General features: G+C 40.2%; 4 protein-coding genes across 5 annotated transcripts; 3 read left to right on the forward strand and 1 right to left on the reverse strand.

Annotated features, from left to right (window-relative positions):
* Nucleotides 1–209: 209 nt before the first annotated feature.
* Nucleotides 210–7038, forward strand: LOC137890627 (transmembrane protein 237A-like). The gene is made up of 10 exons (XM_068734792.1): nucleotides 210–279; nucleotides 360–488; nucleotides 1820–1925; nucleotides 2141–2295; nucleotides 5383–5503; nucleotides 5658–5849; nucleotides 6288–6361; nucleotides 6443–6530; nucleotides 6656–6777; nucleotides 6953–7038. The coding sequence occupies exons 1-10, from the start codon at nucleotides 210–212 to the stop codon at nucleotides 7018–7020; spliced, it is 1125 nt and encodes a 374-aa protein (XP_068590893.1). The 3' UTR covers nucleotides 7021–7038.
* Nucleotides 7039–7943: 905 nt separating this feature from the next.
* On the forward strand, nucleotides 7944–30647 carry LOC137866146 (abl interactor 2-like). 2 transcript variants are annotated; one of them, XM_068701850.1, is made up of 12 exons: nucleotides 7945–8222; nucleotides 13984–14151; nucleotides 17565–17741; nucleotides 18393–18410; nucleotides 18632–18735; nucleotides 21033–21185; nucleotides 23252–23376; nucleotides 23564–23905; nucleotides 25141–25305; nucleotides 25498–25578; nucleotides 25668–25850; nucleotides 26056–30647. In XM_068701850.1, the coding sequence occupies exons 1-12, from the start codon at nucleotides 8106–8108 to the stop codon at nucleotides 26229–26231; spliced, it is 1809 nt and encodes a 602-aa protein (XP_068557951.1). In that variant the 5' UTR covers nucleotides 7945–8105; the 3' UTR covers nucleotides 26232–30647. The 2 variants fall into 2 exon arrangements, with proteins under 2 accessions (XP_068557959.1, XP_068557951.1); XM_068701858.1 differs by lacking the exon at nucleotides 18393–18410 and having other exon boundaries at nucleotides 7944–8222.
* Nucleotides 30648–31465: 818 nt separating this feature from the next.
* Nucleotides 31466–36206, forward strand: cnot11 (CCR4-NOT transcription complex, subunit 11). The gene is given in 8 exon segments (XM_068701883.1): nucleotides 31466–32363; nucleotides 33125–33289; nucleotides 33467–33619; nucleotides 34149–34159; nucleotides 34161–34352; nucleotides 34616–34818; nucleotides 35148–35244; nucleotides 35651–36206. Coding segments are annotated over 8 exon segments (1338 nt in total). The 5' UTR covers nucleotides 31466–32044; the 3' UTR covers nucleotides 35849–36206.
* Nucleotides 36207–36543: 337 nt separating this feature from the next.
* lcp1 (lymphocyte cytosolic protein 1 (L-plastin)) lies at nucleotides 36544–50164 on the reverse strand. The gene is made up of 16 exons (XM_068701868.1): nucleotides 50034–50164; nucleotides 44582–44663; nucleotides 43804–43952; nucleotides 43546–43669; nucleotides 43140–43272; nucleotides 42581–42662; nucleotides 42318–42483; nucleotides 41850–41992; nucleotides 41220–41315; nucleotides 40402–40597; nucleotides 39516–39594; nucleotides 39260–39374; nucleotides 38601–38734; nucleotides 38196–38316; nucleotides 37264–37388; nucleotides 36544–37121 (listed from the first exon to the last, which is right to left on the reverse strand). The coding sequence occupies exons 2-16, from the start codon at nucleotides 44646–44648 to the stop codon at nucleotides 36989–36991; spliced, it is 1863 nt and encodes a 620-aa protein (XP_068557969.1). The 5' UTR covers nucleotides 44649–44663; nucleotides 50034–50164; the 3' UTR covers nucleotides 36544–36988.
* Between the last annotated feature and the right edge of the window lie 1458 nt (nucleotides 50165–51622).

Raw genomic sequence — 51622 nt, forward strand, 5'->3', positions numbered from 1 at the left:
CTCGTTCCACCAGCTGTCTTCAAAGCTCCGGCTCAATCCAATTATCTCAAACAGGCGTCACCATCCAGCCACCTCAAGATCCCTGTTAAACGTTAATTAACTGACCTAAATAGACAACAAAAAAAGGGATGTTACATGCTGAAAGATACAGGTAATTGATTTTATTCATTAGGGACATTCTGAACTGTTGATCCTATCACAGAGAAACCATGCCAACCGTCAAGAGCAAGAAGAAGAAGCCGAAGAAGGAAGTCATCGAAGGAGAGGAGCAGGGAGAAGGTGAGCGGTGACGCCTGCAGCTCCACATCACACTCTTTTCTCTTCTATGTTCTATTTTACCATAATTTGTTCCTCTACAGTTGGTATGGAGGTGGAGATGGAGGAAGTGACCAATAGGAGCCACTCTGTCAGCAGAGACCCTTTGACTCCAGAGCCGCAGGATCCAGCACCACAGAAGAAGAAGAAAAAGAAGAGGGCGCCTACTATAGGTAGAAACAATGCAGCAACTGTTATTCATGCCACCTGTTTTAAGAACCTACGATTAAAAATGTGTTTGTGTAAGTAAACACAGTAGAGGCAGGGGTTAAGTTTTAATACCACACCAGTACCTCCATCTTTGTTGTCCGTTCCATCAAACAATGTTGGCCTTCTTGGCTGCTTGGAAGCCCGCAAGGGTGCTAAGTTGGAAAAAAGATATGCAACAAGACTGATTGATTTATGTGTAAACGGAGCGAGACACATTTGTTTTTTGTCACAAATTGACCCGCCTCCTTCGCTTCTCACAGAGTTCAGTGTGATTGAACTCTGACGAGGCTCTTCGTTGTAAGGACAGTTTGCGAGAAGGGGTGTGACTGACGGCTCACTGTTTGTTTATGTTCTTGTTTTATAACTGCATGGTGAAATAATGCAATAATGCAGCGACAGAGTGATGCTGATTGACAGAGGTTACTGACTGTAAAATGTGTTTACAATCCTATGGAAATTCCTGTCTCCCCTCTGCTTTTGGCTGCACCACAGGAGAACATTTTGGAAGGAAGAATTTTGATTTAAGAGGCTACACCCATGCTTGCAACTATGTGACGCTGTACTTAGAGGTACACTTTATGCATCAGCATGTTTGTTAATAGCAAAATAGGGATTTCTGGGTCAAAACCCCAGCAAGACTTGCATTATAAGCTATAGTTGTTCTTTAGTGTTTCTGACTTTTGATCCTAACATGCTCATATTTAGCAGCGAATGTTTCTTATGTTCACCAGCTAAGTTTGTCTTGTTGGCATGCAAGCATTTGTTAATTAGCTGTAAAAAGTACAGCTGAATCTGATGGGAATGCCATTTGTTTTTTCAGGTATTTTTATCATAAACCAAAGTATTTTAGTTGTTAGTATTGAAGTGTTTTGAGTCAAATGTTTACCTAATAATGGCGTTAAATGAAAAGGATCAACAAGGTTATTACATCATAGAGAAACATGAATGTCTGACCACATTTAATTCATCCAGTTGTTGTTGAGATACTTCACTATTTCAGTTATAATTGGTGCATTTTGACAGTAAAATTTACTTTAAACACATAATGGAGACAAAAAGAATGAATGAGAAGGAAAGAAATTCATCAAATCCCTAAATCCACGGTGTTTCACAGACTAAAGTGTTTTTCCATTCTTCCTTATGAACATGTCGTAGTAAAAAATAGATTTTATTCAGAAAGGTATTACATGTAGTTCTGACGTTCAGCAAGATACATAGTTTAGTCAAAGTGGAAAAGGTTTTCTTTGTATTGAAAATAAACCTCATGTTTCATGTGACGTTTTGTTTTGTTCAGATCTGGAAGCAGAGAATGCCGACATGCCAAACGGTAACATGGCCGAGCCCGACATGGACGGAGAGGAAATGACTGTTGCCGTAAGCAGGAAGACAAAAAGGAAGAAGTGAGTTTAATGAGTTAATGAGAATGTTGAAGGGATGATGGGTGTAGATGAAAAGTCAAAGGATCACCAAAGTTATTACAAGTCATTCTGAGAAGAAGTTCTGAACCACATTTCATCACAGTCAACCCAATGATTGTTGAGGTATTTGAGTCTCTAAACATGAAAGTTGCTTTGGATAAAAAAAAAAAAACGCTCTTTCTTAAATCACGTGGCAGGAAGGCGAAGGTGCCGGAGCACTACAGCAGTGATTTGGGAGCCGAGGACGACGATATCATCACAGACGCCCAGTCCCCGATCCCCCAGCATTCCCTGTTCTCCGCCCCACACGGACACAGCCAGCCGGTCGGCAAAGTCTTTGTGGAGAGAAACAGTGAGTGTGAAAGACAAGGCTGACAGTGACAACATCTTGCCAAAAACAAAATGAAACTCACCATGTATTTTTCTGCATTTAACAGTGTGTGTACTGGTAGTTCCATTTGCTGTTAGCTAGCACACAACACTACTACTAACTACTACCCACCCAAAACACAACACTACTCTGCGCCCAGAGACACAGGCCCCAACTGTGTGGTTTGGGGTCACGATGCTCTCAGCTGTGTTACGACTATCGGTGTGTGAGGAGTCAGCAGGCAGTCAATGGCGGTATATAACAGGAAATAAAAAGTGTTTGAGAGCGTGTGACTCACCACAACCACCAGAGGTCCTTGAGCATGCAGCCATGACTTGCAACCCAAAATATTGCGCAGTTTCTGCAGCAGAATGCGAGATTGGCCGTGGACGGACACACACAGCCACAGACGCACACACACACACACACACACACACACACACACACACACACAATAAAATAATAAACTATTTTATAAAAGAGAAAATTTGAATTTACATAAACTGGAGTGAATAAACAAACATTCATTAGTCATTGATTGTTCAATTATAAGTATTTGGCACAGAGAGATTTGCATAAACTCTAGAACAATAACAAAATACTAACAACAAATCAATACCTCCTACACAGAAACGAGTCTAGCTTTCCGTCTCCTTGGTAAGGGTAAGGGTATTTAAGGGCCGATTGAAGAGACATTTCTTCAGAGCTATCAGCAGACCGGACTCAGACTCTCGGAGTCGGGGCTCCGGGGAACAGGATGCTGGCCCGGCGGCGGGAACTGGAGTCCGCTGAGACTCGGAGGCGGCTGGAACTGGAGGTTCCATCTTGATTCCCGAACCAGCTTTAATCCGAGTACCGTCTTCTGCCTCGAGTACCTGTCAATCTGCCTGCCTCTGGTGTCGATTCACGGGACATCTCACCGTCAAGCAAAATCAAATCAAAAATCAAATCAATGTTCTATGTTTCGAGCTCTCTAATTAAATATGTATTGTATTAATACAATTGTATGACATCATGGTACTATAAAGAAGAAGTACTGGAATCTGTTCAACCCTCCTGTTATGTTTGTTTCTCATGTACAGCTATGATGTTCACGGGTCAATTTGACCCGGTCCATGTTTAATCATCCAAAAGTGGTCAGAAACCAAAACATTCTAATAAATATAGTTTGTACCCCATCACCAACACCAATACTAACAATTCAATCAGTGTTTAGTGGAATGGTGTTATTCACCCCTCCTAGATCATAGTTCAATAACTCACTTGTTTTCATGAAAAATACATGTTCAAACTATTTTTTAGGTACTTTGAAAAAACCTATAAATTCCATTAGTCTACTATAACATGTATTTTTTCCAATTTCTTTTGTACATTTTGAAACTTCTTTCATGGGGTGATGTAGATACATAGAGATGAGACACCTCTGCTGTTCAGGGTCATATTGACCCGCTCACTTAAAATCAAGCCAAATGAGTCATAAGGATTTGTATTGAAAGTAAACTTGATTTATGTTTATTTATAGTGTTAAGAAATTTACATTTACAAAAATTAACAAGAGATGAGCACAATGAACGAGGTGTGTGTGTGTGTGTGTGTGTGTGTGTGTGTGTGTGTGTGTGTGTGTGTGTGTGTGTGTGTGTGTGTGTGTGTGTGTGCGTTTGTCTGTGTATCTGTGTCAGCACACAAGTGATGTGTCGTCACGGTGTGCTTTGTTCAAATACATTTTGGCACTGTCTTTATAATATTTTCGGGTCGACCTACATATGTGAATAAACATTCTTCATGATGGAGTTTAATTAATCCAGATCCAGATCCTCTCTCACTGACGATCAGCTGTCAGCTGTCCTTCACATCTCACCTCACACATTCAACCTGATTTCAGTTCATCGTTCACTGAACTGACAAACAGAAAATGAGATCATTGGACTACATAGTAATAAAAGTACTAATCTATCAGAAACATGATCCCTGTCAGTGTTTTACTATTACATATGGATATTACAAATATTATATATATATATATATATAATATTATATTTGTTTGGATCATTATTCCTGCTGCGGATGTTTTACGTGGAGCTTATTTTAACTCTTTTAACTCTGTTGTTCAGTTTGGGTAGTTAGGAAAGGTTTGAACAATTATAATGTGCAAAGTAACTAGTAACTAAAGCTGCCTGACAAATGTAGTGGAGTAAAAAGTACAAAGTTGAATAAAAGAGAAATATTCAAGTAAAGTACCTTGAATTTGTACATAAGTACAGTACTTAAGCAAATATACTTCGTTACATTCCACCACTGATCATAATATTTACTCTTACCACTCGCAGCTTATCAAAACCAGACAATTTACTTGTTATAAAGAGGTGGAAGAATATAGAGCAGGACTGAGTTCAGTCTATTGGACTCTCCACAGCAGTCCCTGTTTCTCATGTGGCCCCTTGGGAAAAATAATTGCCCAAACCTGCTGTAGAGACTGCTTTCAGGAACCTATAGGTCAAGGGTGAACCCCCCCACACCCCTCCTACACACACACACACACACACACGATTGTTGTGCGATTGTTTGTTGCTTTTAGGTAGTATACTTGTAATTGTTTGATGTTTGTTGATGTATATTATTGATTTATGATCAGTACCTTTGTAATTGTTTAATTTATTCATCATTATCATTGATCAGGTTGTATTCAGTGAGTTACAGGGGCGTCGTTAGGCCTATTTTAGGGGGCTATGCGCACAAACATGCCACTCCCCTTGGGGCTAAGCCCCCCCTTTCTTTGAATCTTAGAAACGCCCCTGAGTACCATACTCTTCTGGCCTTTTGTAGTATTTTGTCCCACTTCATGTAGTTTGGATTTTGTAATGGCTTCAGGCAAATATCTATTTTAAAAGAGCAAACCCACAAGCTTGTTCTAGAGTTCATGAAATAACACTAAAATATGACTTTTAACCAGCAAGGATTTGAATTATTTTACTTGGACCCAAATAAAAAAAAAAGCATGTGTGTTTGTGTGTTTGTGTGTGTGTGTGTGTGTGTGTGTGTGTGTGTGTGTGTGTGTGTGTGTGTGTGCAGGGCGTTTCCAAGCAGAGCGAGTTGATCAGCTCCGACACTCAGAGATGATGGATGACTACATCGACCCCAGACAGATCTGGACCACCAGAGACGTTGCTATGAGAGTCCACAGTGGCTTCAGGTCTGCAAACACTCACAAACGCATACATATATACTATTAGATAACTCCTCTTTTACATATTGTCCTGTGGCGCGTGTGTGTGTATATGTGTATGTGTGTGTGTGTGTGTGTGTGTGTGTGTGTGTGTGTGTGTGTGTGTGTTCTCTCTCGGCAGGGTGATTGGTCTGTTCTCTCACGGTTTCCTGGCCGGCTACGCGGTGTGGAACATCATTGTTGTGTATGTGCTGGCGGGTGAGCAGATGACCATGCTGCCCAACCTGCTGCAGCAGTATCACCTACTGGCCTACCCAGCTCAGTCTCTGCTGTACCTGCTGCTGGCCATCAGCACCGTGTCGGCATTCGACAGGTCTGTGGATCTCTGAGTGTGTGTGTGTGTCTGTGTGTGTGTTATTTTACCAGATTATTTTTTTGTTCATAATACAACAGTAAAAGAAAAAGTGTTCCTGATTTTAACTCCTATATATATTGTTGGGTAGTTTTATCTAAATGCATCATATTCTATAAAATCATCATATGTTTGTAGCATCACTGTCCTATGAGGAAAAACGCCCTTTTTCAGCTTTGGAATGAAACATTTAAATAGTTTATTTACACATAAAGGAACACTTTATATTTTAAAATCAACACACCTGGATATGATGAAAGACTTGACAAATGTGGTGCAGAAAAATTACAATATTTGCCTCTGAGCTGAAGTATAAAGTTGCATTCAAATGAAAATACTAAAGTACAATTATGTTGAATTTGTGGCGACTAACAGTTTCATGTTTGGACTCACCTGCAGGGTGAACCTGGCCAAAGCCTCCATGGCACTGAGAGGCTTCCTCACTCTGGACCCTGCTGCTCTGGCTTCTTTCTGTAAGTGAGACAAGATGAAGAAGATGACGTGGATGAAGATGATGATGATGTGTTACAAAAAACTTTGCTCTTTGTGTTCAGTATATTTCATAGCCCTGATCCTGTCCCTCAGTCAGCAAATGACCAGCGATCGCATCAACCTCTATCCTACAGCCAACGAGACTCTGTGGTGAGAACTTATATTGTGTTCCACTGTATTGTACTGTGCTGTATTGCTTTGTACTGCACCATATTGTATATTCTATTGTATTGTAACGTAATGTTCTGCATTGTATTTACTCTCACCTCCTCCAGGCCTCCAGGTTCAGAGCAGCAGATCCTGCGGCCGTGGATCGTAGTGAACCTGGTGGTGGCGATGTTGGTGGGCCTGGCCTGGGCTGTCGTCTCCACCCGGCCCGACATCGACTACACAGAAGGTAGGGAGATTCTGCTGCACATTAGTGTCAGGTTAAGTCTTTGGTGAAGTGTGTGTGTGTGTGTGTGTGTGTGTGTGTGTGTGTGTGTGTGTGTGTGTGTGTGTGTGTGTGTGTGTGTGTGTGTGTTTTCTATAGTAATGTGATGATGTGATGTTTTTTTTTTTTTTCTTTGCAGAGTTTTTGATGACAATGGAAGTGGAGGGATTCCCTAGAGGAGACGAGAATCTGGACATCCCTGTCTGAAAGTGTGCAAACCTCTCCCCGACTCTCTGTCTGTCCCACTCGAAATCAGTTATCTCGTTCATTTAATGTATGTTTTTTGTACAAAATGTTATCTAGCACTTTGTTTTGCTGAGTGTTATTTTGTAAAATAAAGAAATACAGTATATGTACAGTATCACCTGTTCGTTGGTCAGTGGTTGTTTTTGTTTTTACAGTGTTTGACCACAGGATGGCGCTGCTGCTTTAAGAGTCAAGTGAGGAGAATTATTTGAATATTTAATTTTATCACATGTCCGCAGCAGCCAGTCAACATTATGAGGCTAAGAAGTCCAATAAAGTAGAATGAAGCTATAATTAAACCCCCACAGTTTGCAAAATCTTTAATGAAGAGTGGTGGCTTGTTCTTTTTGTAGTCTTCATCCTAAACCCAGAAAAGTTTGCAATAAGGCAATGGGAGAAATACCTCAACCTAATTTTGAAGTTCTTACTTAAATGTATTATTTCCATTTTATGCTACTTTATAGTTATTATTGTACTTTTTACAGCACTACATTTACACATAGTTTGACATCAACTTTGGTAAACTCTCCTCCAGTGAGAGTGTCGAAGTACCATTGAGTAAGACGGTGAACCCCTAACCGCTCCTGATGGGTGGGTTGGCAGCTTGCATGGCAGCCTCTGCCTAAATGCAGTCCATTTAGCCTACCATTTACTTATGAAAAAGATTTAAATACTACTTCCACCACTGGAAATTGTCAAGCTTGTCAATGGAGTAGTCCTATCTGATTTACAACCTGCAGTTTTGTTTTGACGAATTTCACTTGAACGCTCCATTAAACTGATGGGAGTTGAAGATGCGTAATAATTAGATACTTGGAGACATAATTTGCTGTTTCCATAAATAATTTAACAAGAATACTGCCAAAATTGATGAAATGTGCTGATTGGCATGCTCCTCTTCCATTGACATCTCAGAGAAAATTCCCAATTTCCCTTTTTTCCTCGTTTGTCGTATTAGAGTTATGATATTGCCCACATTCCATGAAGGCAGCGGGATACATCCAGTCAGCGCGCGCCGCAGCCGTTAGTAGTAAAACCATGCAAAGATGGCGGAGCTACAAATGCTGCTGGAGGAGGAAATTCCTGCGGGACGGAGATCTTTACTGGACAGTTTTACCAATCTGGAAAGAGTAGCGGAGTACTGCGAAAGCAACTATGTCCAGGTACATGTTAGTATTTAAAACAGCAGATGTATACGTCAAGTTAACAATGACATAATCGGGTGTAATGTTAGCAAGGAGTGGGCGGTATGGAGAGAGTGGAGTGATGGAATGACAGCACCAAGCTCCGTTATGTGACCGTTAGGTTTTAGATAAAACATAAAAGTCACGCCGGATTCAATTAAATCATATCATTAAATCATACGGCTGAACAGCTTGAACATCGAAGTCAATTCGGCTTCAAAATATTCCAACAAACACCTCTGCTTTTGTGGAAATTCAACTTTTACTGGTTTTGAAACGTGACTGTTTTGAATACGTAATTAGGTTATTCAGTTTTCCAAAGTAGATAATTTACGTGATTTTAGTTTTAGTTGGTTTACTGCATGCATGCCGAATGAAAGAGCGATTTGTGTTTTATGTTAAACATCTCTTGACTCATCTTCTACAAGGTGTGTGATGAATGCAGATAAGCAGGGACTCATCAGATGGAGGTGTTTCAGAGGGAGTCTGGTGAGGGAAAGGATGGCCCAGCTACAACTTAACCATATCAACCAATGCAGTATGGTGTTGTTGTGATTATTACAACCATATAAACCAATGCAGTATGGTGTTGTTGTGATTATTACTTAAAATCATGATTTCATTGTAGTGAGAAAATTATCTTCTTTTACCAGTTTGGGTGATTTTGCTGAACATAATCTTGTGATCATTGATTGATTTTACTAAATTATTATATTATATTTTTTTATTTTATTTGTATCATATTAACTGTCTCACTGAGCTTTCTGTTATTGCCTTTTGCTTTTGTTGCTTTGTCTGTCAAAGCACTTTGTAAACTCTGCTATATAAATAAAATTATTATTATTATCAATGTTGTTCTATTATATTATCATAAAGTTGTTATAGATTGAGGAGGAGTTTTTAGTGCTAATGGGGATCCAAATAAATACTCAAATAAACAAACATGTAAAGTCAAATATGTTGATGTTTATCACCTGGATGTTGACCAGAAGTCACAAGTTCCACAGTAACACAGTTTCAGCTCTGCTTATCTGTAAATATATTTATTAAGTTATATATATATATATATATATATATATATATATATCTGTGCACTGGGCTGACATCCATCTCTGTAGTCTGTTAGTGGAGGCTGAATGTGTGTGCGTGGGCAGTAAAGACTGTTATGGACAACTGTTCCTCCTCAGTTGGCTTTAAATTAACACCTGTTCATCGCCACATTTCATCTTCATCACATTTCTGCTGCAGTCAATCAACGAGACAAGCTGCATTAACAGTCTGAAAAATAATATGTTATAATTGGGGAATGATTTCTCCCTATTTTTCTTTCTTTCCTTTTTTCTTTCCTAATTTCACCCTTTCTGTTTTTCCTTATCTTTACCTTATTTTGTCTTGTTCCCGTCTCCCCAATAGTCAAATTGTCCTCATTAAAGTTTCTTCCTTCCTTGCCCTCTTTAACTGTTCCTTCCTTATGTCCTTTCACTGAAATACCTCCAAACACTCCTTTTCTCTCCTTGAGTGATAACCTTCTCCTCTCAGCATCACACCACCATCTTTGTGAATGAAAAAGACTATTTTCTAGTTCATTAGCCGGTTCATACTACATGCCCAAATGGGGCCTAACAGGGTCTAACAGGGCTAACTGGATGGCCTACATTCCCGCTGCCAGCAGATGATGTGAGCTATTACATAATCTGACGGTTGAGCTTTTGATCTTGTTTTATGGACTAAATATTTGGATTCAGTGTTAACCCACGTTAAGCCCTGTGTGGCCCCCTGTGGAGCTATCAGACACTGTCAGGATTTGATATTTAGATTTTGTTAATGCTGGGCAGCTCATCGTTATACTATTAATGATGTCGCTCATATCAATAATAAAAACTCAGTACTAAGGCATCGACTGTTTACATCGGGGAAATCAAGTTGTTGAAATATGCACAAAAAGTTTATTTACATTTTTTACATGCTATTGAGCTGAGGGAACTGAAGCAGGGAAACAAGATACAACTCTGCATCCATCAGCCTAATCATCATTTTTCAAAAAAACGTAAATTTGGATTTAACCCCCCCCCCCTTCCTTTCTGGGTCCTCCACAGCTGGTACTAGTTAGCTGTCAGCAGAAGCAGTCATAATGTAACTTGACCTCCTACTGCTCATTGAAAACACATGGTACCACTGCAGGAGGCTGGAGATAGACACTGGCCGTGTGTGTGTGTGTGTGTGTGTGTGTGTGTGTGTGTGTGTGTGTGTGTGTTTTAGCTTGGAAACCATGGCGATTGGTTTTCCAGTTGAAGGAGTATCAGCCTCCACCTTCAGTGTCGGTGCCAGGAACAGCTCCTGCGGGGGCGTTTTGGAAAGACGGGTTTGTGCTCAGAAGCTTGGCAGTTTTTAAACCTGAGCAGATCACATGGTGGCTTCACATTTCATCTCAGCTAGAGGAAAAGTATATTTTTTAATGTTCTTACTTTGTTTTATGTTTGCTCTTCAGGGTTTGTTTTGGGGAGGGTAGTTTTTCCTTATCTTAAATACTTACATACTATATAAATAAAAATTGAGTTGACAGCCTGTCTGAAGGAGTTTAATCATCTTATATGTCGTTTAGAGAGTCATGATTTCCTTGGGTGCATTAAAGGGGTAGCTTCAGATGACTACTGGTTTGAGTGAATGAATAAACCAAAAACTAACATAACTTCACTCAGGTCAATGAGACATTCGTCATTTATGGCAAATTGAGGGCGTCTTGCTCAAATCTTGTGTTGAAACTGGTCTCTGTGTTTCTTTTTCTCGTGTCAGACACATGTAAGATTCACAGCTCAGCAGTCTCTATTTAAGCATTTCATTTAAATGAGAGAGTTAGCTGTTATATCACGTAGTAATTATGTGATACAATGTAGATTGCTTCATCTGTATTAGAAGTTTAAACACCTTCTGTAGCACATAAGGGACCTGTCCTTGTAAGGTAAAAGCAGTGGCCCTGTGTGTGTGTGTGTGTGTGTGTGTGTGTGTGTGTGTGTGTGTGTGTGTGTGTGTGTGTGTGTGTGTGTGTGTGTGTGTATTAGATGAGTGCTTCAGCATTGGTTGGACCTGGTTCAAAGCTAAAGAGAATAGCTCTTATTCAGAGTAATGAGGTGTATCTTACTATAACACACACACACACACACACACAGATTCTCCTCTGTCACACACTGCCATGCATGGTCTGTAAGTAGAGGCTGTGTGACAGACATGGCTGTAATTTACAGATGTAAATTACACACACACACACACACACACACACACACACACAGAGGTCTGGTTGTACCTCAGCCACCAATATTTTCCAGCCAGTTTTACATTCAAACACATATTTGAATAGGTATTTTTACATTATTGTGTTTTGACAAAGATGCATAAAAGGAAAATCTAAAACAACGTTTATCTAAACATCCCTGTTTGTTTGAGCACTGAGGTTTATTTTTACCTTTTTTGAAAATACATATCTGAGCTCAAGGTTCACTTACTATTCCTAAAGCTCTCAGCCGTGTCCCGCCGCTGTGGGAATATCTAAGAAAGTGAACCGAGAATTTCCATCTACAACATACTGGAGACAATGAATGCAACTTAAATGTGTCCTTTTTTGGTATTCACAATTTTCACCAAATATTAGTCTAAACAGCTAAAATGTGTATTTACAAATTTAATTTGACTCTAATGTAAAATTATGATTTAGCTAAACTGAAATGCTACAGAAAGCAATTTTGTTTATAGGAGAGGAACCTGTCTTTCCATCATTAATTTATTTTGTGAAAATATGGTAATTGCTTAACATATGACCGTATAATTTGACTCCACACCTTCAGGCAGTTTTACGCTCTTTACATGTTGATGCTGAGCAAAACTCAGAGAAGTGGCTCATCACTAAATTGAAGCTGGACCACATTAAAAGCCAGCCCACCTTAAGAGCCTCTACAGAAGGTGCGGCTAACTTAGGGGCTAACCCCATTAGCTTTAATCAGGAGTTGTAGCATTCATTAACAACAAATAGCCTAAACTAAATGCAGGAACGTGACTGTTAGAGTGGATCTTCATTAAAAAAAAGGAGGTCAGAGGAATCAGAGCGTGCATATGATTCTATGTAAATCTGATCCTAGTCATGTACATGAACCTCATACATTTAGCTGGAATTGAGAAAAAACAAGCTGAAATTTGTTTGTGTGTGTGTGTGTGTGTGTGTGTGTGTGTGTGGGTGGGTGGGTGGGTGTGTGATGCTCTGCACTGTCCTCAGGCCAGAGAGGCAGCCCTCCAACTAGGTCACCGCTAATAGGACATCAGATGGCTGATGGGAAAGAGAGAGAGAAAATAAGAGCTGTAATGAGGAGGATGTGATAAAGAGAGGGAGTAGTGTGGAAGGGAAAGTAAAGTACAGTATGTGTGTGTGTGTGTGTGTGTGTGTGTGTGTGTGTGTGTGTGTGTGTGTGTGTGTGTGTGTGTGTGTGTGTGTGTGTGTGTGGAGGCCCCGTCTACATAAGGAGTCCCACTATATCTGACCTGGACCTCTTTCAAAATATATCTACACATTAGAGGTGAAAGATTCAGATCTTTTCCTTAAGTTTTTCGTTTGTGTTGCGGTTTTGATCTTTGTTTCTGAACCGTTACACCACAGACTGTGTTTGGATCTTTGTTTACATTTTCAAGAGAGTGTTTGAGCTCTAGCCTAATTTAGTCATCTCTCCCTCGTCCTCCGTGTCCAACGACATGGGTGAAGGAGTTGTGGGTGGATGCCAACAGTCCTCTACATCAGCACTTTGTATATATATACTTACTCTATACTACTACTACTAGTTTTACCTTAGCTGATGCAAGGGTACAACGACAGAGGATGTCTCATGTTGTACAGATTGTAAAGCTATGTGATATTGGGCTGTACACATACAATTGCATTGAATACTTTAAGTTCGAGGTCTGACTGTGAGTAAGTGTAAAAGTGTGTGTGTGTGTGTGTGTGTGTGTGTGTGTGTGTGTGTGTGTGTGTGGATTAGAGACAGACACACACATTGGTGTCAGTGTGTTTCTTGTCAACCTTGGGCATGAATGAGTTAGACCTGACCTACATCTTGCTTCAGCACACACACACACACACACACACACACACACACACACACACATATCAGTGTGTCTTTTTATACTGTCCCTGCTGTATTATGTCCTCGTACAGTATACATGTTGCAGACACACAAATGAACAACTCACACATTTGGTTACACACATATTGATGCTCATTTTCAGATCTGTTCTGATTGTGTGTCCTTTAGCCAAACATGGATATCATATCTTGACTAAGACATTAAAGTGGATTAATTAGGGTTAGTAAGTTAATATGCATTTGTCTCTTTTGTTGAGTAAATTCTTCTCTGTGAGTAAATTCATGTTCTAATTCGATGCACTAATACTATATATATATATATATATATATATATAATGCAATTATGCCAGTGTGCAAAACAATTAAGGCATCACCCGCCATGTTGAGCTGTTCCCAGGGGATTATGGGTAACCCCCGATATGCACTGTTGATACATAAAGACAACAATAAGCTTAAGAAAAATACAAGTAGCATGTTGGGTCTTGGTTCTGCTCATGTGTGTACTTCATCCCTTGTGTTGATTGTCTGCCACTACTGTCATTTTTTCCGCGACTATGAGAATAAAATGGTGGCGCCGGTGTGACTCCCATCCTAAATCTGTCTCTCCTCTCCCTGCAGTCGGCAGACAAGGAGCGAGCGCTGGAGGAGACGAAGAGCTACACCACCCAGTCCCTGGCCAGCGTCGCCTACCTCATCAACACGCTGGCCAACAATGTGCTGCAGATGCTGGACATCCAGGCCTCGCAGCTCCGCCGCATGGAAAGCTCCATCAACCACATTTCACAGGTCTGGTGGGAACACAAGAGGACCCTCAGTTTGGTTCATTTTGATTTATTTTTATTCCCAAATTCTCATTTGGGCATATTGCACAGAGACTTCTCAATCATAATCATCAGTCTAAAAATCTGTTTTCCTTCTTAATGGTAATTTGAAAATCAGGATTTCCCCCCCACCAGCAACACTTCATAGATTAGACAAATAAGACATTTTAATTTCACCTTGATCACAGGTGTCTACAGGCACACTGATGCTGAAGAATTTTGTGTCATTGATAAATAACTTTTTTTTTTTAAACCTTAAATCTGTCTGTCAGCATGCACCACTCACTAGCACAGTTCATAGTGAGAGTACTCATGGATGAAAGCACACACAATGCAGTATGTAATTATGTATGCATGCAGTCTCACTTATGTTCTCCGCTCCGTGGACGCTGCTCTCTTCACTGCGTCATGCCAAATGTAGCATCTCAGGAGGATATTGCACTTACAAAATCCCACAGCATTCAACAGTGATAAACTGCGGAGGAAAATGAACAGCGAAAATCAGCTAGAGTGCAGAAATATGTATTTATTTATAGTGTCCCACTCTGCATTCTGCACACATGAGGGTTTGATGTATGTATGTATGTATTTTAGTGGGGCTATGAACTAAGTTATTTCTTGGTCAGCATTAGTGTTAATGAACTATAGCTGAATACATTTGCTGGAGACAGCTGTCGTTAATAGCCAGTGAAATCAACGGTCACTGGTTTAAAGTTTTCAGGAGCAGCTAATTATGTAAGTTCAAATTGCAGTTTGTAAATTGTCAAATAGATGTGAAGTCAAAAACACTTTTGCTTTGACACAGACCGTTTTAAAACTCCGATACTATTAAAATCATGTCGACAGACGGACGAATAAAAGCAGGTTTCTCAATGTTCTATGTGAACGAATATAAAGGAAACGAGGATAAGACTCCAAACCAGGACACCAGCATGTTAACACACAGCTAATAGAGTACATTTACAGTTTATTTCAGTATGTTGAAGGAGACGGTCTAAGAAGACAAAGAAAAACAAGACTCTTCTTCATGTTTGTCAGCTGGTCGGACGAATAAAACCATCTGTAGGTGTGAAGCATCACCAGTGGTCTGATTACACAACACTCTGCACCCACACTTCTCACCACACTGTGTGTTGACGCTCTCTCAAATCTGTTGTCATCGGCATACTTCAATAACACCGCGTTCATATTCCTAGAAAAAACTCACACATCATCCATACAAAGTCAGCTGACACGTTGCTCAGTGCACTCTGTGATGAGATTCATTATTTAACACCGACTGTAGGAAAAGAAGAATTTTCATTCATTAAACATTGAAATACACAACCGTCCCTATATAGAGTAGTACTTAAAGGAATAAAACTTTAGTTTTCAGTGGTACAGAGGATCCATTCTCCTCCTCAGACCTCTGAATAATCAGTATAATGAGAATAAGCTCTGCATGCAGAAATAATGAGATGCTTCTCTCTGTTATGTTAAGCCAGGACTGTGATTACACGTCATAATTACTGCTTTCAGTTCAGTGAGACACAGTCACATCTGTTATGTAGGCGAGCGCTTCGTGCCGTGAGGCTCCCTCTCATAAGACTAAGAGTGAGATGAGCTTATATAATCCATTTTGCATTTCATGCTGTAGAAATCAGCCAACAATGTGTAAGATGAAGGGGATACAGAAATACGTGTGTGTGTGTGTAGGATGTGTCTTTAAATGTTTAATTTAAACGTAGTGGCCACCTTGCCCCCGATGGATGTTGGAATTCCTGTGTGTAATGATTTTTAAGTGTAATAATCTACTAATATAGATGTATTTACAGCTGGAATTCCCTGCTTTGAATGTAAAAACCATAGTGATGGTGACAGTATCAGAACTGTCACCATTCTCATCTCACTTGACTTTTCAGGAATGCATCTTAAATAGACGTGTGAATCTTTCGATATCTCACAAATCCATTCCATTTTGATTGTTGGGGTCAAGATTCAATTCAAAAATTGATTTCAGATTTGAAATTCAGTACAAATGATGGATCGTTTTAGGACCCAGTCCAGTCTGCTGTGTGCTAACAAAGGAATGAAAACAGTGTGTATCAGATTAGATACACACTGTATTAAGGTTTTATATTTGAAGATAAAGACGGAAAGCTATATCTATATCTAGGTTCTTTTGTTGAAAAAAAAAACCTTTTTAAAAATTGTTCGATACAAAACCTTAGAAGAGAAGAATCTTTCACTACATGTATAATGCACCACTGAAAATACAACTAACACTTGTTCTGACTCGAGATACAGCTTTTCATACATATTAAAATGCATAACACCAAAACTTTCTGTGGTGTGAGAGCACAGAACCAGTGTGAAATGTGAAGATTTTCTCTCTCTCTCTCTCTCTCTCTCTCTCTCTCTCTCTCTCTTTCTTTCTCTCTCTCTCTCTCTCTCTCTCTCTCTCTCTCTCTCTCTCTCTCTCTCTCTCTCTCTCTCTCTCTCTCTGTCTCTCTCTTTCTCTCTCTCTCTCTCTCTCCTCTCTCTCTCTCTCTCTCTCTCTCTCTCTTATCACAGTGAATACATTTAGACTGTTTGACAGACAAAGAAAGACATCACTACAGGGAATGTTTGTGCTCCTGAAACTAATTTAGAGTTTCAATTTAGACAATATGAAACCGTAAGAAGCAATATATTCACCATAATGGAGTTGATGGTTAGATGCAGCCCATTTTTTAATCAAAGATGGCCTTAAACTTTACTTCAATGGCACAACAAGCTTGTATCAAAAGGGAATCAGAGCTGTGTCTCTCAGAAGACATTCAGAAACCATTCGTACCAAAATGTCATCATGTATGTGGCCGCAAGTTCTCGGCTGCAACGTGTACTGTTGAGAAATGTTTGAGCGCCTTAAAGACGTCATTTTCCAATAGAGAGGTCGCACTAAAAAGCGTACCGTTGTTTCATTTGATCAAAGTTATGTTTGTAGAAATGATGGTCAGACATTCATGTTCCCATCAGGATGAATTGTAATAACTTTGGTGGTCCTCTGACTTTTTTCTAGCGCCGTCATCATTTGGACATTTTAATTTGTCCATTACTTTGATTTATGACCAAATACCTGCAAAAATAATGACATTTACAATCAGCCTGAGCTTTACATTGTGTTTACTGCTAATTAGCTAATGTTAGCATAATATAACTAACCTGATAAACATACCTGCTACACATTAGCATGTTAGCAGTCAGTCAGTATTTAGACTACAGCCTCACAGAGCTGCTAGCTTGGCTGTAGATTCCTGTTGTTACCGTAAACAGGATTGTGACACTAGTTTGATTTCAGGTTGGATAAATCACATATTTAAATGTTCTCTGTTTTTTATTGAATCCTTTCTTTTGCAGACCGTTGACATTCACAAAGAGAAGGTGGCGAGGCGGGAGATCGGCATCTTGACCACCAATAAGAACACGTCCCGCTCACATAAAATAGTTGCTCCGGCCAATCCAGAGAGACCAGTGCGCTTCATCAGGAAGCCCATCGACTACAATGTGCTAGATGACATTGGACATGGAGTCAAGGTGGGAATAATAAATCATAATTATACATGTTTTCAGTGTTGTGTAAATAGGACCTTTTAATGTCACTAAATAGTTAAGCATATAGTTTAGATACAGGCAGTCAAGTCTACGCATCTGTAAACATCACAACAACAGATATTTTTAGTAGGTGTGGCACGTTTAACAGATGTGCCGCACAGAGCAACGAGACAGCAAAAGACAGAAATGCAGCCATGAAAATAAACTGCAACATTAAGAAGAAAATTAGCTAAAACTAACCAGCTCAAAGTTGAAGGAATCACAAACTTGCACGCTTGTGTGCAGTGTAGCTTAGCGTCTGCGTGTGTCTCACAGAATATGTAGAGTATGCCTCTGCAGTAGGGTAGAATGCCTTTGTAGAAGTGGAATCGATTACCTAGTCATTCCGATTTATTTAAGTGTTTCTTGTCCTCACTGTTAGAGCTGCATGGTATCATTTCCCTCTGACTCTTAAGTCTTTGTCTCTTTCTGTCTGCCTGTGCTTCGTCTTTATCTGTGTCTGTCTTTCTGGGACGTTATCTCTGCCTCGTGTTTTAATGTGTGCATGATGCTGTTGCACCGACACTAACCTCTAGACAACTTTTCTCCCCTCTTCTTCCTCCTGTTCCCTTTTGCTTTCATTGATGCATTAAGTGGTTGTTGAGGTTCAAGGTAAGGATGCACAACACATCTGTACATAATACCAGGACAATAGATCTCGTGTGTAACTGAGGGAGGAAAAGTAGCCATAGTAACGCTACATAAAGAAATAATCAAAGGGAATGATTGTTCCAGTTGGTTGCTAGTTGAAGTGTGTACTGCTTAGTCATTTAAAAACATATGTGGTAGTTTGAAAGACATTACGATCATGTTCAAATATGTATTTTCCTCAGGTGAATGGCCAGCAGAACATGAAACTAGGAGTGGGCCTGTCCCGGTCCAACCCCCCCACCCAGAAACCACCCAGCCCTCCGAGGGCAGGCAAGGGCATCTTAGGGTACGTACCCAGCCTGACATACACACTCACACACATGTAGACACTCACACACTCTCTGACATTTACTCATCTTTTGTCATGTGTTCTCCTGTGCTCATGGTTTTATTTCTAAGTGATTGTGATTCTCGTGTTGTGTTAATATTGGTCCTGAAAGACGTCTGAATAATGCGGCATTTTGTATTAAATGTTTTATTTCAAATGCAAATAGAAGATTATGCAGACACAAATCCTCCTTCACAGAATGCCAGATGTGTCGTTCTTTGAGCTGACGTCCGAAATAAGTGGTGTGCTGCAGTTTGTGTGTGTTTGTCTCTTGTGGGAGGACAGGGGTTCCTGAGGCGAGTTTATTACAGATTAGAACCGGCAGAGGGGGATGACATCACACACACACACACACACACACACACACACACACACACACTGAAACGTAGTGCTCAGAGGAAGAGGAGTAACGTCATGCGTTGTGAAAGCTTGTTGTGTTCTCAAACATCTAGGTCACCCAGCTGTATCTCTTCCTCCTTCTCTCTACTTATCTTTATCTCCAATTTTGCTTCCTCTCTCAATCTTTTCCCTTTCTGTTTGATTCAGTCTCATCTTCTCCTTCATCTCACTTTCTCCTCCTTTCTAACCTCTCTCTCTCTCTCTCTCTCTTTCTCTCTCTCTGTCTTCACTCTGTTCTTCACTCTCTCTCCTCTGACCCAGTAGCCCGTTAGCTCAGGTTACAAGGTTCATTTATTGACATTGTACAAAAACAGGGTTGTGGACCCAAATGCAGTTTGTAGTCCCATATGCTCCATAAAAAATCACCACCTACCAGCACCTCTATTTTATATATTTATCGCACCATTTTGCCGGGCGCAGTCTGCCAGGAAACCAGCAGAGACTTGTTTCAGAGACGGGGTATTTCTCAAAGTGTCAAATTATTGCTTTAAAGAATTCTACATCTCATATTTGCGTGACATATTTCAGAACCTAAAATATAAACTTAAAATTCAATACTGCTGAAAGATAGGGAAGCAAGCTATACACTATTATATCAAGTTATCTATTTACTTAATATTTCCTTTGTTGGAGCATTAAATCATTACGATCCTTAATACAGTACTTACAATGTGTTATATAACGGTGTGTGTGTGTGTGTGTGTGTGTGTGTGTGTGTGTGTGTGTGTGTGTGAGTGTGAGTGTGAGTGTGAGTGTGTGAGTGTGAGTGTGAGTGAAGCCAGGTAGCCAGCTGGTCTAGTGCCACCTAAGCCCTCCTGTTGGTGTGTTCCTTCCTGTTCCCTGTACGTAAACCTGCTGATCAGCCGTCTGTTTCTCTACAATAAACCTTAATTAGGTGGCAGGAGCGTTATCCTTCTGAAACTGTCAAAGTAAGAGCTGAAGATTTAAGAGAATGGAACGTAGGAATAAAAATTTAATTTATAGAATAAGAAGAGGAAGTGTTTGAGTATGTTGGAAAGAGTAAACAGAAGCGACTCACCCTTTTGTTGGAACTGAAGCTGTCGTTAACACGCCAGGTCCCTCAAACGCACAGCAGTGTGTTGGCATCACACTGCAATCAACAGCTCGAGTCCTTCTGTCTTCACACACACACACACACACACACACACACACACACACACACACGCACACTCTCCAACAACACCCCAGAAACACGCTCACACATCGTTCTATAATTGTTCTGTTCTTATGTAATTCTTGTTTTTGTATTTGCATACTGGTTTTATAACTGAACAAGACAGAACATGTCATTATTTAAGCCACACAAAGGTGTAACTGGTCATATTGCAGAGTTATAACCATGCTCGTGCTTCTTTCTACTGCAATAACCGGCATTGTTTTGTGTTTATTTTGGGAGTAATTCTAATCAAACTTGCTCTTGTTTGTCTTCAGTCTGGTTTTCATTCTGTGATGAAGCTCAGTTGTCCTTATTCTCTACAGTTTGTGATGCTGGAGGAGTCATGATTCTCTAAAAATACATCCTGACCTTTTAAACATGACCGTAACCGATTTCTCCACAGCAAGGAGGCAAAATCCCAACCCATACTTAATGTATAAATATATTTTAATTACATATGAATCATCTTGGAATCCATGACTTTTTAATGTCATGTTTTCTTTAATTGTGACTGACAGTTAATACTAGAATACACTGTCTACAGCATGTTAGAGCCACAGCGCCCTCCTGTGGCTCCTTACCCACAATTACAAAAAAAGGTTTGTAGTGTTACGCAACAATGGTTCTGAAATATCTCCCCCATTAACCCCGTCTCCACCCTTACCCCTTACATGTACAGGAAGAACTCCCCCTACAGGACACTGGAGCCAGTGCGCCCCCCAGTGGTGCCCAACGATTATGTTTCCAGTCCCACCAGGAACAATATGGCCGTCGGACAGCTTCCTAGTCCGGCCCGCACTGCCACCCTCAACCATCGACCCCGAACATACAGGTAGCCGGGTCGGCGTGTAAACATGGCTGCCAGAGTGGGATTTCCGAGCTTTCCCTTCTACTCTAATGCTTCTTTCTATTTTCCACTCTGATGTTGTTTTTAAAAGATGTTTGCCTCTTTGTAGTTCATTTACCAAAAAAAAGGTAAATTATGACAGTATGTCACTGATTGTATTTTTGCTGCTTTTCAATGCAATATGAGGTCTTGCTTTAGTTGCACAAACATGCTTCAATCCAATCTTGACTGACAGATAAAGATAATGAAATTACAAATGCTAAAAAAAAGAGATGCATCCTTCTTTCTCAGCGTGCTTTAGTTCATGCTTTTGTTCTTGGCTGATCTCATCACATTTAGCAAGGTAACTGAACATGAGCAAATATTTTGGATTTGTTTGAGGCTCATTTATGTCACAATGCAAGCAATGCCCGAGAAAAATGGTCCCCAGACTACAGCTCAGGACTGGTAACTTCAACCACAAGCAGGAGAGACGGGTTAATAAATAGTAATACTGTGTAATGTAATCCTAGTAAAGGAAAGTTTTTGCAAAATTAGATACCACTCTCATGTCTGTGCATTTAACTATAAAGCATAAAGACTAAATAAACAAGATCTAACATGTTAATGTGTGAGCTTTAGTGGTGCTAGTAGGCAGATTTTGTTAACCTTTGGGCGGAGCTAGGCTTTATGCTATGCTAGTCACGATAATGAGATGGACCTGTGCTCTCAAGCGTCTCTGTGCATTGTTGATGAATTTGGACAAGACAGAAAATTTAAAGTGACATAAAAAAAAAATAATAATCAGAGCGATTTGCGTTTTTCTAAAATCTTTGCTGACGAGTTCTCACCTTTCTTCTGACTTCATTGCTAAACTTCATCACAAAACCTGCCGCTGTCCAGTGTTTCCTCTGTGGTTTTATTCAGCAGTGGTGCTCAGGTTACTTTAGTTGTGGTTGGTTTCAAATGCAGCGTTGTGCTTTGCTAAAATATTTCACATGGTTACTGCAGTGAACCCTGGCTAGTTGATCATTAACGATTAAATACATCTTTGACTTTCTTCTTACTTTGCTTACAAAGAAAAACACAAATAGATGGTACAGATGGTACAATTTACTCACAAACACAATTTCCTTTTGAGCATCTCCTCCAGCGCCTATTTATCTAATAAATAAATATGTACAAATGTATTAATATCTCCAGCAGTGATAGTCACTGTGTTGCAGCATCACTGCCGAGTGAACACAGAGGAGTAACTTTCTGCTTTCATCTTCACAGCATCAACTAACTGATTTTCTTCTCATTCATAGATTCATTTTCAGTTTTATTTTTCTGCAGTTTATGTAACTGTGTGGGCTTGCTGGTGCTCTGGATGGAAAAAGACAGACCGTTCTAGAAGCTTTTCCATCCAATCTCCACCCCTGTCTGTCCTGATCTGGAGCCTCCAGCCAATCAGAGTGTGTGTTTGTAGCTTACCGCTGTTTCATTGCTTCTGTGCCAACATTAACTTGACTCACTGCTGCTCTTCTTGCAGCCATCGCTCTGCTTTTATCCTTGTTTTTGACTCTACAGGCAGCTGATTTCCTTTGTCTGTTTGTCTTTTATTATTGTCTTCATCAGTTTGTCTTTCTGCTTCTAACATCCTCATTTTCTCCTTTCTTAATCTTCATTCTATGCTTTACGTCCTTTTTAAAATGAGTCAACTTGTCATGAAAGCCAAATTCAACGTCAAAGTCAAAGTGGTTATTGTTCAGTGACATTCACGTTGTTACCAAATCGCAATAGAGAGGCAAAGTCCCTCCCCTTCCTGGTGTCCCGCATGGGACCTTATTTCAGGGAAAATATGTTTGATAGATAAAAGCCAGAGACAAATATATGTTTACTTCTGTTTGTGCCATGAATTGCACATACAGTATGATGTTTGTCAATTTAAGTGATCATTCTGCAAAAACTGACAAACTTCTTAATTTTAATAAATAAAAAAAAAAGCATGTGTGTTTGTGTGTGTGTGTGTGTGTGTGTGTGTGTGTGTGTGTGTGTGTGTGTGTGTGTGTGTGTGTGTGTGCGCGCAGTGGTAGCAGTGGGGGCAGCCATCCCAGCAGCAGCAGTCGGAGCAGCAGCAGGGAGAACAGTGGCAGCGGCAGCGTGGGCATTCCCATTGCGGTGCCGACGCCTTCCCCGCCCTCCACCTTCCCAGGTGACACACAAAGATACACACACATGCACTGGACACAGACACATCAGCTTATATTTTGGACCAGATGTTTGAATATCTTCTTGTAGCAAAACAGCTGCTTGAGATATTTCCAGTAAAGCTGTGTTTCTCACTCCCTTCCTGCTTATCTCCTCCCTCTTTTCCTTCCTTCCTCCCTTCGTCTTTGAAGTTTCTCCGACTACTGGACCCGCTAGCTCTTCCTCGACTGCTCCTAACTCCTCTCCCTCCCCCTCCCCAACTCCTTCCTCCTTCTCGTCTTCTTCCTCCACCGCAACCTTAACGCAACCCAACGCACCCTTATTACCAAACTCCTCTTCGCAACACACCGACTCACCTCCTCCACCAAACCCACAATCAAATGCACCCAACAACACTTCTCCGGCCTCTAACCCCGCCCCCAGCACGTCCGATGTCCAATCGGTTGTTTTTCCTGGAGAGCTGTCTCCTCTCCTTCCTCCCGCCCCTCCTCCTCCACTCTCCTCCTCTTCCTCCCCCTCATCACCTACCGAAGGTGAGTTTCTCCAACGACCCCACCACCTCCATCGCCTGCTTTCTCCCTTCCTCCATTCTCCACTTTCTTACCAAGAAACTGTTCATGTGTTTTCTCTGTTGTATTTTCATTACATTGTAGAGATGAAGAGTGAAGCTTGTAATGTTTGTGTATTAACGTGTGTGGGGCTGAAGTGTCTGAGCTTGAGTTCTATTAGGGCTGCAACTTAAGTCTTATTTTTAATAACATATTACTCTGCTGATTATGTTCTCTATTAATCAATTAGTCTTTTAGTTTCTTCAATGTAAAAAAAGAGGGAAAAGGCTGAGTCCAAGGTGATGTTGTTTGTGTTGTCAGAACAACAGTCCGAAACGCAAAGATATTCAATTTATAAGGACATAAAATTGGAGAATATTTTGTATATTTGCTTTAAAAAAAATGACATAATGAATCGATTTTCAAATGGTTGCAGATACATTTTCTATCAATTGATTAATCAGCTTATTATTTTATTTTGTATCCAGTTCTACGTCAGCAAATCTCTAAAGCTAACAAATCTTTCCTAATCAAATCTTTTATCTCTCCTCGATCTACCTTCGATCACGTTCTCCCAGAAAACCTTTGATTCATATGAGGTCAATAGTTTTAAAAGTCAACTTTATAATACTGACATCCAGTATTGGGAGTAACAAAGAGTCAGCGTCATTGTTATTATTTCACTGTGTCATTTGATACATTTTTAATCAACATTTCATATCCTCTGCTGCTCATCTCATTTCCAGGTTGTAGCTTCAGGTTGTTTACTGTCACCACTTGATTCATTCGGCTGGTTGTTCATCTTCGCATCCTGCTTCTTTCATTTGTGGCTGTCAAATATAGACTGCTGTTACACTGTAGCATTGCAGTAACACAGGTTGAATAATAGTTTGTGTGGAACATGTCCTTTTTATATTTCGTTGTTTTTATCTCCTTGAGGCCTGAGATCGGTCCAGAGTACTTTAACTTTTAATTTGTGTTAAGTTTGTTTATTTATTTTTTTAACCATTCAGACTAGAAGACAACTACAATTAAATGTTAACGTTTAAAGTTGTGCTGCTGTTTTATTTCAAGTGTTAGCAGTTGGAGTTATTAGCGCCTCACTTTTCCAAATTGATTAGTGTTCAAACAGCCAAAAAGAGCAGTTAAATCTTTTCTTTTTAAATATATTAGTTTACAGCAAACAGAGACCTTACCTCTGTACTCTGTAACCTCGTCAGGCCCGATCGTCCCTCAGTTCTTCAGTATGAACCGGCCTCAGCCCCGACAGCCGGCTCAACAGGTGGGGGGGTCACTGCCGTACCGCCGCCCCCCCTCTGTGACTGGCCAGCCAATCGTAACAGAGAACCAGGTCAACGGCGGTCCCTACTACAACCAAAGCCCAGGTATGTCCTGGGACACACACCGGGGTGAAAAGGCTCATACTGGTTCTGTTCAGACTGGCGGGTGAACTGGTCCTTTTTGGTCATTTTCATTATTTGCACATCTTGAATATTTTGGGAATCAGACAGAATTTGATTATTTGTGTATTTTAAAGCTCAATATGTAAATTGTGTTTGATTTGTATGTGTTGGCAGCCTCCCCCCCGCCCCCCTCCCTTCTCCAGTTCAGTCCTCAGCTTCCTCTGATGGGTTTCGTTGCTCGAGTTCAGGAGTCCAGTAAGTATTCAGGTTTCTTCCCTCGTATTGTATTGATGCATCTGTTTGTGTGTGTGTTTCTGAATATTAAATGTATTTTTCACCTCCAGTCTCGGACGTCCCTCCTCCCCCTCACCCAGCTGCCGAGAGCCAATCAGGGAGCGAGGAGCCCCTCCTTAGTCCTCAGCCATTGGAGGACGGACATGAAGAGGAGGACTCGGCGGTGGTGGAGTACTGCGACCCGTACGCTGAGGAAGACCCACCATGGGCCCCCAGAACCTACCACGAGAAAGGTACGTACACTGTACACTACTAGCTTACATTTAGTTGAGTGTTGCATTGTGGGACAGGAATAGACATAATCATGAGAAACCTTACTCAAACATTTTTCGGGCGCTCCCCTCTCCTTAACGCCATTCAATAGAAAACTACTTCTGGGTCCTTAGAGAACATAGTGATTATTATTAATAATATTATGGTGTGTTTGTCGCCCTCTAGTGGTGGCTATCTACGACTACGCAGCCGACAAGGAGGACGAGTTGTCGTTCCAGGAAGGAGCGATCATCTACGTCATCAAGAAGAACGAGGACGGGTGGTACGAAGGCGTGATGAACGCGACCACGGGCCTCTTCCCTGGGAACTATGTGGAGTCCATCATGCACTACGCCGACTGAGGACCAAGAGGAGTGTCTTTGTTCCTTGTTTGTTCAGTCTGTTTGTCTCACTCCAGTTCAGCTTCTCGGATCTGAACCAGAAGGGATGCAATCAATCGCAAGCAAATCAGAGCATGTGAACAAAAATCGTAGTTTCACTAATATTTTAATGTGACTTTAGTTTATTGGACAGAATCAGAAGCTGTAAGTGAGTCTGAGCATCCGTTCAGACTTTGTTTTGTTCTGCTTTCTGAGCTACATCTGTCTATTTCTACCCAATAGGCCTTGTGTTTAGGGGTCTCTTAATGCTGGTTCAGTTTATGTATTAATAAGTATTAATAAGGTGTCTTGGTGGAGAACTGAGAGGCATTTCAGGCATCTTAATGTTGTTATTCGGTGTGAGTTTCACTCCAGATGTGTTCGGTGTGAAGGATCCAACGTTTCTGTTCTTTTACAGAATGATCAGAGAAGTTTCTTTTGATCACAAAAACAAGTTTCTTTTCTTGAAATCACAAAGACATTCACAGTCTTTACCCTGGTGGGAAAAATGTAGATTATTTTTAATATTACCATGTGGGAAACAAGAAGAAAGATATTACATATGCTGAGTCTGATTCCAGAGATGAAAGGAAGCTATGCAAAAAAACAAACACTTTAGCACTGAACACTAAATTCAGAGATATTCTTTCTTTGTATTTTCTTCCCCGTCTCTCTTCCTCTAAAGCACTTTTACAGACTCTCTGTCTGGTTTAGTGACACACACATCGTGTTTCCTGTGACTGCTTCAGAATAAAAGCCACCAGTTGATGACTTTCAATGTGACGCAGCAGCAGGAAACGTCATGTTAGCAGTAACTTAATCCAAATGTGGTTATGGTTGCAGGAGATTAAACAGTGAAGCTAATATCAATCCGATCAAATTTAGAAAAGGTCTAGAACCGGTTATTTATGGACAGCAGTGAGTTCAGGGTCTGGATTCATCAGACTTCTCAGAGCAGGAAATCATTCCTAACTGGCCAGAAACTCTCAGAGTGAGGCATCTTTTATTCTACTTTCAGCACTACAAGTAAAAGCATTTTATCTTTTAAGTTTTCCTCCAAGAACTGTCCCTCCTCCTTCCACTTTTTATCATCATCTTCCTCATGCACGTCAACCTCAGCTGCTTTTGTATTAATATTGTGAAAGCTTATACAGACGCTGGTGTTGTAACTGACCGCTACACCTACACACCACAGCATCAGTGGTTTCCGTGTATAAGGAGGATCTATTTTATTTATACTTTACTTCCCTTTGACCTTTGCCTTAACAGATATCTCAACATTTTACTTTCTCAAGAGCCTTACCTCCATCTTATCTATCAATAATGTTTTTTAAAAAAAAGGATAATATCGAGAACTCTGGGAAAAGAATTAGAGATGAAACGAAGCACTTAGTGTCACAAAAGCGTTAAGCTAATTATACGTCAATAGAAGAAGGAACAGTAACACTCAGTGTAGCTGTGTGAGTGAAGTGAAAGTCATCCTGCTGTGACGAACAGTTTTCAGTCAGATTTGTGCCATAAATCTTCATCATCATCAGCTTCCTTAACGTCACACATCCGTCTTTTATGTGAAGTCTGTAATTTGAGCCTCTGTGTGTTAGTTTAGAGGTGATGAAGCATTTCACCACCAATAAAGAAGTTACCTTAAATACATCTGGTGGTCAGTGGAGAGGAAGACAATTATTTTTGGATTGTGACGATTTAGTAGTAAAATGTCATTAAAGGAAAATTCAAGTTTTTGTCTTATGGTTGTAGTTTTCACTATAATGTTTAAGAACGTAACTCAAACCTGACAATCTAAACCTCTAGTTTGGTAGAGAAATGAAACATAAGCATACAAATATTATTTTAAAGGGACAGAGTACACTGATACTCCAACATACTGACATTAAGATAAGATAGATTCATTCAACTTTAAAGTAGGAAAACTTGCATAAAATGTAGGAATCATTTACGTGTAGCTAAACAAAACTTAACCTATTATTACTTGTATTCATTTTGCTCTAGTTTAATAGGATCAGATGAGTTTGGCGTTTTCCTCTCGGCATCGCCTGAAGTGTTGATCGGAACATTTTAAACGACACCAGAACACGTTGAACACGTATTCACACGTATCTGAAGCGTGACTTCTGAGCCTTTTCATTCCTCGTGGTGTTGCTGCCTCAGCCTGTGGCCGAGTGGTGAAGTGGACCTGAACAAACCGCCTGGTGGAGATTGTGGACCTGTTGCCGGTGTTGAAGTTTACAGTGTGTTTGCCTGCATGCCTGATATATAACTGACATTTTTATTCAAAATGTTTTCATATTCATATTACTTTTCTTTGTGGTTTTTTTTCACCAACTTGCTTTATGATCTCTGTTTGATCAGCTGGAGGTCGTGATGTTTCTGTTCAGTAATGTTTGGTTGTGATAGCCCTTTAAAAAGACGTCCCGTGTGTTTGGACTCCAGACTGACTCTCAGATTGGAGGTGGATATTTTTGTGCCATATATCCAGGTGTGTGTGTGTGTGTGTGTGTGTGTGTGTGTGTGTGTGTGTGTGTGTGTGTGTGTGTGCGCCGTATGAACCAAACCTTCCCTTGTGGACTAAAGTGACTATGGACCTGAAACAGTGTTTCCTTGTTGTACAGTGTTATTTAAGAGCCACAAAAACCAGAGTATGCCGATCCCTGAGAGGAAAAGGAATCTTCTCAGCTGCATCTTATTTAAGTCGAGATGGAGTCGGTGTGTGTTCAGTATAAAAAGGTTTCGTCCATGTTTCCTCACCGTGTGAATCCAACAGATTAGTGAACTTAAAGTAGAAACACTAAGCAGCCATGAGCGCATCACATTCAATTATTTAACCTCTTAGTGTTCTGAGAAGTACAGGAAGAAGACACATAGTTTCTTTGATTTTCTATTCCTGAAAAACACAATTTTGCTCCATATCTCCTCCAGTTTTGATGCACAGTTCTTCGTAGATGGCTGCTGTGACTTTTCTAATTGATAACTGTTATATTTATATAACATGTATATTATATAAACAACCCTATAGACAGATATTGTGTTCATATCGCAGCAAAAATGATTCAGTACAAAAGGCAATAAATATTCCTCAATGCTCTTTATTGCACACTGATCAAGTGTACTTCAGGTCATTATGATGACGTGTTTATTTAGAGTTATTCATATTTATAGTGCATTAAAGTATATGGATTTATATTGTATTATAACTCAGCCGATACATTATGGTCAGTCAGTATTCTTGTGATTATAAAGTCATTCAAAAACAATGCTTTTCATCATCAATGCACACAGCAATCACACATTTTATTCAGGAAAATCTTTTCTAGTTTGTTTTTAATGCTGAATGCAGCCGTCTATGGATGCAGAGATGCAGTAAAAGGCGGAGTTCATAATTCAAATTCAACTAAAAGGGGGTCGTCCAGCACCAGAATTTAAACGACTGATAGTCAGACTGAACTGCGATTATTTCCATGTTACTGTTCAGTCTCACCATCATGTTCATGCTTTCTCTTTGTCATTTAGACGTCTTCATTTGACACACCAGAGCCGCAAAGGATTCTGGGAGCAGTTAACATTGGTCATGTTGATTGAAGAAATATGTAAATTTCAGAGTTATTTCTGTTAACTTGACTTATAACAACCTGTAGAGCTTTGTAGATGTCAAAGAGAAAGACGACCCTGGTTGTTGTTTTATTCAGATTGATTCATGAGGTCTAGATCAAACTTGTGACATTAAATCTTTACATGTTGGCATACTCTGATTTTTTTTAGGGTTTTTTGCCTGCAGTTACCCTTTAAAACAGAGTGGACTGCAAAATGAGATGATCTGTGAAATGTAACAGACAGCTTCTCTCAGGCTGATTTTACCAGGAATCTGCTTCATTAGTCGTTCTGCAGACGTTTAATCTTTAACTTCATTATTAGAGTTTGTCTCTAGAAAAACAGCTCCATTCTGAGTCTGATTCCAATCTAACAAATCTGATGTAAAACCTTTAATCTGCTCCGTTTCTTATCGGCAAAAAGCAGTTTACAAAGTGTTGAAGTTGTAGCTAAACAGCAAGTTTGAGACCTTTCTGGGATATTCTTTGAATGTAACTGAAAAACAAGTTTCACCAGAAAGAGCGACTCACCTTTAAAATCAATCCTTTCATCTGGACTGAAGTAAAGTCGATGTAAAGCTTTCCTCTGGATCGTTCGTGTACACTTTAACCTGAGAGCTCATTGATGAGCTGTGATTCATCTCGTCTTTGAATCCTCAGTCTGCATGTTCCTGGTGAAACGTGACGTCGAGAGAAACTTTCTGCTTTCCAAACTAAAACCTTGACTGAAAGCACATCGCTATTTTGTAAGTAAGAGGGGGTAAAGAGAAATTACGAAGTAAATGTTTTGACAGCCCGTCTGTGTTACTGCTTCATTTCATCTCACACACAGATACACTGTCAAAGCCTCACAGGAAGTAAAGTTTGGAGTGCACAGCATTGCTGCATATCCTGACAACGCAACCTGTATGTCAGTAGAATAGTGTGAAACTAAAGCAGGAATGTTTACGTTTTTGAGCAAATGTTTTAAAACGAGTTATTTAAAAAATGGCTTGAGTTGTATGATCCTCACACTAGTTGTAAAACTAATTAGAAGTAATATCAAAATTGAAGATTAATTTGTTTAATAGTCAGCTCTAGACATTAGTGTGTGGACACTGTGTCACATTTACTAATTCATATAAACAATGCAAGATTCATAATTTATAACAGACTAAGATGTGTTTAGAAAGTGTAAATATTTAGTTATAAATTTACTTAATTACTTTAATAGTTACAGAAAAAACACCCCCATTCATAACTCTAAATATACAAACTCAATACATTTATTTTCATCTTCATTAATGAAACTAAACAGTATTTGATAAGTTATCAGATAAATGTGCTGTAAAGTTGGGCCTAAAATATTTGCCTGAGATGTAGAAACCGTTTTAAGTAGAAAGTAAAAAATGGAAAAATACTCACGTAAAGTACAAGTATCTAAAATTGTACTTAGTGTAGGTACAGTACCTGAGTAAATTAACTTAGTCATTTACTAACACTGATTACTATAATTGCTCCTGCGAGAAACTAATGAGGGTCATTTAAGGGGTTACAACTTTTACCGTTACTACAGCGCAAACCCCGGAAGTACATCGCAAGGGCTTGTGGGTAAAGAGGGTTGTTAGCCAGTCAAGTTAGTGTTCATTTCTGGCCAGTTTTGTCTTTAAAAGCGTTAGCTAGGAGGTTACTGGTTCATATACATTAAATAAAACAGGCTTTAAAGTCACGTATTATCGTAAAGTGTTACCGCGAGGGTTTTTTCTTCTGAGGACCACGGTCCGATTTGTGCGGGAAGTTAAACCCTGGAACATGAAACTACGCTACCCACAAAGCAACGCTCCCGAGGGGTCAAATCTGAATTTAAACGGCTAAAGCAGCAGAGCTGTGTTTAACAGTTCTCTTAACGCTTCAAACAGACCATAATAACTCAGCTCGGTGGATGTTTTGTGGTGTTGTGTAGACGTATGTAGCTACCGACCCGATCAGCGTGGGTTTCCTCGGACAGACTCTTCCGTTTGTACCATGACTTTTACCGGTTTTTGCCAGTTAGCGCTGCTAGGCTAAGCTAACTCGTTGCTAACGTGTGATGACTTTCAGTGCGTTCTGTGACGTCTCGCAGGTGATGACAGATCAACGGTATTAACGGTAACTACAGAGTTTTATTATAACGCCATTCTCCGAAGAGTCACGTCACCGAGGAGCGAGGAGACCATGACCCTCGCCCCGAAGGAGCTGTCCAACCTGCTGAGCATCATATCGGAGGAGGCATGCACCAACACCTTCGAGAGCCTCTCCACCCACTTCCACCACTACTTCGGGAAAGCGGAGCACTTCCGGGTGGGTTCGGTGCTGGTCATGCTCCTCCAGCAGCCGGACCTGCTGCCCAGCTCTCCGCAGCGGCTCACCGCGCTCTACCTGCTGTGGGAGATGTACCGCACGGAGCCGCTGGCCGCTAACCCGTTCGCCGCAGTGTTTGCACACCTTCTGAATCCATCACCTGCCGGGGAGGAGCCGGAGAAGGTGCTCTCAGGTAGGTAGAGGTGTGTGTGTGTGTGTGTGTGTGTGTGTGTGTGTGTGTGTGTGTGTGTGTGTGTGTGTGTGTGTGTGTGTGTGTGTGTGTGTGTGTGTGTGTGTGTGTGTGTGTGTGTGTGCGCGCGCGTGCGCGCGCTAATGATGCATGATGATACTATATCATTTCATGCACTGAACCATGTCCACACTGCACACAATTTTGAGGTACTTGTAAATAACTTTAGTACTTCCATGTTCTGCTACTTTATTTCTAAGTCAAATATTGTATTTTTTACTCCATTATATTTATTGATAACTTAAGTTACTTTGTAGATACGGATAAATGATACAAAATATAATTAAAAGAAAATACAATATGATGTTTTATCACAAGATAATAACTTTATTTATCGCAGTGGAGAAATTCACAAGCTACCAGATAAATAGTGGTATATAAACTCATTTAAGTGAGCCCCAATGTTGCTGTCTGCAACATTAACGTGATGACCTCATTAATACGTCAATAATTATAATCCAAATACAGAATATATATTATTCAATAATACTTAACAATGTAAGGATTTGCTGCCTTTCTCAGTTGAACATTGAAACTGAATTTCTTTTGGTTTTGAGCAGTTTTGGAGACGTCATTCTTTGGCTATGGATAATTCTGATGGGAATTCTTTCACTGTTTTATAACGTTTCATGGACCAAACATGATTCATTGTACCATCATTAGTCTTACACATACGTCTGTTCTGTGTCACCTGACCTCTCCAGGCTTCCTGCCTCCCATCACCCAGCCAGAGAAGTTCTTCCTGTCTCAGCTGATGTTGGCTCCGCCCAGGGATCTCTTCAAAAAGACGCCCAGACAGGTGTCCTGCATGGACGTCGGCAGCATGCCCCAGTCCATAGACATCAGTGGGCTGCAACTAGCGTTAGCGGGTCAGTGCTCAGCTACACAACTGTTCCTCTACTGGGGAAACAATAACACTGCTCGTGTTTAAAGGCTGGAACTTAAAGTGTTTGCTGAAAAGTTAACAATTTCAGCATTTACAAAATTTGTCAGCCTGCTCCTTGTTTTTTATTTATTTAATTTTCCATGTTTTGTTTGTTGTGCAGAGCGTCAGTCAGAGCTGCCCACTCAGAGCAAAGCCAGCTTCCCCAGCATCCTGAATGACCCCGATCCAGATTCATCCAACTCAGGATTCGACAGCTCCGTGGCCAATCAGATCATCGAGTCTCTGGTCACGGGGCCCCGCCCTCCTCTGGAGAGTAAGTCTTTTTGAATGCTGATGTTGTTTTTAAAGTTTAAGAATTGGTCATCGTGTAGAAGACACGGACGTCTCAAAACTGCGTTTGAACAGAAGGAACCAGGGACTGAATTTAGTTCAATGTGGCAGATAGTGAACGTTAACGCACTGGTTTGTATTCGCATGAAAGGAAAACATTTGATTTGTTGCACGTTATAATGCAGTCTTCTGTCCAATCTTCTGTATTTTGTCTTTTGACTGAGCTAATAGCTCAGTTGGTTGCAGACAAAGTGAAATCTTAAATTCATTTCTTTTAAACTCAACCTGCTCTACACGTCACTTTGGCAAGTAACCAAGTGAATTTCAGGTAATTTGGAGTTCATATTAAACTCCTCAACACAAAAAACACATTTGTCAGGTAAAGCGGTTTCATGTTCTAGTGCCCCAGATTACATAACAAGTGATAAACCACCAAACAGAAAGCTGCTCTAGATCCCCAACTCCTTAAAATGTGCGTCCAAACAACATGTCTTACCCGTCTCCGTCCTCAGGTCACTTTCGCCCCCGAGTTCATCCGGCCGCCGCCTCCTCTGCACGTGTGCGAGGACGAGCTGGCGTGGCTGAACCCCACGGAGCCGGACCACAGCGTCCAATGGGATCGCTCCATGTGCGTGAAGAACAGCACCGGCGTGGAGATCAAACGCATCATGTCCAAGGCCTTCAAGAGCCCGCTCTCTGCCCAGCAGCAGTCACAGGTGAGTTTGTGTCGCACTGTGTCGGCCACATGATTGTTTAAAGCCCATTGGTTCCTAGTAGATACATTCAGTGTTGGTCTACTTCATCTCTCTCTCTCTCTCTCTCTCTCTCTCTCTCTCTCTCTCTCTCTCTCTCTCTCTCTCTCTCTCTCTCTCTCTCTCTCTCTCTCTCTCTCTCTCTCTCTCTCTCTCTCTCTCTCTCTCTCTCTCTCTCTCTCTCTCTCTCTCTCTCTCTCTCTCTCTCTCTCTCTCTCTCTCTCCAGCTGCTGGCCGAGTTGGAAAAGGACCCAAAGTTAGTTTATCACATCGGTCTGTCCCCAGCGAAGCTCCCTGACCTGGTGGAGAACAACCCACTGGTGGCCATCGAGATGCTGCTGAAGCTGATGCAGAGCAGCCAGATCACGGAGTATTTCTCCGTGCTGGTGAACATGGACATGTCGCTGCACTCCATGGAGGTCGTCAACAGGTAAAACGCTGCAGTAAAATGTCCCGTGTTTTAACTGAGATCCTCATATGTTTGTAGCGCCGCTGTCCTGAGAGCCGCGTATACAAACCTGATTTCAGCTTTGTGACGCTGCATTTTCCAGCTTATCCAAGAGGATTTATATTTAGCTTAAGAAGCAGCATCATTTCCTCAACACATAAAGAAACACTTCATCCTTCAGTCGATCACAAACATTCAATATCAACACATCTGTCACAATGTCGTGGATGCGTCTTTGAAGGTGCCACTTCTTCTTTAAATGTCTATGATGTTCTTTTTTTTTTCTTAAATCGCTGCTCGTGCTTCCTCAGGTTGACCACAGCTGTGGATTTACCTCCAGAGTTCATCCACCTCTACATCTCCAACTGCATCTCCACCTGTGAGCAAATCAAAGACAAGTACATGCAGGTAGAGAACAACCCTTTACTAATAATAATAATAATAATAGTTCAAATGCTGTGTTTTATTAGATCTTCGGGCTCACAGAAACAGAAAGAAATTCATTGAATATCTCTCTTGAGATGCCAGAATGTCAGCAAAACGAATCAGCTGTTTGCTGAACTCAAGGAGTCAATAATGTATCACTGCCTTCATTGTTATACAAGTTATACTCACCACACCAAATGATTAAAATAGAATAGCAACTAAACTGTTCAGGCCCATAATTTGGTCCCTCTAGCTCAAACTAGTGCAGTCTAATACAACAGTGCTGCTGTGACTCCTCCTTCCTGAAGGTTTATAATGGTTTCACTTTTAGTTTGGAGGCTGTAGCTCCAGAGTTGTTTTCACTGACATCAATGACACTGTCCTCCAGAACCGCCTGGTCCGTCTGGTCTGCGTCTTCCTCCAGTCGCTGATCCGAAACAAGATCATCAATGTCCAGGACCTCTTCATCGAGGTTCAGGCCTTCTGCATCGAGTTCAGCCGCATCCGAGAAGCCGCCGGCCTGTTCCGCCTCCTCAAGACCCTGGACACCGGAGAAAACCCCGCCGAGGCCAAACCGGCCAAATAACGACGCTTACAGAGACACTGCACGGACGGTGGAAGTGGCCTGAGTTACTAAAATAATGCCACGTTTATCAAAACTATCAGAGGGACGTGGTTTGTTTCAACATTCTTCATGTCTTTGTATGTCACAGGAGCAGGAACTAAAGCGAGTTAATATTGTAAATATGTAGTGACGTTTTCTTCAGACCTTAAAATCCAGTTCTGCCTCTGAACTCTGTCACCATTTTCCCCTTTTCTCTTTTCCAGAAGTTTAAAAAAAAAAAAGGATCAACTCCGTTCACCAGTTCATTTTTTTAACCAGGGCTCTCTTTCCTTTGGAAATCTTGCGATTTTTCTCAAATTAAACAGAGTGTTTAATTCAATCTTGTGGTATTTCTGTTCTTTCATTGATGTTTTATTTATCAGGTAAATATTCATGACATGAATCGATGCTCCCCTCATCGTGACTGCAGCTAAACATTCATAAAGACACAACGGGGATATGGCTCTGAAAACATTAGTCTGTAGACGTCGAGCTGATCCTCAGCGTGAGAAAGTCGTTCTCTCGAGTCCGACGTTCAGACTTATACCACTCATGTTTGTACGCTAATTATAAACATTCAGTCATGTCAGCAAAGATGTTCAGGGAGCGACTCTTTGAATGATAAGTGACGTTATTAGTTGTTACAGGACAATCTCTCTTATACAATAACAACACAGTTCTTAATACAAAAATCTGTTTATTTGTTCAATACATTTGGCGTCATGTCTGTAATCAAGACATATTCTACCTGAGCAGGAAAGACTGAGACTCGTTGTGCACCGCACAAACAAACAGTAACCCTGTGAAGGGGAACGTTGCTGCTCTGCATGATTAACCTGCTTCACTGCTGCAGATAACTGAGATGTTTTTAACGATCAGATTACATTTACATTTTTGTAGAATCAAACTCCAGGATGTTCTGTTTGAGTTCACTGGACTTTTCTAAAGTGTGTGTGTGTGTGTGTGTGTGTAAAAGGAATAGACTGCAGTGGTTGTACCAAAATAAACTTTCAAATGTCCCTTTTGCCTTCAGACGTCACTGTTCCTAAATGTATACCGTGACCTAATATCTGTACCCTGTCAGAAACCCTGTATAGCTCGTATCTTAGGTGGATGTGGTCGTTAGGCTCTCTTCATGCCGCGGGCCATGAGGCAGGCGAACACCGTCATCACCATCTTAGGTTTCACCTCCACCAGGTCCTCAGGCAGCGCGTACACCCGGGCGCCGATTTTCCTGGCCATGGAGATGGCGTACCTGTCGACACAATGACGGAGATGAGGAGAACTGTTTCTGTCTCCAGACATTTACTCACAGTCTCTCTCTTTCTTTCTACCAGGCTTAAAAATGACAGAAGAGGGAAATTATGTGAAGTAATTAGTAACAAATGTGTCAATACTTTGCATTGTTGAGTTTCTCCTCTTCAGTTAGATCTTCTGTCTTCAGCAGGTCGTATCTGATCGATCCGGGCTGGATGGCATCGATCAAGTCCAGAACTGGCATACTGCTGCTGATAGACCCATCCTACACACACACACACACACACACACACACACACACGCATAATGAACCTCTGTAACAGTCTAACCAGAACTGCACAGCTGCCAGTAGAACTATAAAAAAAACTCATAGGAAAGGATGCCATAAATATATCATAAAAAGTCATAGTATAGTATATCATAAAATGTCATAGTATAGTAAGTCATTTAAAATGTCATAGTATAGTATGTCATAAAATATGAAAAGGTCCAAGTTTATTGTCATAAATATTGCATTAAAAATGTCATGGTATAGTGTATGTCTATAAATAATGGTATGTCATAAAAATGTGATAAGGTCAAAATATAGTTTGTCATAAAAATGTGAATACAAATGTCAGAGAGGCATGTCATGAAGCTGTCATAGTATAATACCTTATACAAAATATAATCAAAAATGTCACACAGGTATTAAAAAAGTTTCAGATAACAAATGAAGGAAACACATCAAATGTGATGTAAATATACTAAGATACTATTTTGATATGTTTTTCAAATGTGTTATTCAATCTTCTAAAATCTTCAGATATTTCCTTCATGTCAGTTTTTTCTCATTCAGAAAATTGCAAGTAAAAAACATTAGAATTAAATATATTTAATATATTTAATTTATAAATTAATTTAAATTAATTTAATAGAATTAAATATCAAAATAAAATAAAATGGTAAGTTAATTATTGAAAAAAATTCAAAAGTGTGTTGAATTTGAATGTTTTATTTTATAAATTCAGGTTGTGTTTTTAACGCAAACATCTATGTTATATTCTGACGCGTATCTTTGTGCTTCAGTTACCTTAAAGCTGGAGATTTGGGGTTTTCCGGCCTGTGTGAGCATGTCGTTGACCCACGTCACGATGGTGTCGTCCGTCACTTTCTGACCGTCGCCCAGGTTCTCCAGGATGTTCAGCGTGTATCTGAGGGAACAGACAGTGATCCATCCTGTCACTACAGGCAGCATGAGGGGAGACCACAACAACACCTGCTTTCAAAATAAAAGCTTCACCTGCCCAGCGTTGATACAAAAACATACGGTCTTCTTTTATAGCTGAGGGAACTGAATTAAATGCTTTTAAGGACACAAAGATACAACTCTTGTTCTTTGAGACAGAGCAAGAAACACACTTTTCAGAGCCACTTTGATACTTAAAACATTATTTTTGTTGGAGTATTCCTTTAAGAAAACAGATGTTTTTGTTACCTCCTCATGAGCTGCCAGAGCAGAGCGAGGGTGAGCTTTCGATTCCCTGCATTCAGGTCCTGACCTGCGATTCCCACCAGTGAGAATTTGGCCTCCTTCTTTCCCAACTCCACTGCGTAGTTACAGTTCTCCAGCTGGAACCGACAGAAGAATTATATTCTATTTTAGTTACAGTCCAGTCGTATTTGCTGGAAGTATTTCATTTTTACAGAGCTACACAAACAGTTTCTGCTTTTTCAGTGAGTCAATCAGGCTTAGTGTGTGCTGTCAGACATTATTCTCCCACAATGCAATGCACAAAGGACATGGTGGAGCTGCTCATAGCTGGACAAAATTGAAATCACTTGGAGGAGGTGAGACGGCTCCAGAAATATCTCAGAAAACTAAAATACGACACACATACTGTAGCACTTCCTGTTGGAATAAAAAAAGGAAGGTGTGTGTTGATCTTTTTATAATCACACACACACACATTCGTCCAATACTTTGACCAAACACCTGAAAAACTAATGACTTTCCTGTGAGCCTCATTTGTACTCTGTATACCTGCTTGCATCTGCATGTTAACATATATTTGCTGAGCTGTTTCTCAGTATTGAAACTCTAATGAGTGAAACATCATTCTCAATCATAACAGACTTGAACTTTGCTTGTCGTACCTTCTTCATGTTGCTGCCCAGTTTAGAGTAGGGAGGCTTGTTGACTTTGTCCCAGTCCACCGGCACCTTGATCTTCTCATACAACTGGAAGATCACCAGGGCGTCATCGATGTCTCTGTAACAAACGCACACATTAAATGACTTTTGCTGCGGGGCCACAATCAGATAATCATCAGGAGTATCAGGCTCCGTCTGCTTCAGGTGTTTAAATGGTTTTCAAACCATTGTAGTGGTCAGAGAAGAAGAGAGTTCTTACACGTAGAGGTGGTTGACACGAGGATTGACGCCCAGTGAGTTCATCCAGTTCCTGAAGGTTCGCTCCTCCCTGGTTTCACCTGAAAGAACAACATCAGCGCTCCGATTAAAAGACAGGAATTACTAAAGTACAGAGTAACGTGGAGCTGATATCTGTTTCTCTGTGTCACTAAAATATTTGAATTTAGTCCAGAGGTTGTGTTCCACTTTTCTTCATACTCATAAATATATCTTAACAAGTTTAGCTGCCAACAAAACATACAAAATAATATGTATTACATGATTTTCAACCATGAATCTAAATTGATGAAATAATAAAATACAATGTGTTTTTCAGGGTTTTTTTTGCGTTAGGTCGGGTTTTAAGAAGAAACAAAGCCTAAACTGAGTCTAAAGAAAAGCTGTGTGAGCAGAACAGGAGTCAAATACTTCATAATTTTCCTTTAAAAATGGAGGTTGTGTATAAAATGGGACGAGACCCAGATGTATGTAAAAGTTGGTATAAGGAGTTAATGATTTCATAAAATGGGTAATAATTTTATTATAATTTGTTTAAATCAGGACAAATATCAGTTCAAAGCAGCAAACTGTGAACTGTGTCTTTGCGTTTGACAACAATGTAGAAATACTGAAAGTACAACGGTCCGACACATTTAAAATGTCTAATTTCCAGACTTCTCGGTCGATTTTTCAGACTTGATTTTGTGACAGAGAATGCTGTGACAAGACTACAGTGCTTTCACTCTTGCAGATGGCATACATTTTAATAAATAAATTGCTGGAAATAACAAAGTATTCCCTTCCATAGATAAAGAGGTTTGCAGTAACAAAGGTCAGAGGAGAGAGAAGACCAGAGTCTCGTGTTCCTTCTCTGTGGATGAACTCACCTTCGATGGAGCTCCAGTCGATGTCCTGGTTCTCTGGTTTCTTCAGAGCCGGGTACTTGTTGAACAGATTGGCAACAAAAGCCAAGTTCAATTTGGGGTTGCCACGGACGACATCTGTTGGCATGACGAACTGTCTGCATCCGAGCCGGTCGGCCTGATCCAGCATGCACTCGGCCCGCTTCAGGTCGTCCTTCTCCTGCAGAGATGGACGACGACAATTGTGTTCATCTCACATTCAGATCATCCTAAACATCTTTTAAACCACTTCTCAAAGATTTTTATAAAAACTAGCACTGTTTTATTTCCAAGTTTATTATTACTATATTATATTATTATTATTATTAGACTGCTGGCTTCAAAAAGAAGCGATTTGAAGGCGTCACCTCGAGCTTTAAGTCATTTTATTGTAAAAAAACACAATTTCTGACATTTATACCAGAGAATTGAAAATTATGATAGAAAATAGTCTGCAGATTAATATACTAAGTAAATAGTTGTTAGTTTCAGCACTAATTTATATTCATACACTTAGAGTTAGTCTCTCTATAGAAGTGAACAGTCAAGTCAGTTTTTATCCTCAGAGCCTCGACTTAAATGTAAATTAAATTGTGTTTCCAGGTGAGAGTAACAACACCTGATACCCGAAGGTTTTACACCTGAACTGATGAGATCATTAATTAGACTGAGGAAGTTAAAGCAATAGTTCAACAACCTCTTTCCCCAAAATGACAAACTATTCCTCTAAAGTTAAAGCTGCTAAACTTTAGCTAACAAACAGATATTGTATGATTCCTCCACGGGACGTCGGAGTCTCTCACCCTGAGTCCTGACACGTCGATGGCGATGGGGGGGATTCCCTCCTCGTCTCCTTTGGGTGCCACCTGGTTCAGGAGGTTGTAGTACGCCTTGGAGTCCTGAAACATACACAATCAGTTTGGGAGTGAAAAAGGGAATTTGCCTTTAACAGAATATATTAACATATTTAATCTGTGTTTGTCTTTTGTTTTTGAAAGCAGATAGAAAATCAACAGTATAGATTTTATTGTAGTGAATCTTCTTTTCTTTGGCTGGAACACGTGATTATTGTTTTGTCATGAAGTTTAGTAGATTGATCAGCAAAGACTAAGGAAGACTAATAATTGCATGAATAAATAAAACCCTATTCAAAGATTTTTAAGCAGCTGTTTTTCAGAGACAAACCTCCACCTTATCAGAAATTGGATATTTATGGTTTTATTCATATTTTATACAGATTTATTCAGTCGTTGACTGCGGAAACTGGAGAGAGAGGGAATGACATGCAACAACAAGTCTCTTATTAAAGAAAGAAATCCACTGATTGATCAGTCTAAGACTCGTGTTTCTCTCTGTGTGTGTGTGTGTGTGTGTGTGTGTGTGTGTGTGTGTGTGTGTGTGTGTGTGTGCGTGTGTGTGTGTGTGATGATAACCTTGATGTCGGAGCTGAAGTTATTGATCTTGGCGCAGCCAGCCTCCTCCAGGTGATAGTTGGCCCAACGCAGCAGCAGTTCCTCAGGGGAAAGTTTCATCAGATCCTCCAGACTTTCTCCATCACGCAGCAGAGCGATCAGAGCTGCACACAACGTGTAACGTGGTCATCAGTGAGCTTTAGAGGTGCTGCCAGGGTTGATTTAGTTACCTTTGGACAGAGCCAGGCTAGCCTTTCCCCCTAGTTTCCAGTCTTTGTGCTAAGCTAAGCTAACTGTACAGACATGAGAGTGCTATCAATCTGAACATCTAACTCCAAGCAGGAAGGCAAATAAGCTCATTTGACAAAATGTGGAACTTTTACTTTAAACTCTGGGGTCTGTAATTAGTTTTGCTGGTCAAAGTTGAATCAAGATGAACACACACACACACATACACACACACACACACACACACACACACACACACACCTTCATTCCTGCTGAGCTCAATGTCGGCGAACAGCCCGATCTTGATGACCTGCCACAGCAGACCCAGGACCAGGTGCTGCCTGCCCTCCTTCAGGTCCTCAGCTCCGATGTTGACCACGTGGCAGCCGATGGCCGACGACGAGTTCAGAGCCAAGTTCAGGTTCTCCTGTTGGGCCGGACGACACGACGCAGGATGTAAACACACTCACAGAGCAGAGCAGGTAACAGTGGCACCAAACTGAATGTGACACTTCCTGTCTCACCTGGATAGTGAAAGGCGTGAGCTTCTTCTTGTTGATGGTTCTCTCATCGATGGTGTCAGGGACAGACAGGTTGATCATCTTACTAACAAGTGAGAACATTTGAACTTTTTAACGACACATTTATAGAATAAAGCACATTCCTAAACACACTTTAAACGAACAGTTTGACATTATGGGAATTACACACTTTGCTTTTTTGCTGAGAGTTAAATGTTTAGACTCAAAAAGCACAAAGACTAGCATGGCTCTGTATAAAGGTCTTGAAATTAACCTACCAGCACCTAATTTCATGTTTTTACTCTTTAGTATTTGTATAGATTAGAAAAAACAAGATATAACATATCAATTAGTGCGCTTTAGAGAACACTGTTTTCCACTGTTTCCAGTCTTCATGCTAAGCTAAGCGGCTGCTGGCTCCAGCGTCATATGCAACTTATAGACATTACAGTCGCATCAATCTGAACATGTAACTGTCAGCAAGAGAGCAAAAAAACCGAACTTCCAAAATGTTGAAAAACACAAGAAAATCTGATAGTATATTTTTCGAAGCAGAACGTACCACAGAACGATCCCGTCTCCCATAGCGGTGAACAGGTCGTCGGTGTTGGGATCCATCGGCAGAACATGTTTGCAGTCGGCATCCTTCTCCAGAGCTTTATTGATCCAGTTTACAAAGGCCACTTTCTCCTCCTCTGCAGACAGAGGAAACCACACACAGCGGGTCACAGAGAGCAGCCAAAACCAACCTTTCCTCCCAAAAACAAGGTGCTCTTACAAAAGCCCTGATACAGGTGTGAATACGGAAAATGTTGAACTTGAATACAAATAATACTCTTTCTTCAGCTGTGTGAAAAACAAAACAAGTTGTACTTTCACAATCCTTAAGGCTTTGTGTGTGTGTGTGTGTGTGTGTGTGTGTGTGTGTGTGTGTGTGTGTGTGTGTGTGTGAGTCACTGATCACAGACCTGAGTATGAGTGCTGAGTGCCGGACTGCTCTGAGGTTCCTGCCACGTTACAGATTCCCTCCTTTTTATTGATCGCCTTCCTGAAGGTCTTTGCCACCTCTGAGCTCTTCAGCCCGTGGACAATCTGACGGTCGACACACAAGTATAACGATTAGTAATGAATTCACACCAAAGAAGAGGTAAAAAAAGGGAAGAGGTTCAAGGTTTTGACAGCAGGGGTCAGATAGTCTTTGAGCATTTCTTGACCCGTGGACTCACCTGAATAAACTCGTCAAAGGTGAGCTGGTCCGTGGTCTTGGTCAGCTCCTGGACGATCTCTCGGACCCTGTAGCCCGGCAGCGCCAGGTTAGCGGCCCTGAAAAGCTCGGTGAGCTCAGCCTTGCTGATGAACCCATTGTTGTCCAGATCTGGAGAAGAATAGAAAGGTCAGATGTCAGACACAGGAAACAAGCAGCATAACTTTAATACCGTTTTCATACATGACACCTGCGTATGTTGAACTCTTGCTAAATGCACTTTTAAACCTGGTTACACTATTTTTATGCCATTTATAAGATCATTCTACGCTCAGGTTTAAATTTCCAAAAATGTCAAAATACAAAGATTTCCTTCACTCTCAATGAGCTCTAGTTCGATTTTTTAGAAGTAGGAAAACAGTTTCAGAATATTTCTTTTAAATTAAACCTTTATTACTATAATGAGGACAGACTGGTTTGGATTAATAAATGCTAAAAGTAGAAAACATCAAATCTTTAAAAGGACTAAATGAGTAAGTTAACTTAAGGGTTTAAGATAAGATAACTTAATTTATCCCAAGGGAAATTATTGTGCAAATAAAACAATTGTAAACGACCGAAAATATCAATAAGGTGCAAAAAAACAAATGTACACAATGCCAGAAATGTAAACTGGTTAACGGTGATGTGCAAACCTATAATATCTAAAGTTTAGTGTGTTTTGTTTTTTTCTGATGCACCAGTCCTTTGCTGGTTGAATCAAAAGCGGAGGTGGCAGTAACCTCTGTCAGTTCACTTACCAATCTTGGCAAAAGCTTCTCTGAGGTCCTCCTGTTCCTCCGGAGAGATCGGCGTTGGGGTGGTCATGTTGGGAACCTGAAACTGAAACAGAAGAGAAAAAGCAACATCCTTAAATTAAAAGTCAGAACCTGACAGCATCGAGCGGCTCGGCATGCATGTGTAAATGTGCATAAAAGGAGGAACTTGGTGTCTCCTAATGTAATGTGATGAAAACTGCTCATAGTTCTCACTTCTGCCAGCCTCCAACTTCCTGCATCGGCTGCACTTCCTGCCTGACAGAGAAGTGTTTCTTTGTTTGCTACTGCCGTTTGTAATAAGATCTACTGGTCCCACAGGTAGTCTGTACTCTGACCGGTGGACTTAGCATCACACTCCTTTTGTACAACACTGTCAGACTCATGATGGAAATGGAAAATTGATGCCTGCAGAACCAAAGAAATCCACTGCTTTCCAAATCGCATACTTTTTCTTTTTACTTTTAGTACGTACTATATGCATTTAATTGGGACATACTACTATTTCCTCATAAGATTGCACCATGACACTCTTGCTCATATATCCGCTTCCGCTAGATTGTGGGTCAAACTAGACAGAAAAGCTTGCTGGAAAAGCCCACTGAGTGCAGTAGGACATCCTGGTATATTTGGCATATTGCATTTTACGTACTATGTACTGACACATACTAAATACTATAGTAGTAGGGGTATTGGTTCAGGTGGTCTTCATCTTCCTTACCCACAATGCAACTCTCCCTCAAACAAACATGATATAACATGCCCAAAGTGGGCTTTGGAGGTGCTGGTAGGTGGATTTAGTTACCTTTGGACAGAGCCAGGCTAGCTAGTTTCCCTCGGTCTACAGTCTTTATGCTAAGCTAAGCTAACCGGCTGCTGGCTGTAGGATTATATGTGGTATCATCTCCACAAGAACTATTCCTTTAAAGCTACTGAAGGCGAAACTAAAGGGTGAAACTTTCTTTCTTTCTTTAGTAATATGAGGTCTCCACACTAGAACATTTTGTGTTTTAAATTAACTGCAGCAATAGTTCTGTAACTGTTAACATCAACTTCTTGTGTCTCAATAAAGGAAAAAGCTGCATATGAGGAAGAGTGAAGTAATTCTGAGAAGTAGGAAATCACATGACACAAAGGCCATTTTATTTCAGCCCGTGGTGATTCACTGAGACAGTGTGTGTGTGTGTGTGTGTGTGTGTGTGTGTGTGTGTGTGTGTGTGTGTGTGTGTCTATAGATCCTTTTTTGGCGATAAATGTGATCGAGGAGGACGTTAAGAGTGTGATATTCTGAGGAGAACACTTGAAACCACAAAGAAGACTGACTTTAACCTTCAACACGAGTGATTCAACTTCCTGCTCTGCTCAAAAAAAAAAGCAACCTGATGGTGACATACGAGAAGAGGAAACACGACGGAATGAATCCGACCTGTGTGAAGACGGAGGCCAAATTAAGTAGTGATGATGTATTACAGTATACTGAGAGATCTGTTCCGCTCATTACAATGGGAGTAAAATATTTTATCTGCATGTGAGGAAACCTTGTCTCTTAGAAATTGAGCTTTTACCACCTAACAAGTTTTTTTTTTTTTTTTCAAAGCATCAAAATATATATATTTAAACAAAACTACAATCTTTTCCTAACCTTAACTAAAGTGCTTTTGTTGCATAATCCTACAAAAAACTATCTGGTCTCTGCTGTATCAATAATTAACAATTTCTTGCTAAATGTATTTGCAAAACAAATCATTAGTAAACATGATTTCTAAGATATAGGGTCATATACAGAGGTTTTTACCTGATCTATCCTGGAAAATAAGAGCAGTACACATCATTTTTCCTGCACTTTACAATTCAAAGAGGGTCCAGACCGCATGACCTGAACCCTTCAGATCTGTGAGCCAATGAGAACAGAGTGGAGCCCCCATACGTGAGATGTGTTACTTACTTTTCTACCACAAAAGTATGAAAGCAAACAGGCTGCTGCTTTTACTGTTTTTTAAACTCCTCCGGATCTTAAATCAGCTATGACTGAAGTAAAACAAATCTAAGAAAAACACACAGGCTGAAATGTTAAGGTGCATATGGGCAGATAGAACTTTATCTTCAGTCTGTTATAAAGACGCTTGTTATCTATCATTTTAACATTAGCACGCCGTGGAAAAAAATGGTAGTTTCAAACATATCTTTGACGTTTCCATACTGTAGTTCTTTGCTGGCCAATATATATGCAGCTAAAGCTACAATAAGATAATGTATTGGCCTAATAATCTGCCAAACTGTATACAATCTGTATTTTTTAATTGTGGAGGGGACAAGGACAAATGAATGAATGAAATAGTCTTAATATGAAGTTGATTCAGTACTTATAAACTCCTCAATGTTGCTCCTCTGTAAGATGCCGAAGAACAACCTGTTCCTGCTGTAACAGTAACTTATTCAAGAGCATTAATTCATTAATTCATGTGTACAATAAGAAAAAATCTAAAAAAAAATCCTGACCTGACATGCTTATAAAAAAAAAAAAAATTAAAAAAATTCAAGAAACATTTTCTTCAGAATAAATCTGTATTTAAGATCACTGGTCCACTGCTCAGAGCACAGTGAACGTCTCCCACTGACTTATATTGACTAAACACTTAATGCTTATAGCTGGTACTGTTATCCTTAAATATTTCATTTGATTTATTTTGACATTTATTGGGCTGATTTATTGAGATGCTCTGCTACACAGTTTTTAATTGCCCCACTGCTGAGGATCATAAAAGTTGGTTCATTTAATTTAAAATGAAACTGAATTGCAACTAAAGATTCATTGATTATCAGTTAGTCTCCTGATTATTTTCTCTGCCAATGAATTATTTGTTTGGTCTATTAAATGTCAGATTATAGTGAAAAGAACATTACAATTTCATGAAGTTTTTTTTCCAAAACCCAGAGATGTTCAGTTTATCATCACCACTGAGACTCTAAAAACAGATAATTTTTTGGTATTTTTGCAAACAATCAATATAATATCAAAGTAGTTTTCTGTCAAAGCTCTAAATCTAACTGAACTCAACAAGTGGAGCAGAGATGCTGAGGTTAGCTAACTTCAACAGGTTTGGTTTCCACCTGCATCTCAATCTAACACATTCATGTTGCAGCTTGTGAGCTTGCTCTGTGTGAAAGTGTGAAGTTGTGACGGCTGAGTCGGTTTATCACAAATTATTCGTTTCCTGTTTGTTTTCAGCTCAGCTTTCAGATGAAATCAACTTGAAGGCTCTCGATAATAAATATTCGTATGCATCACCGAAAGATGAAACCCCAGCAGCCGACAGTTGAGAACTGTTCTTATGTGTTGAAACTACTTCCTTCGAAATCTCTCAGACTGAGGTATCTATTATTTACATTAATGTAAAATAAACATTAATATTAAAATGCAATTTCAAGTCCAAGTGAAGTAAAAACACCCGGAAACTTTTCATAATGTTGTTGATTAACATGAATTGATAATCGTTTGCGGGTAAAACAACTGAAGTTTATTTTTATCTGAGCACACGTGACCCCTGAATGTTACTTCTGCTCCTGGCTCTGCTCTAACATGCATTAGGACATTTAAAAGATCAGTGTAAGCTTTAAAGTAAGACAGGACATTACGTCTCTTCTTTACATTTTGTTTTAAGGAACATTTGTTCCTTCTCTAAAGTCTAAATTAAGTGACAGCAGCTCTGCTCCGTCTGTCCTGAAGAAGCAGAAATGAAACTCAGCAGCTACAAAGAACCTCTGAACAGTTTTAAACATCCACTTCTCTTCAGCTTTGTTTGTGCTGATTTTAGTTAAATGACTCAGTCTGACATTTAAAAGGTGTAAAGCTGGAGATACTCTGCACTCTGTCTACTTTACCGTTTCTGTCCATGGTAACAAGCTTCACACCTTCTTTGCGGCCATTTGTATTATTTAATAATCTTAACTGTCATCATTGTTTCTATTGTTTTAATTGACTACTTTGGTTTTAGTTTTAGTTTTGCTCTGTGAAATTTCTATCATATGAGGATATTTGAACAGGGGTTCAGATCTCTGTGTGCAGCATCTCACTGTGTAAAACAAGGCAGTGCCACTGAGAGGGTTAGTGGTTTGAATCCCAGCGGAGATGCCTAGTTCTGAAATAACCATTATAACTGATTAATTAACCGCCAACAGTTTTGATAATTGTTTCATAAATTAAGCAAAAATAACAAACAGGTGTTGGTTCCAGCTCCTCAAATGTGAGGATTCGCTGCTTTTCTCAGTATTCTTAATCACTGAGAATATATCTATATATATATATATATATATATATATATCTATATATATATATATATATATATATATATATATATATATATATATCTATATATATATATATATAGATATATATATAGATATATATATATATAGATATATATATAGATATATATATATATATATATATATATATATATATATATATAAATAATCACTGAATATATTTGGGTTCAAGACACAACGAGACATTTGAATAGGTCGACTTGGGCTCTAGGACATTATGATGGACATTTTTTCAAATTTTTAGGCATTTTAAACACTAAGTGATGGATGGATTGATTGCAAAAGGAAAACAATTGTTTCTCTCTCCCACATTGAATTACTGGGGAACAGACATACAGTGAACGTGGTTAGTCCACTGTGAGTGCAGTAATGTATTAATCAATTTCTGAATCTGTGACTGATCAAAGAAGTGAGTTACTTCGGACTTTATAAATCAATTTTCAGACAATAAAACAGGATTGTCTCTGAGCAGCGTGGCGTCTATCTGTGAGAGTATATTTGCATGAGCTGAACCTCCCCAGCGTGCCTCGCACGTGCTTGAGTTTCACTAACTTTATTCACAACATCAAAGTATAAAAGACTAAAGAAACACAGTCCTGAGCTGATGACGAAGTCTCTGGAAGGATTTTGTAGCAGTTGAAGTGAGGCTAACCGCAAACTTCCCTTTCAGCTCGCTGCAGTGGTTTAACTTCTTCTTCCTGTCCCCTGAAGGCCTCACTCTGCCTCCAACTGCTCTTATCTTCTCAGTTGTACAAGTTGTATATCATTTTTTGTTGTGATGGGCACAAAGTTGTAAAACGTAAGCTATCCAGGTTTTAAGTTTTTAGTTGTTGCTTCGTGTTTGTTTAAGAAGACAATTTGTTAGCATAAACCTGGACTGCAGTGAAGAACAGTCAGGGGTTTGGATTATGAAAATGTAGATATAATACAACTAAATAAGATTACACACACAGTCTGTCTTCTCCTCTTGTTCTTTTCTGCCTTCCCTCTTTAAAAAAAAACCCCATACAGAATAATAAAAAAGAACCTCTCAGGTGTCTTTCATCTCACACTGATGCCTTCAAGAAACACCTGTGTGGACCAGAGGCCCCCTGCTCTCATGCTTAGTTACCTGAGAGGTGAGGCGAGGAGGCTGGTGATCTCTGGGCTTGGAGGACTGTTGGTCTCTCTCTTCCTCGGTTGGTTCCTCTGGCTGCTGTGCGACTCGCTGCTTGACAGGCAGCACACTGAGTCGCCACCAAAAGCAGTGTGACGACGCCTCTATTCAAATCTACATGGAAGGAAGTGACACGCAACCCTTCAGAAACAGGAATGAAAGAGGTTTTGTCTTTATATGGCAATGCACGCTGACTGCTAGCAAAGGTGACCACCTTTAGATGTTACGGGACTGAGGGCTTCATTTAAAATGCTGTCATAATCAGAATAAGGTGGCGATAGAGATCACATTCATGATTCTTATCAACTGGATGTGTCATTTATTGTATTTTATATCTGAATGCAATACTGGTTGTCAGTGAGGTAACTGGTCTTTCAATCAAGCAGCCAGATAGACAAGTGTTTAGGTAGACAGTAGCTTTAAATGTCAATGGAAAAGTAGAGACAGACTGGTAGAGTGAGGTGGACAGAAAGACAGAAAAGACAGATAGATACAGAGATAGAGGGTTAGTTAGAATGAGTGCCAGGCAAAGACAGACACGTAGTTTAAAATACCAATCAAAGGTATGGCAGATAATTAGAGACCAGGAGGTAAATAAGAGAGTCAGACAGGTAGTAATGAGGAAATAGTGGTAAAAAGACAAGTTAAGACAGATAAGATGAAGACAGGTAGATAGGCAGGAGGGTGAAGACAGACAGATAAGACAGGTGGAGACCAACAGGTGGTGTCTACTTACTTTTGGCAATATATCTGTATGCCTCTCAGTTCCCTCTGGGGATGTTATATTAAATGTTACATAAAATCTCTCTATACTTTGTTGTCCAACAAGCTACCAAGTAAATGTATTCAAACTACGACTATTAAACTACACCAGACCTCGTTAAACTCCCGGTCTTTGTGTTGTGTGCCGATAAAATCTGCGACAGGTTGTGCTCTCGTGTTGATCGGCTTCATTTTCGTTTGTTTGCTTATGGGCTTCTGGCGTCTGCTGCTCGGAAACACAAAATGAGCTAAATGTTGTTGACATTCAGCAGAGTCAGACATCATCTTCACATCGCGTCTTCTGATCACATCTGGCTTCTTCGAAGGCCTCTGCCCCCAAAACAGTTTCCTCGTGAAACCCAATCCTGCTTCCAGTAAACTCACTTCTGATGAATGCAGATTTCCCACAAATATATGTAAAATATTCAGAACCCAGTATGTGGGGATGTTTTCATTTGTTCAAACAAGGAACTAAAATAAATCTGACCTCTGCAATACGCTCACATGATCAGCAGCAGAGAGGAGAGAGAGGGGAGGGGGGGCTTTTGTATCAGAAATTATGAAAAATCAAGAAGGAACTTTGTTTTGATACTTTTATAAAGTGTACAACAGAAAAAGAGAAGTTAGTGTTCCAACTCAGCAGGACTGGTTTCGTGGGATGAACCTGTTCCTCTTCTATCACTGTCTGCCTTTTCAGATTCAGCTGATAGTATATCAATGCAGGTATCATGACACTCATTACCTCAGCAGGTATCAGGGTGAGGGGATATAACAGGCAACAG

Source organism: Cebidichthys violaceus, unplaced genomic scaffold (assembly GCF_023349555.1).
Source record: "Cebidichthys violaceus isolate CVI_PGR_0920_01 unplaced genomic scaffold, fCebVio1.0.p SCAF_11, whole genome shotgun sequence".
In the NCBI taxonomy this organism is placed as follows: Eukaryota; Metazoa; Chordata; class Actinopteri; order Perciformes; family Stichaeidae; genus Cebidichthys; species Cebidichthys violaceus.

What these genes read in the sequence shown, in the direction of transcription:
- LOC137890627 (XM_068734792.1), top strand. Translation starts at nt 210, where the DNA reads ATGCCAACCGTCAAGAGCAAGAAGAAGAAGCCGAAGAAGGAAGTCATC. An exon ending in AGGAAGACAAAAAGGAAGAA is followed by an intron (nt 1,926 to 2,140) that starts GTGAGTTTAATG and finishes ATCACGTGGCAG; the next exon opens with GAAGGCGAAGGTGCCGGAGC. An exon ending in TGCTGCTCTGGCTTCTTTCT is followed by an intron (nt 6,362 to 6,442) that starts GTAAGTGAGACA and finishes CTTTGTGTTCAG; the next exon opens with TATATTTCATAGCCCTGATC.
- LOC137866146 (XM_068701850.1), top strand. Translation starts at nt 8,106, where the DNA reads ATGGCGGAGCTACAAATGCTGCTGGAGGAGGAAATTCCTGCGGGACGG. An exon ending in CATCGACCCCGAACATACAG is followed by an intron (nt 21,186 to 23,251) that starts GTAGCCGGGTCG and finishes GTGTGCGCGCAG; the next exon opens with TGGTAGCAGTGGGGGCAGCC. An exon ending in CTACTACAACCAAAGCCCAG is followed by an intron (nt 25,306 to 25,497) that starts GTATGTCCTGGG and finishes ATGTGTTGGCAG; the next exon opens with CCTCCCCCCCGCCCCCCTCC.
- lcp1 (XM_068701868.1), bottom strand. Translation starts at nt 44,648, where the DNA reads ATGACCACCCCAACGCCGATCTCTCCGGAGGAACAGGAGGACCTCAGA. An exon ending in TCGACGTGTCAGGACTCAGG is followed by an intron (nt 40,598 to 41,219) that starts GTGAGAGACTCC and finishes CCATCTCTGCAG; the next exon opens with GAGAAGGACGACCTGAAGCG. An exon ending in TGGGCAGCAACATGAAGAAG is followed by an intron (nt 38,735 to 39,259) that starts GTACGACAAGCA and finishes TGTCGGTTCCAG; the next exon opens with CTGGAGAACTGTAACTACGC.